Source organism: Drosophila sechellia, chromosome 2R (genome assembly GCF_004382195.2).
Source record: "Drosophila sechellia strain sech25 chromosome 2R, ASM438219v1, whole genome shotgun sequence".
Classification (NCBI taxonomy): Eukaryota; Metazoa; Arthropoda; class Insecta; order Diptera; family Drosophilidae; genus Drosophila; species Drosophila sechellia.
This window is the reverse complement of record NC_045950.1, coordinates 1,892,101-1,964,189: the sequence shown is the minus strand read 5'-3', so window position 1 is coordinate 1,964,189 and position 72,089 is coordinate 1,892,101. Positions and strand designations below refer to the sequence as shown.

The 72,089-nt window shown below is 38.9% G+C and overlaps 2 protein-coding genes and 3 long non-coding RNA genes across 9 annotated transcripts; 3 read left to right on the top strand and 2 right to left on the bottom strand.

Annotated features, from left to right (window-relative positions):
* Window positions 1–11,935: 11,935 nt before the first annotated feature.
* LOC116800669 lies at window positions 11,936–13,124 on the bottom strand. The gene is made up of 3 exons (XR_004361550.1): window positions 12,784–13,124; window positions 12,540–12,704; window positions 11,936–12,469 (listed from the first exon to the last, which is right to left on the bottom strand). It is a non-coding gene; the product is annotated as an uncharacterized LOC116800669 (long non-coding RNA).
* A 2,256-nt stretch (window positions 13,125–15,380) lies between these two features.
* On the top strand, window positions 15,381–21,296 carry LOC6619112 (troponin C, isoallergen Bla g 6.0201). Its single transcript, XM_002043316.2, has 6 exons — window positions 15,381–15,449; window positions 15,547–15,604; window positions 17,378–17,411; window positions 17,461–17,859; window positions 17,914–17,934; window positions 21,098–21,296. Exons 2-6 carry the CDS (start codon window positions 15,602–15,604, stop codon window positions 21,100–21,102), a joined length of 462 nt encoding a protein of 153 aa, XP_002043352.2. The 5' UTR covers window positions 15,381–15,449; window positions 15,547–15,601; the 3' UTR covers window positions 21,103–21,296.
* A 2,144-nt stretch (window positions 21,297–23,440) lies between these two features.
* Window positions 23,441–48,469, bottom strand: LOC116800668. Of its 2 annotated transcripts, XR_004361548.1 has the most exons (5): window positions 48,383–48,469; window positions 35,389–35,553; window positions 35,267–35,337; window positions 23,661–23,831; window positions 23,441–23,596 (listed from the first exon to the last, which is right to left on the bottom strand). It is a non-coding gene; the product is annotated as an uncharacterized LOC116800668 (long non-coding RNA). The 2 variants fall into 2 exon arrangements; XR_004361549.1 differs by lacking the exons at window positions 23,441–23,596; window positions 23,661–23,831 and adding an exon at window positions 33,952–34,062.
* Window positions 28,330–28,899, top strand: LOC116800667. The gene is made up of 2 exons (XR_004361547.1): window positions 28,330–28,610; window positions 28,668–28,899. It is a non-coding gene; the product is annotated as an uncharacterized LOC116800667 (long non-coding RNA).
* LOC6619188 (rhoGEF domain-containing protein gxcJ) lies at window positions 29,476–57,687 on the top strand. Of its 4 annotated transcripts, XM_032716900.1 has the most exons (8): window positions 29,476–31,433; window positions 32,656–32,769; window positions 37,578–37,673; window positions 38,967–39,143; window positions 39,195–39,512; window positions 39,575–39,772; window positions 47,272–47,685; window positions 57,561–57,687. In XM_032716900.1, the coding sequence occupies exons 1-8, from the start codon at window positions 29,718–29,720 to the stop codon at window positions 57,669–57,671; spliced, it is 3,144 nt and encodes a 1,047-aa protein (XP_032572791.1). In that variant the 5' UTR covers window positions 29,476–29,717; the 3' UTR covers window positions 57,672–57,687. The 4 variants fall into 4 exon arrangements, with proteins under 4 accessions (XP_032572791.1, XP_032572792.1, XP_032572793.1 ...); XM_032716901.1 differs by lacking the exon at window positions 32,656–32,769; XM_032716902.1 differs by lacking the exon at window positions 47,272–47,685.
* The last annotated feature ends 14,402 nt before the right edge of the window (window positions 57,688–72,089 follow it).

The window sequence follows — 72,089 nt, the reverse complement described above, 5'->3', positions numbered from 1 at the left end:
TGCCTGATTGACAAAGCGCAGGTTTGTTTTCAAATGTTGTCACGCCTACTCTAACGCCCACAAACCACAAAAATATTCCACGCCCACACTTTGCAAAAAGTTTTGATATTTTGTCATATTTTTTTTTAATATTTCTTTTATTATTTTTATTATTGTTTATCTTGTAGACTTCTAGCGAATTGCCAAAAAACTTTTTGACACTCCCAAAACTGTCACGTCTACACTGTTGAAAAATGTTTTTGATTTTTCTTCGTTTTATTATCGGTATACGAAAAAGACTAAGGCCACGCCCCTCCTTTCACTTACAAAATATTAGCTGATGTCCATCGATATCCCAGAAAAATTTTTAAATTTCGCGTTTGCATTTCCAATAGCTGAGTAACGGTTACCTGATAATCGGGGAACTCGATTATAGCATTCTCCCTTGTTTTAGGTCAATTCGTCATGTGGCGAAAACAGGACGCCCAAGAATTTAATAAAGAATATAAATACAGTGACGATCGCACCTTAAACATGCAAAAATGCTGATATCATGACGTAAAATTATGAATTGTAGAAAATGATCAAGTTTTTTAAATTTATTTTAAATAGTATATATATTTTGGCCAAAGTAAATTGTTTTCCTCACAATAGTTAATATCAAAATTTTACGGTATTAAATAAGTTTTAATTAAATGTGTATTACGGACTTATACTTCTAAGTTCTTCAAAGGCTTTTTAGTTATAAACAATTTGTCGCGACGTCAGGGGATCTATCTTGCTATGTAAATCTTTTAATCGACCATATAGCAGACCTCTCAAAATCACATAATGTATATAACTGAAGCGGTTCTATTTAAATTAACTTTTAATGTCGCACAGTTTCATTTAAAAGTCCACAGGTAGTACATTGGAATTGGTAATAAAAAGATGTTAGCCAATACAAACACATTCTCAGCTTCAAAAAACTAATGTTAAAACTAGACTGTTAAAATATTATAATATGCTATGCAAAGGTCAAATGAGCATACAGCCAAAAGTATATTTATACCCTTTATTCGTAGAGTTACATGGTACACTAGATTCGTTGAAAAGTATGTAACAGTAGAAGGAAGCGTTTCCAAAAATGTAAAGTAGATATATTCTTGATCAAGATCAATAGCTGAGTTGAACTGACCATGTCAGTCTGTCCATAGTTCATATGTCTCCGTCTCAGGGTAGACGCAGCGCAATTTTCTTTCCAAATGTTGCCACGCCTACTCTAAAGCCTACCAACCGCTAAAACCTGCCAGGCCTACACTTTGGAAAAATTGTTGATATTTTTTCATTTTTGTATTCGTCTTGTAAATTTCTATCGATTTGCCACGACCACACAACGGCCGCAAACCGCCCGAAACAGTCACGCCCATACTGTTGAAATTTAACAAGAGAGTTTTCGGACTATCAGATACCCGTTACTCGGCTAGTGTGAATGCGAACGCGAAATTTCATAATTTTTCTGGGATATCGATAGATATTGGGAAAAGTGTGGGCGTTCTGCAGGTGAAAAGAAGGGCGTCGCCCCAGTGTTTTCGGTATACAGGTAAAAATTGGCAACCCAATGAAGAAAAATCTAAACATTTTTCAAAAGTATGTGCGTGGCAGTTTTGGGAGGTTTTAAGGAATTAGAGTGGGCGTGTCAAAAATTTCTTTGGCAAATCGATAGAAATTTACAAGACTCATAAAATATGACAAATATATTTTTGCAAAGTGTGAGCGTGGCAATTTGGTACGGTTTGTGGGCGTTTAAGTGTGCGTGGCAACATGGGTCAACCCCATCTTGCACTGTGTCTATGTCTCTAGAATCTGAGTGCTAATCTCAATCTTCTAGCTTTTATATTATTTACCCGTTTATGAAGTCACAAAGGTTATCTGGTACAAAAATGCGTTACTCAATGAAACTTTGGGATTATATAGAAACATATAGTTTTTATGTTTGTATTTTCATTATTTCAATAATTGCATATATATCTTGCTTCACCGATTTATGGCGATGTATCAAAAGTATCAGGCATGCTCCAGTAATCGTAATATTTTTTAGATTTAGATTAGTATGATGAAGTATGTATATAAATAAGAGATAAAGTATAACAGGATTGCAAGCTGACTTCTCCAGATACAGTGTTTAAAAATCCAATTATTTATTAATTACAAAATTTTTAAAAACTTCACACCTTCAATTTATTAAAATTTTCCATGTAATTTGTGGGCCTATGTTTGCTGATTTCTTTCCTATACAATCGTTTCCTTAATATCCTCAAATAAATGTCCTGTGCAATAAAGAGATCTCGGGAACTATAAGCTTGCAAATTCAAGGAAGGCTACTTATTTACGTAACTGCTATCTGAAAGTCAAGGTACTCGACTAAAGCGATCTCTCTTTTTCTGAATATTTTCCACGTGCTATAAAATTCAACATTTTGGGTTTTCGAAATAGCTCGTTTCGTAATCTAAGTATACTCTGAACCAAGACTCTACGAAAGACCAACATATAATTATTACTATTTCTTATAAAATATATGTCTATTAAATAAATATTTCAATTTTAGATTATCTTTAGAATTTAAAAACCATTCAAGCAACTAAATAATAAACATTTTCCGACGGATCTGTCTTTATTACGCGCTCTTACATTCCGCCGTCTTCTGAATTCCCAGAATGTCCAAAATCGAAATTTGTCCGCAATCCAATCCGGGTCAAAAAAACTGTCCGATAGAAAAGAAGAAGAAAAATCGAAAACTTTTTGGTCGATATTGGATCTTTGTCTTGTAACAAGTCCCGAAAGGGTGTTTCTGTACAGAGTAACACCTCTTACTCAACCGGAAGATCCACATCATCCTACATTCGAGATGACAATCGATGACAATAGGTACCGCAATAAAAGAGAAATCATAGAAGTCAACCCAGCGAATTCATTGTTTTCGAAAGGCAAACTTTCTGAGGCTAAATAATTTTATAGCTGGCTTTAATAAGTCCGATCTTTACTCCTGCAACATAATGGAGTATGTCGTATATATTTTTTATACCGACCGATGTCAATCGGTCAATCTCTAACAAACCTCATTGGTTTGATTAAGAGTGACACAGCTAAGAAATGTAAAGTCCAGACATTAGACAACATTTTAAATTACCGGTTCTCAGTCTATCCTTTTTAAATATTTAAGTGGAAGCAGTCCTTTGTGATCCCTCTCCGAAAATAGGTAACAATTTGGATGCAAGCTATTTCAGCTATACCCAAGCTTTTTGAAAATGTTTTCACTCCTCATGTGCAGCACCTTTGTAGGTCAATTATATCACCATGTCAGCACAGGTTTATGAAACGCAGTTCAACAACCACTAACCTTTTGGAGCTAACTCGTAATACAGGGCTTAAAAAATAATCTTCAAACAGATGTCATCTACACTGACTTTAATAAAGCATTCGACTCTGTTAATCATTCTCTTCTAGTAAGGAAATTAGATTTATTAGGTTATCTGTTGAACTTCCAAATTGGATTTTAAGTTATCTGAATGGCCAGGGAGCCACCTTGGTCCGCTTCTTCTTGGCTTTTTCATTAACGACCTTCCGTTAGTAATAAAACAATTTTTGCCATTTGGACTTACAATCCAATCTAGATAGCTTTCAAATATAATGCCGTGATAATGTACTAATCTTTAATGACTCCAAGTGTAAAGTTATGACCTTTTGTGGTGTCAACCTAATACACACGACTAACACTTTAAGGGTTCGCTCTTTGGACAGAAAGAATAACACGGGTTTATGATCTTGGTGTTCTTCTGGACCGTAAACTAATATTGTCAGATCATATTTCGACTATTGTCCATAATGCCAGGGTTGTGTTTGGTTTTTTAAAAAAGTGGTCAAAGAAATCAGATTCATTGAAAACTACACACCCATAGACTTAAATCATTATAGATCTAACTATGAGTTGCATGACCCTTACAGAATGTTCTGACTATAATAGACTTTATCCTATTATCTGTAATCTTGACTCTCTGCCGCTCCTAGAGCAATATATTATAACTTTTTAAACAAATAGGTAATTTTAATAATATATATTTATTTGCTTTAAATAGAGAATATATGTATATACTTTTAGGATAAGAATGTTTCCTTCTACCAGTTACATACTCTACGAGTAACGGGTATAATTAAATCTACGGGAGTTGGGTTATTACCAAATTGTATTAAAAATCCGAAAATGTATGGAAATTGCATTCGAAAGATTACTTTCGCAAAAGCCTATGGGTTTAAGAATTTACTGAACCAGAAACAGTTTTCCCATAATTGGCTTTTAGAAAGCATAGGTTCATAAAATTTTAAGATTTGATTAAAAAGCTTTGCATCATAATCATCCAAATTTATGACCTATAATATCATGAGTTACGTTTAGATTACGAGTAACCAAAAAACTAGTGTGTCTTTTGCAACTGCTTAAGCTTACAATAAACGTTTCTTTTGTGATTACTTTCGTGCAGATTGCCTATGAAGTGACATAGAAGGAAACGCAATCATATTTTTTACCATTAATAAGTTTAATAGATAACAATATTTATTTTCCAATAAGTGCAACTTCCTGAATCCCGTCCAACGCAAAATACCTTGCTCCCTTTTGTATTAGTTTTGTAAACTTCTATCGATATGCCAAAAACGTGTTGCTACGCCCACAAACCGCACAAAACTGCCACTTTTGAAAAAATGTTTTAATATTTATCGCTTTTTGTATTCGTATTTTAAACTTATATCGATATGCCCACACTTTTGAAAAAGGTTATGATTTTATTCATATTTATATTAGTTTTGTAAATTTTTATCGATTTGGCAAAAATCTTTTTGCGACGCCCACAGACCGCCAAAAACTGGCACGCCCACACTTTTGAAAAACGTGTTGATATATTTTATATTTGTATTAGTCTTGAACATTTCTATCGATATGACAACCCACTTTTTGCCACGCCCACTCGAATGCCCACAATTTCTCAAAAACTCACTTAAAACTTTTCATTTTTTCTCATTTTAATCCCCCGTTACGCACGTGCGAACTAGAAATTTCAACATTTCTAAAAAATTTTAAAAAGTGAAAGCGTCGCAGGAATAAAAAATTTACAAGACAAAAAATACGCATTTTTTAAAAGTGAGTATGGAACTGTTTTGGACGGTTTGTGGGCGTTATAGTGGGCGAAGCAACATTTAGGAATAAACTTCGTCTATGCCTCTGGAGTCTTCATGCCTAATCTGAACTCTCTAGCTTTAATAGTTCCTGATATCAAGGCGTTCATAAGGACAGAGGGATGGACGGGCCAAATCGACTCGACTGTTGTTACACACTTTTCAACGAATCTTGTATACCCTTTTACTCAACGAGTAACTGGTATTATAACGAAAAATAGCGTACTGGTCACGAATCTGTGGTATACCAATTATGTGTATATGTACATAGTACAGACATAGCGGCTATAGCGATAATAGATATAAAAATAGGATCCGATCAAGATCGTGTAATTATACATAGTACTCATGTGTTCTTCGGCTTGATACCGTTAGTTTCCTTCTTGCCTGCTGTATTCAAACAATTTCAAGAAAGAATCTTCGTTCGGCTTGCCAAAGTGTAAGACCTTGCTTCTATCCTTGCAGTTTGTTGTTATAATTATACAAATGTGACATTGTAATACATAAATCGACGCAAAACGTCAAAATTACATTTCATCTAAATATCTGTTACCGTATCGATTGCAGTTTTTGTATAATTTCATATAATTAGATGAAATCATAATCCAAAATATGTTCCTTTTCTCGGGTTATTCGTACCAAGTGTATAAGTGGATTCAAAAGTTTATGATTCGAAAAAGTAGGACACGCTTTAGTAGGCAAATACTCATATTATTAAAGTATCACGTTAATTTTTGTATTTATTTTGTTGCACTTTAATACCCTATGCATATGCATTGCAGTGAGATAATCTTTCTGAGTAACAGAAACAACAGTAATGCTACTGCTGTGACTGTGTGTGTTCACGTCAGTATATAAAGCTATACGAAACCGTTAGCACACTTTCACCAGGGTAAACGAACTTTTAAACACACATTTTAATCAATTTTAAAATACAAATATTCCATTCTAACAGCATATCGCACTGCGCAAGGTATAAAACCTTTTGCAATTGGAAAAGAATGCGGCCCTCTTCCAAACTATCTCATTAGCACATGACACTTAGCCCGATAAACCAAAACAAGCCAACAAGCAATACGACGTTTAAATTTTCTTAAAAGCTTAAGCTCTTGCCCGACGAAGTTTCTCCGCGAGTTAACTGAAACAAACTGAACGTTGAGCTAGCTTTTTTGGCTCTGTTTAACGTCACAGAGAGAGACCGGTGTTACAGCAATATATGCATACAACGTGTTTAGGTTACGTTTCAATAAATTTAAGTTGGCGGTGCTGCATCTGCGCTTCGCAATTTGGAAACTGATCGAATTCCTTAAACTTTGTATAAGTAATTGTTATATTATAGTCTTATAATAATCACATTTTAAACCAATATGTCTACACTTGTATGCACTTCATAGCCGTTAACTGTTTTTTTTTGTTTTTTGTATCTTATCAGTAGGCATGGGCATGATAAACAAATTCAAATATAGCATTCTAAATATTTCATAAGTAAAAGTAAAATAAGCTAGCTTTGGTAAGCAGGTTAAATAATAAATAAAAAACACAAGAGACAACACAAAAGTCAAGTTCCCCGACTATCATATACCCTTTTTTCAGATAGTGTAATAATGTATTCGAAAAATAGGAGAACTCTTTACTTAACTAGTGGAATTGCGAGGGCAAATTTTTAAATCCTTTTGTAATATCTATAAAAACTGGTAAGACAATTACCATTTAAGATAATGAAACAATAAACACAACAAATTAATTATACCATATGCGCGGACTTACATAATGTGCATATACTAACTGATTAAGTGCTTTTTTATTTATTTAGTTATTTAGAAGCGATGAATCCATACAATGCAGTAATAGTAACATAACAGCGCAATTAACAGATAAATGATAAAACCAAACCTCGCACTAAGCCATTGATTAAGTGCTACAATTAACTTATGACTGCACTGAGTGCAGTCAAAATGCGAACTGCGTTTCTCTCAAGCTCTTCGATATATGAAAGTGCATCTTTTGTCCTATACATCGATTCACAGATCTTAACTTCAGCCTTAACTTCCTTCATCGCCTTAACCTTTTATACCCGTCCTTTGTAGGGTAAACTAGATTTGTTGAAAAATATGTAACAGGCAGAAGGATGCGTTTCCGACCATATAAAGTATAAATATTCTTGATCAGGATCGATAGCAGAGTCGAACTGGTCATGTCCGTCTGTGCCTCCGTATGAACGCCAAGATCTCAGGAACTATAAAAGCTAGAATGTTGTGGCAAAAACCGCACTATCCACATCCGCTAGCTGTATACAATCAATATCCCAAGCGTCGATCTCGCTCCAAAAATAATGTAAACAAAAGAACACTATAAAATAGATTTTTGTCACTAACATTAAGTCTTAAGCTGTGATCAAAACAATAAAGACGTTAAAACTATTAGTCCTATAATTTTTTTTTAAGCGTTGTCCTTAGTCATCTGACGGGCCATTAGTTCGACTCAAAAATATAACAATTGTTTTACTATATAGTCTTGATCAGGATCGATAGCCGAGTCGATCTATCCACGGCCGTCTGTCCGTATGAAGGTCGAAATTTCTGGAACTATAGAATCTAGAAGTTTGAGATTCAGCACACAGATTCTTGAGACAAAGACGCAGCGCAAGTTTGCTGACCCATGCTGCCACACCCACTCTAACGCCCACAAGCCGCAGAAAATTGCCACGCCCACACTTTTGAAAAATGTGTTGATTTTTTTTTTAGACATTTTTATTAGTCTTCTAAATTTTACCGATTTGCCAAACAACTTTTTGCCAAATTTTTGTTCTAAGATAGCGATAGATATAGATATTAAAATAATATATGGAAACTGTTTATTTGCAAAAGTGATTTCTTGAGGGACGAAGTGCGGACAAAAGCAGCGAACAATCACTGTCTTCTTATTTTTCATAGGTCGCAAGCTGTATACTGCCCATTAATCAAAAATAATATAAATTTAAAGTCTAAGAACTTTTTAAGAGAAGGGCATATTTTGTCAAATTTACAATGCATGCGTAGAAGAGAGCTGCTTGCTATATAGGCATGTCTGGAGCCAGCTCTAGATCCTGCACCAAAAAATCGTGTGCAAAAGGGGTTGGGGATTAGGTAATGCGTCCAACGACTCTTAACCAGTGGATCCACCTGTGTTGCCTTGTCGCCAGGGTGGGCAGCCCGAGTGTTTGTCCTTTTTGTTCTCCACAGCGACTTCGCCCAATGGCGGCGTTCTAACGATCACAAATGCTACCTTGTTAGACACTGAAGGCGCTGCAGATGCGTAGCGTCGACAGCTACAGGGTAGCGATAGCCCTGGGCGTAGCCTATTATATTGAGCATTATGGATAGTGTTCTGTTGTGGGTTATGATATTGGTTTGATTTCTTTTTTCTACGTTTGTAATCTGGATTCTTGTCTGTTTATATCCATGAGATTTTTTGTGTGTCGCAGAACCCTCTTTTCAAAGAGTACCAGGAAGGAACATTCAGCTTTCGAGTGCATCCTTTAAAGCTTCTTCAAAGGGATTCAATCCGGGCATGAAGTGGCCCAATAGTAATAGGCAGAATTACGAAATATTGTCGACTTCGGAAGACTGCTGCTAATTCTGAATAGCAGGATGCAGTTTTCTGAAGGTCAACGAACTGGAGGATCGGATCATCGTAATGCACAGAAGCCCAAGCTCATCAGCACCAAAACATACTTCCCTAAGCCAAGAGGTAAGATAAACTGTTCCTGTACCGAATCAAGGGGAAGCATGGACGTAAGCTCAAGGTCTATTCTACCAATGCTTGTAGATATTTGCGACTTGGGTTTAACAAATATCAGTTAGTCATGAAGTTAGTGTAATTTCTACAGATCGAAATACAGATTTCGATTAGTCATCATCCTTTTTCGTAATCAAGAAGATTTGGCTCACAATCCAAAGAAATCATATAATCATATAATGTTCTACCAGATTCCAAAATACCCTTGATAAACGTTTGACATTCGGCCCGCACCTGAAAGGTACGGCTCGGAGATTCTATCAAAGGATGCAACAACTGCGATGGGCATTCAGGTATTGCAAAATCGTGCCATGCGTGCAATTACAGACTGCCCCTACTATGTACGTGGCACTACCCTTCACCGTGATCTGAATCTTCATAAAGTGGAAGAGCAGATCTCCAGGCACACCAGCAGATAGTGATAGACTTAGACGACACCAAAGTATACTTGCTAGACGCTTACTCCCTGCTAGGCCTCTAAGGAGATTAAAAAGAAGGGATTTCGCAAAAACACGTGGGCAACCCTAAAGACCCCCTCGAAATATGAGACATAGTTGTAAGTCCTCACATGCTTAGTGCGAGGTTTGGTTTTATCATTTATCTGTTAATTACGTTGTTATGTTACTGTTACTGCATTGTATGGATTCATCGCTTCTAAATAAATAAAGAAATAAATAAATAAAAAAAACCAGATTCCAAATTCCTCTCCAGGCTTTCTATTTTCCAAATAAGTTTCATTTTGTCCGGTAGCATTAATTGTGGGTCTGGTTGTATGCCTCTTAGCTTTCTCTTAGAGGATATGGGTTGCCGTGAGGTTTTATTCTCATTCCAAAAGTGTCTTCATGCCAATAGACTCATGTAGGCGAAGGGTATAATCAATTCGGATCATTTGGGAATCCCAATTTCGATGATTTGTTGCTGTCATTTACGTGACTCGGTTTCTTCCATAGCTATGGAATAGTTATACCTATGGAATACCTATGCATAGGTCAATGGTTTGGGGACAACCGCTATAAAACCCTTAGTCAGCCTCAACACCAATAATAAACGTCCATAAGTAAAGTTTCCGGAGGAGTTCCCTCAACTACCCGAAATCACCCAAAAAAAAACACGAGATTCTTACCTCCAAAAACTCAGTAAAGTCTATAACTGATTTTTCTTGTTTCGCAGTGCTCCGTGCTCAGAAGATCGTTAGTAATGAGATAAAAAAAAAAGTCGCTGAGAAATTTCTAAAGATCACGCATTTCCCTGACATATGCGATATCAAATGCTAACTTCATGACTCCCTTAATTTTGTGAAAGGCACAAAATTAATTTTTTGATTTGTGAAAAAGGAAGATATGATGCCGCACCTTGTACAAGTGATCAAGACAAAAAATGTACACTCTGTGTTTGAGCTCTCCAGAACAGTAGGAATACATTCCAAGCCCAATGAGCTGCAAAACATGTCAACTGAAAGGCCACACATCCAATCATTGCAATAACCCCGCCTCATGCGTGTCATGTAACCTTACATCTCACCTCCCCGAGCCGTGCACTCGTACTCTTTGTGCAAATTGTTACGGCGATCATCCGGTCTCCTGTTCTTAATGCCCACAACCTTAACCAGAGGGAGCTCTTTTCAACTCCTCAACCTCTCAAGTTGCTACGGCAGCAACCCAACAAATAACAGTAAACTCAAAAAAAAAAACATGAACTGCCACAAGCTGATAGCCTCTCACGCGAGCGGTAACGTGCTCGCCGAATCGGTCGGTGTTTCTTTCGGCAATTCTACTAGCACTCCGATCAGTCAGGCAGACCAGTCGGTAACCACATCCCCATCTATCTCAAACGAGTAAATAAGCTATCACCGAATAAACTCGTGCTGTCATATCAGAAGCACAAGAATTTCTACTATCTACCCTAGCCCAACAATCTCCTTTACGACTCCAAATACGTAGTGATGTAAATCAACCGAATACTCGGATAGCTAAATGGAGGAGCTTGACTCATAGTCGGATCCTTTACCATTGATATCCCCTTGCTATTTATAAAACACATCACTTTATACTTATAATGTCCTTTAAGATTTTACAATGGAATATAAATGGTATTTTCAATAATATTAAAGATCTTACCCTTCTGATCAAAGACCACTCGCCAGATGTCAGATGTGTCTACACGAAACACACTTACCTCACAGAGTCAGGAACTTTATCTGCCCCAAGGCATACACTGGCTACTTCTACAACCTGCCTTAAAACGCGTCGTCCAAGCATGGCCCCGGTGTGCTCATAAAACGACACATCCCCATAGCCACACTATTATTAACTCGAACATTTTCTGTTCCGCCTCACAGCTTTCCTCACATCCCTTCCTTCCAAGGCTTTACTATTAGGGAAATTAATGACATTCTCAACCAGATCCGTGACCTCATTATAATGTTACGGGACTTCAACTCATGGAGCCCGATCTGGGGATCTCCCCATTCTTGTGGTAAAATCGTGAAACGCGCCATCACGGAAAGAAGCTTGGTAATAGTCAACAAATATTCAAAAATCCACACACAGTACTTTCACCCATGTCGACATCTCAATGGTATCCGCACAAATAGCTACGATAATCTTCATGGGAGTGACCACTTCCCTACATCAATGTGCCTCTCTATGGTTTTAGTCCAGATTACACTCCTCCTCTACATTACAAGACTTCTAAAGCTAACTGGGATATTTTCAAACAGGAATTAGTGATTCGTGTAGCTAACTGTAAAACGTGGTGCCTGAACCATCAAGTTGCAGCTGCCAACTGTAGCATTCCATAGACAAAACTGATCCCAAACAAAGCCAAAGTCCCCTGGTGGAACCACACCCTTCAGCAGCTTTCATTCAGACAAAACATGATCGTTGACTCCCGTCCTGATTAAATATAAACGAAAAATAAAAGATGAAAGTCACTCTTCATATACAGATACTCTACTATCAACACGATCTGCACCAAAACATACTTCTCACCCAACCTCGGGAGACGAGGATCGCGCACACCCAATGCACCCACAAACACCTGTTAGCCGAAACGACTCCAACTCCGTGCCCATTATGCAGGGAAAATCTATCCGTCGAACACATTTTGGATACTTTCTATAAACTTGAGAGCATTAAGTTCTCTCAGTTTGCTTCCCAAATCCCATCCACCCTTCTCTAAACATTCCCTGAAAAGAAAACATTAAAAATCTGTACAATTTTATAAAAAAAACTAAATTATATATTTGAGACGACATATGTAAATAAAATTTCCAGTCGAAGGCTCCAGCAACCAGTACTTGTTCTCAATATACATATATAAAGTTTGGTATATAATACTAAATTTAATTTTGATAAAATAAAAAAAAAATTTACCCATCAGTCCAAAGAATATTACGCCATTTGGAGACTGGCGATCTTATGTAGGTTTTAGCGAAGTTTAACCTTGTAGTCGTCTCCGAATTGTAACGTCACTGATTCCCAACTTCAGCTCAGACTTCATGTCCCTGGAGGATGCAAAAGGATTGACTTTGCTGTAACGAACAATGCGTCGATCCTCTATATCTTTGGTTTTACCTATGGCACAACGGTTTTCGAGCTTCCATTGATTTTTAATGGCACTGGATGCCATTTTGGCAGAACATTCAAGGATTTTTTGAATTTCTTTGTATGGTTTACCGTCCTTTCTTATCTTAAGACTGAACATTCTTTTGTCCTGGTAACAGTGCTGTCCTCTACCCACTAAAATAAATTTATTTTTATTTTGTATTTTTTTAATTATTGCCCTTTTAAATATTCGAGTTAACTTAACCAAACTCACTTTTTAGAAAATATTGATAATTTCTGGACTTTACGTTGGACAAAACCAGACACTGCTATTCTAATGAACAGCTTAAAGGTTGGGAATTGCTCAAGAATGTAAAGAAACAAAGGATAACATGAAAAAATAACGGGAATTTAAAAATCGCTCCCTAAAAGGGATATGGAAAAATAATTTTGTATTTCATAGTTTCTCTTGCACTGCTATTTCATTCTTGATCAGGATCCGTCTGTCCGTATGAACGTCGAGACCTCAGGAACTATAAAAGTTAGAAGATTGAGATTCAGCACACAGATTCTAGAGACAAGGACACAGCTTTTTTTGACCCATGCTGCCACGCACACTTAACGCCCACAAACCACAGAAAACTGCCACGCCTACTCTTTTAAAAAATGTTTTGATATTTTCACTCATTTTTATTAGTCTTGTAAATTTCTATCGATTTGCCAAAAAACTGTTTGCCACGCCAAATTATTGAAACATTGTGGGATACTTTTTCATAATTTTATTAGTCGCTTAAATTTCTATAGATTTGCTCAAAAACCGGTCACGCCCACACTTCTGAACAATTTTTAAATTTTTTTAATTTTATTCCCTAATATCCCAGAAAAATAATGATAATGAACGCGTTCGCATTCAAACTAGCCGAGTAACGGGTATCTGATAGTCGGGGAACTCGACTATAGCATTCTCTCTTGTCTTGCCTTTATTGGGTCACTTCCGGTCGTGAAAGATTTAATTTCTCTTCCATTGAAGCGATGGTGGTAACACGAGGACCGGAAAGAAGACATTAGGATCTCGAAGGCGCAGGACAAGTGGTCACTTGGTCACATAATGCGATCGGTACATCGGTATGTAATCAATAAGACCGCTGAGTTAAATCCCTCATTCTCTGCGACCCTCTCTAAAATCTTCAAAATTCTTTGACAAAATCATAAGCCGAGGTTTTATCACGATATTCAGGCAGTCCAGTTTAAATATAAGAACTGTTTGGTTAATGAGATATCTGGATACGTCAAATTAATGAGCAACTAAGCTGAGATATGCCACGAATTACAACAGCAAGAGGCTGGAATTGGAAATAGGTTTCTGATCCTGACACCGATTAGGGTGTCATTAATACAAATCAAATACAGATTATAACCGTGATTCGGTGCAATCTGGGTGTTTGATTCGTACACTCTGCTTTGTGGCTTCAGTATGACCAGGTACGTGCACTTCCACCTGTGTTGGTGGCGAGGAGATGAGCTGCGGGTGCTCAATGTTGGTTTCGGGCGTCGGTCTTGGCAAAATAGGCTAACGGCGAAGAAACAATGAAAGCTCATGCGGCGACAAAAGCCCAGATATTGCCTAGTCCTATACACTGTTTGTGGGCATTATATTATATTATATAAGGCAAAAGAAATTGAAAAGAACTCAACAATTCTTCATATGTGTGCGCCTGGCAGTTTGGGACCACAAACCGCGAAACGGTTGGGAATTTAAAATAAAATTTCACTGCTTAAAATGTAATGCTTCGTCTCTATCTGTCTGGTAATCTCGACCTTCATACGGACGGACAGACATACCCTGATTAAGAATATATACATACTTTCTTTATACGGTCGGAAACGCTTTCTTCTACGTGTTACAAACTTTTCAACGAAACTAGTACTTTCACTTTACGAGCAACGGGTACAATAAACAATGAGATCACACATTTTTGAAAGTGTGAAGGAAACATTTATTTCGTGAAGAACTTAATCTACGATAAGATCATATTATTTAACAGCTTTCAGTGAATTAATAAAATTTAAATAGCTTTTAACCCATTCTTTTACACTACGTGCTTGACGAATGTACCTACTTTTGTAAAATATATGCAATGGTGCCGTTTGAGACTCATCATCTATCGCTGTTGTGTGCGCATTTAAATTAAGGTAGACCCAAACATTTTCAATAGTGCATCTATAATTTTCCATTGGCTGCGAAGCGCTTGCAAGTAAGACAGACTCTTATTAAAGAATACAAATATATGAATTAAAGAGAACCATATTCATGTATGGTTTATGTATGCTGGTCAAAACCTAAACCCTAAAAGCTTATAAAAATACTGTGAGCAAAGGAGGAATCTTTTACCATGACTAAGTACATTAAGACGAAACAGTAACAGGAAAGGAAGGTATGTATGAAAGGAAGTATGATTCAGTAAGTATATTAATTTAGAGATATAAATATTACTGCGCAACGAGGAACGCATAAAAATATAAGTTCCGTGTAACATTTATGGTTGAACAGTCAAAGAAAAAGTTTGCTACTTCCCTTAAAGATTGAGCGTAAGTATGATAGATCATTATTTTAGGAAATATGTTGCCTTAATTGTTTATATATCAAAAATTCTTATAAATATAAAAAAATAAAGAGATAATTAATATTGGATTATTGCTTTTACAATTTAAGGAATAATAGTCTCGGCATAAAGACCACCCTTACTCTTCGATCGCTTCTTGCACTTATTTTCTTATCACCGATTAGGATGAAATTTTAGCCGTTTGTATACAGATGTAGTCGCTTACATTTTTATTGTTAGCGTTCGTTCGGAAAAGCTTTGGCATTTTCCATTGCCGATGAACTTAGCTAACATAAAAAACAAATCGAATTGTTTAAAAGCTTGGTGATAATTGAAAGTAGCGTACCCTGTTTCTTTAGCTCCTCTTCTGGGACACTTTTTAGATTATCAGAAATATCGTAAAGTAATATAGTATTTTTATATTATATTTAAAGGGCATTCTTATACGTTAGCGGTGTAAATTGACTTAACATACAACAACTCTTTAAAATGGTAAGTTACAATATTATAACTTTGGGTAAACTAAAATTTAATGGAGTTGTGAACTGCTCACTATGAATTTCGTATAAAAGATTTACTGTTGACATATAAAATAATATAAATATAAGTATTTACTTTTGGCTTGAAAAAGCACAATTTATATAAGTACAAGTCCCACACAAAATAAAGACAAAATTATTTTCAAATATTAAAGAAAAGTATTAAATTTGTTGAACATAAGCTGTCAAGGGAAAGTGTCAAGGAACTTAATAGTCATCACATCCGTTCAAAACATGAAATGTGGACGCCACTGTGCGCTGTATTTTAATAACCATCCAGTGAAGAAGATATTATTCCTCAAAATTTTTAAATTTATTATTAACATGTATTTATTGCATTGCATATGTGCGCGTTGCAGCGAGCGTAGTCTAACTTTATTATACCCGTTATTCGTAGAGTAAAGGGTATACTAGATTCGTTGAAAAGTATGTAACAGGCAGAACGGAGCATTTCCGACCACATAAAGTAGATATATTCTTGATCAGGATTAATAGCCGATATAGCTGTCATGTCCGTCTGTCCGTATGAACGTCGAGACCCCAGGAACTATAAAAGCTAAAAGGTTGATATTCAGCATACAAATTCTAGAGACAAAGACGCAGCGCAAATGTGGCCGCGCCCATGTTGTTCTAACGCCCACAAACCCCACACAAAACTGCCAACACTTTTTAAAAATGCGTTGATATTTTTCACATTTTTTTTAGTCTTTTTGCCGCGCCCACTCTAATGTTTTTAAACCGCACAAAACTGCCACGTCCACATTTTTGAAAAGTTTTTGTATATTTTTTTATAATATTATTAGTCTTGTAAATTTAATTACCTAAAAAATTTCTATCGATTTGCCAAAAAACTTTATGCCACATCCACTCTAACACTTTGAAACCATTTTTAAATTTTTTCTCATTTTATTTCCCAGAAAAATTATGAGTATCTGATATTCGGGGAACTCGACTATAGTATTCTCTCTTGTTTTTATATTTTGGTTGTGCCCGTGTCCTAAAAATTAACAGTGCCCGAGGGAATTATTCTCCGTATTTCGATCATGTGATCTTGGCAAGCATTACGAGCACTAAATTTATAGTGCATGAAAAATAATTCGTTTCTCTACCGTTCGTTAGTCGCCAATACGGACTGTAACATGCTTAGCTGTTGCTTGATCGTAAGTCGATCGCCCTGTGGTTCCCTCCTGACACATTCGGGTGCCAAATGGATGGTCGCAAACCGCGTAATTCAATGCCCTTTTAAACTTTATTGAATTTTATTAAAAATGTTTACATACCTAGAAGACACTTACTTGAATATATGTAATATCTCTGTACAATATATATTGACAGCTATTTGCTGTTTGTTGTCGTTTGAGTTGCCATGACCATGAAAATTGATAGAAATAGGCAAAACAAAACATTTTTGAAAAGTATGGGCTTTGCAGTCCTTGGCGGTTTGTGGGCCTATTTTTATTATTGACTCGTTCCGAGCTTGTGCTACAAATATTTGAATGAATCAGTTGCATACTGACCGACGGGCTACCTAGCAGAAATCCAACTTGGCTATATTGGTTAACTTGGTTAACAAAAAATACACAACGTGTATTTGTGCAATATATTTTTGGAAATACAATACACCCGTCCATCATTCGAGTATAATTATGACATTATTCTTATAGACACCAGGCTGACATATGTTCATGTTCTTAAAGATTTTATTATATATCCATACTTCTTGCAGGCTGATGGAGAATACGACAAGGAACAATTGAGAAGTAGTATCAAATTAAACTTTTATTTACTATTTAAAAAACGACGTATTAGTCCTTAGGAACGCTTTCAAGGCTTTCGACCACGACGGTGCAGGAACGATCGAACATGCTGATGTATCCAGCATTCTTGAAATTTTGGGCCAGAAATTGGAACCACCTGCGGTAAAGGCCCTTATTAAAGAGGTCGACAAAGGAGCAACTGGTAAATTGGATTTCAGCCAGTTCTGCAAGCTGGCAGCTCGTTTTATTGAAGTTGAGGAAGATGTGGGAGCTCTTCAAAATGAGTTAAAAGAGGCCTTCCGTGTATACGATAAAGAGGGGAAAGGATACCTGACAGTTGCAACACTAAGAGGCATTCTTCACGAATTGGACGATAAGATTTCTAACCAAGACTTGGATTTGATAATAGAAGAAATTGATGCGGATGGATCCGGTACGGTTGATTTTGACGGTAAGTAGTTTTATATATTTAATCAAACATTCAGTAATAACATTTTCATTGCAGAATTTATGCAAGTGATGACAGGTAACACATGAAACTCTTAAACAAATATTAGTTCTTAGTTCTATGTAAAAAAAACACATTCAAACCAAGCATTATTATTCTGACCTTCTTTACGGTTTGCCGTTTAGGGGTAAAGTGACGAAAGCACCCACCTACAAAAAATAGTCAACTTTTATGACTACAATTGATTTTCCATATAAATTATAAATTCATAATATAAAATTTCCTCAAACGGCGCCCGTTTTTCTAAAATTATTCCTGTCCACCAGGACATTTTCGATTAAACGATGTGTTATCGTATTACCGTGTAAGAATGTCCTTTTTTCTATATTAATAATTTCCCATCAGGATAACATGTAGAATGTGTTCCAAGTCTTCCGTAAGGATAGGGACTTCGGCACACTTGGTTTTTAATCGTCTAAAGTAATGACATAAGCAACATCCGTTTTGTCCGTAAAATGTTGCTTATGCCTTTAGACGATTAAAAACTAAGTGTCTCATACTTATGGAATAACTTGGAACACATTCAGATCGAATAAGAGAGAACGCCACAGTCGATTTTCTCGACTGTCAGATACCCATTACTCTGCATTTCACAATTTTTTGGCAAATCCAAAAAAATTTCACAACATTTTTGAAAAGTTTGGGCGTAGCAGATTTAATCCCGATTCTGCCACATCGCAGCCGTATAATTTTCAGACTTCGTTAGGCTTTGTTTAATTATTTTTATAATTATGTTAATTATTTTCTTTGCTATTGTGCCTTGGGATGGGGCAATCTTTATCAGATGCTTGTCCTAATTAGTTTATCCTTCCCAATAAAAATTGCAGCTAGTACGGATTCATAGGATTAGGAAAAGGATTTTCTTCCTGTGATCAATTCTGATTGCAAAACTGTCCGTGATTACTTATCTCTTCTCTTAAATTTACTAGAGTACTTCGCGGCCCAAATAAGAAGTTGGGGCAAAGACTCATCGGATATCATGGAGAGCTTATTATAAATTCCTTCCCATATGGGCATGTCCGAATGTATGTCCCTATACTTCTCCGCTTCTGTGGAGAATCCTCTGTTACTTCCATTACTTAGTCTTTTCGTAGCCTTGCGTTGATCGTCGCTTTATCGTCCCACTTTTCATACGACATGCAAGAGGCAACGATATCATTCGCTGACATGCTAAATGTTCATTGACTAATAGTTAGGCTTTTGTGTAAAACGTCTTTTCTGAGCCCTCTGCAACATCAATTTATATTGATTTCTTAAGTCCTTAGTCTCATGCAGTCATCCCCACGTTTGAACATGAGTCTGATATATGATCTAAATTGGTCTGAGGGATGCATAACAAAAACCAATGACATATTATTGGGTAATGGATGTCTGCTGAGTTGATTTATCCCTAAGAAGAAGTTAACTTACTTAGGTCCCCTGTTCAATTCAGTAGATTTTTATATATAGCATAGTAGATGACAACCCTGGAAAGTGGTACAAGTGAAGCACAACAATTGATAAACAATATGGAAATAGAAGCACTAAAGTAGGCAGTTTAAACTTTTAACAGGCGTTGGCTCACCGTACATTAAAGGAGGAGTTGAACAAAGAGCGTAAAGTGATACCTCAATGAGAAAGAATGAAAAGCAGTACGAAGTAAACGGACTTGTTGCGATCAGTATGGAGTTGGCTTCAGATTAAAGCGAAAATGTCAAGGTCCATACAACGAAGTAAAGAAACAGATGTAGAGATGGTTGGAAATGGTGAGGGTCCTTCAAAAAAATCCACCATATCTGAGCTTATGAAGAAGTTCGTGCCGAATAGCCAGTTAAATGGACCAAATGTTGAAATCAGAACCAAGCAAGAAGAGCAAGTAGGCAGACAGACTGTGGAGCTGTCGTTTATATGTAGTAACTTCAAAAGAGCACGTGTTACAATTGGAAAAGATGAATGCAATAAACGACCAGTCAGAGCCGAGATCTCAGGCGTAATCCGTTGCACGAATCCATTTTTGTAAACTCATTAAAATAAAAACCGCATAACCGTAAATTGATAAATATTTATAATATAATGAACATTAATTATAATATAACAATGTCAAAGAAGTATTTGTCACCAAACAGAGCCCGGGAAGTCACATACATTCTTGATCAGGATCACTAGCCGAGTCAATCCGGCAACTACATAGCTGGAAGGTTGAGATTAAAACGAGGAAAACTCCATCGGTCATACTTTAAAAATTTGTTTGCATTTTTTATTACTTTCTATAGATTTGCAAAGAAAGTGTCAAAATTTTTCGTTCCCACTTCCACTAAATAAGTAACGAGTATCTGATAGTCGAGTAACTCGACTAGAACGGAGATGACAAAATGATTTTTGTATACCGATAGAAATTGGTAGAAAAAACAAGATAGAATGCTATAGTCGAGTGCCTCGACTATCAGATACACATGACCCAGCTGATAAATTTCAAAAGAATTAATATGCCGCTCTTATTTTATCTGCTCGAATGAGCTACCGATTAAACTGTTGAAATCGGTACCCAGGGAACACCACGTGGAGGTGATTTACAGCAGGGTCGTTAAAACCGAAATAAATTTTTGGCACCTACGACACGATTTGAGTTTAATAACTTTGTAAAAATGAGAAAACTCCTTGTTTCCCTAGTATATATGCTAGGAAATGCCATTTCTTTAAAATCAGCATCAAGACTTACGTCGATAGACTTTTGGCCCTAGCCTGGATCTATTGTGGGTATCAGAGTAACCAAAGTGCCTTTTCCATATCGATAGAAATTTGCAAGGCAAATGATTTGATTTGGGGCGGCTTGAAGGCGTCAGAGTAAGCGTGGACAACATGTGTTTCGTATATCGATAGAAATTGGGAAGTCAAATAAAAAAACCAAAAATTTCAACACATTTTTAACAAATGTTTTGATTATACAACAAAATTTTTGGCGACTGCCCTTCTAACACCTATAAAATGACCAAAACTGTCACGACCACATATTTTTACTTTTTTATATATTATTCCCCAATTTCTACCGATATGTCAGAAAAATGATGAACATTCCTTTTCCCTTCCACTAGTTGAATAACGGGTATCTGATAGTCTGTCAACTTCACTATAGCATTCTCTCTTGTTATTTCTCATATTTCTTTTTTAATCCTTCAATTTCCTTAAAACTTTTCATTTCTAGGTTGACCCCGATTGCTCTTATTTGACATGCTGTGCAAAAGCTATGGCAACCAATGCAAAATCAAAAATTTATAAAACAATATTAGCCATTGGTACTTAGTCAAATATAATAAATAGCATCTGATTGAAATGTATTAGAATTATATTTCTCTTTTCGGATTTAAACATAAATAAATACAGCCTTTGGCATATAATTAACGCTTTGCAGAAACATAAAATTATTTATTTTGGTGATTTAATTAACAGTGGCAGTAACATTGGAAAATATGCCGAAGTGGAACTCATCGCGGGGTTATTTATGTTGAGTCTTAAATTCCTGTCCGATATTTAAAACAACTGCAATCTTACAGTGCTCATTTTATAAGATGTTAAATGTATCGGGCCAAAAGTCCGAACCAGACCATTAATGCTAGAAATATTTCAGGAGAGTTCAACTGGACGCTCTGCAAACAGCATTGGATTATATACTACTCCACCTCAAAACATATGGGGCTCACGTAGTTCTGTTCTATTTGTGTGCATTGTTTGTGCCTTTTTTGAATAATCAGAATCTATCATTATCTAGCGCGTGGATGGATATTAAGAAACAAAACAATATTCCATATTTACAATTACACATCTTTAAGCATATGGCCACACTCAGATATGAGCATTGTGGCCGTTTGGCGTGTCCAAAATGTTTCTGGCACATCGGTAGGTATTGGGAATTACCAAATCGATACACTATTAAAGAAAAGATGGACAACTACACTCCAAATCCTGATGACCCGATGTCAGAAGTGGGATCTGTGCCGCTCCCTGCGTTTTCCGAGGAGCAGTGTTGTGCAGTACTCGAAATGCAAAATCGGAATTTGGCTGAACTTGCGAAAATCATGCAAGCATCGCCGTCACGTGAGCAGCAGCATAATCATGATGAAGTAAATTAATCATGGCACTGAGCAACTGCATGGAGGGAAGCGCATCACAGTGGCTTACGCAAATTTCGGATCAAGGTATGACTTGGAAAGAGTTACCGCACTTATTTATCCAGCGTTTCGAAACCGAAAGAAGCCAGCTGCAATGTTCTTCAATTTACTCAACAGCCGCCCGACTGGCTTTATTTACCAGATGGATACCTCATACTCGAGTAAATACAGGTGAAATGAAAATTCGGTTAATTGGCCCAATTGGGGCCGTTTAAGAGTGAGAAATAGTACGAGTACAGGTGGGCGAGTTAATAAAGTGTAATATTGTTGGCCCAAGTTGTTCTCCCTTTGCTAGCCCCATGTTGCTCGTCAAAAAGAAGAACGGAAAGAACGGAACTGAGCTCGAAAACTATTTCGGATAAATACCAGTTGCCGCTTATCAGTAACAAAATAGCTAGACTTCGCGGAGCAAATTATTTGATATGTTTGTCAGCAAATTCCGATTCACTCTGAATCTGTGGAATATACTGCATATGTGACACCAGAAGGCCAATTTGAGTTTATGCTTTTTGGCCTTAAAAATGCGCCATCGGTCTTCCAGCGCGCAGTCATGAATACACTTGGTGATCCTGCCCGTTCTTTTGTAATTGTTTACAAGGACGATATAATGGTGGTGTCACCAACCTAGGAGATGGGTTTGGAAAGGCTAAAAACTGTTTTGAGTGTTCTTACGAATGTAAGAACAGAGCGGGAGAGATTCGTCCTAGTTCACGAAAGATAGCTTCGTTAATCTCCTTGCCTTCTCCTCAAACTGTTACTGGCGTTAGACATTTCATCGGCTTGACCTCCCAGAATATGAATCCTCTATATTCGCTATCATCTGGTAACGGCGTTACATGGAAGGCTGAGCTTGAAGACAGCAGTTTCAAAGTTGTCACGATTCTGTTCTGGTGATTTCCGACACTGAATATCCTATTAAATTGCACACTGATACGAGTGCATGTGGATATGGATCAATACTTTTGCACCGAGTACACAATAAGCCCCATGTGATCAAATACTTCAGTAAAACGACTACCTCTGTGGAAACCAGGTACCACTCCTATGAGATGACACAGATTGTAATTCATTAAGAACTTCACGCACAAAAATCCACTTAACCCCTAAAGTTCGTCTCTGGAGGGCCTATTTACAGTCATTTTATTTTGATGTACAATATAGAGAGGGTGAGCGTATGGCTAACGTCGACTTCTTGTCAAGAAATTCCTACAAGTTTTAATTCGTTTCAAATTACATAACATCACCCTTGGGGAATGCTCAAGCGGAACTGCAGTGTTTACAAACCAACTTTAACGTATCCGAAAAAAATACAACATTTTCCTGCCCGATCCACAAATTAGGTTTTTGTTAATATATATTTTCGAAATAAGCAGGTCATATCAGTTCCAGCGAGTTTAGGTCCTTATCCTCAACTTTGAATTTAGTCTATGGACTTTTTCAGCTCTTGTTACTCATAAAAAGATGATTTTCCTCGACCATTAAGCGAATCTTCTTTCTTACGATCTTGATTTCCATTGGCAATGAACTATGTATCCCTGTGTCCAAAGTTAAAAACAAATTAGTGTTTGTGTATTTATATATTTTAACGCGTTAGCTTACTCTGTTGCTTAATTTTTACATGTTTAGAATCAGCTTCAGAGTCTAATTAAAGAACAGCTTCCGTGCCTTTTTAAAGAATCGGATATCCAGGCACCAGGTTGCCAAAGTAAGATCGTCATATTCGGGTCGTAGGATCTGGGTAAGCCTGTCATTGCATCGTAGTTGAATTGGCTAGTACCGTGTGTAATAGAGGAAAATTAAATGCTAGACAACAATTGGTTTAGCGAAGAGTATTGAATTTACCACCGGCCAACGGTGCACACTTCAACAAAAGTTATTGGCTATTCACGACTACAAACGTCACTCTGAGGGCTCATGTCTTTGTATTAGTCATTAAACATTTAATTGTTATCAAAGAAATGCACTGTCTGGAAAAGGTTAGCACTGAAATATCTTCTATGCCTAAAACCCTTTGGTGTTTCGTTCGCGATTAAGTCGCTCATAACCATTCGCTATCATTAACATATCGCATCGTTGCAAATTCTCGTTCGCTATCGTTTTTAATTGCTAATAAAAAAGCTTATTAGCTCAAGAATGTCTTCTCTGGGCTCTTTTGACTTCTATTGATCCTGACCACGAAATGACCACCTTCCACTTTGGACCGAAATTTCAGCTCTCGAGACTGTCTTTAGGGAATGACTCCTTTGGGCTGTCGCAACCGCCGCCTACCTAGAAGGTCTCTTCTCGAGAATTCTCTGCCCCATCGGGGGTTGATGTCCTTCTCTGGTCTATTTCCATAATCGGTTCCATGGGTCAAAAGTTCCCACGTATGTGTTATATTTCACTATTTCATCTATTTTGAGTGACAATGCACTACTGATGAACTGTGCCAATTACTCAGGTAGAATTTCTATGTGAACGATGGCGGCCGCTGGACACTCATTTATGGTCGAACTGCATTTTTTGTTATTGCATTTAGTGTGGCTTAACCAAAGACACTAGAATAGCAAGATGCGTACATTGGTTTGGCACTATGCAGCCACTTTTTTGGTGACGGCCAAAATTGCTCTCTGTCCGCTCGCTTACGCCGAGAGCGTAAGAAATCTAAAAATGGAATTAGCTTGCTTGTGTGAGTAGAAACAATAGACGAGAACGTGTGTATGTGTGTGCGTACTTGTGCTAGAAGGCGATTTTCGGGCCGAAATCAATTATGGTATATCACTTACAGTTGTCTGCTATCACTATATGCGTAGAAAAGACATGTTCTCTGTAGCGCTCTCCGGTCTCTCGCTCTCGAACAAATATTCGAGAGAGCCTGGAGTCACCTCTAGAGCCACGGCGAAAAAATCGTGTGCCAAAAAATCGTATGGCGTTACGCATCTTGTTATTCTAGTGTCTTTGGATTAACGAGGTAGTTGAATTTGAAATCATGTAAGAAATTATGGTCATGAAGGTCATGAACTTATTTAAATTTTTCACATACATCCATCAAAAGTTTTTAAAATTAATAATAATTTAAAATAAAATAATTTTAAACAACAATGGATTGGTCGGTTGGCGGTGTAATTAACCTACTTAAAAAATTTTTTTTTATCATTGTCTTGTTGTCGCTGTTGTCATAACGAGTTTTTTCTTAAAATTATTAAGCAATACTTTATATTATAAAACTCCTTTAACTATATGATAAGAAAAGAGAATGCTAAAGTCGAGTTCCCCGACTATCATACACCTGTTAACCAGCTAGTGTGAATGCTAACGCGAAATTTCATCATTGTTCTGCGAAAAAATTTAAAAATTGTTGAAAAGTGTGCCTTACCACTTTGGGCGTTTTGTAGGTGAAACAGTTTTTGGTATACAGAAAAAAATTGGCAAGAAAAACAATAAAACTAACGTTTTTCAAAAGTGTGGTCGTGACAGTTTTGGGCGGCTTTAGGGACATGGCAAATCGATAAAAATTTACAAGACTAATAAAATTATGAAAAATATCCAACAATGCACAGTGGTTCCCATTGTATGAAGAAAGCGGCCAAAAATAATTCTAGTTGAGGTAGACACTTGAAACTTAGCACAAAATATTTTTATTTCTGTAGCAAAATTATATGAAAAAATCAGCCGGATCGGCCATATGAACGATCAGTTTGAATTTAAGTATTAGTATGGAAAACTTTTTTGTTTTAAATTATTTTGCAACGAAAACTTGGAATTGTACATAAGAAATTAGTATATATATCCAGGGCGAGCGAAAGTAAATTGTATGCTATATCATATAGCTGCTTTAGGAACAATTAGTCGAAAATCGTGATTTTTTTTGAAAAATCATTTTGTAGCAAACAATATTGGATGAAAATTTTTCATTCATTTAATAACAAAAACTAGAAAATAATTTTTTAGGTTATATACATTGATATACTTATATTTTAATTATTCAAAATTAAAAAAAAAATATAATACATTTATATGTGCATATGTACAAGGTGAAACAATATATAATTTAAAAAGATTGCTCAAGTAAATCAATGGCTGATTTTAAAAGCTTGGGTTTGCATGGAAGTTTTCTTTGACCAGTGATAAATGTATCAGAGCTCAATAGAAGTATGTTCAAAAAGTCCGTATTTGTCAGTACTCTTGATATTTTTCGCGTATGTCTCATTCTAAACAATTTTATGTCCTTATTTTGTGCCTCCGCAGCTTCTTCGGAAAGTTCTCCAACACTAAGCAATTTTCTTTTTTTTCTGGTGCCTATAATAAAACCTTGTTCACTGAGGGAGGAGGTAGTACCAAGGATATTTCTCAATTAGAAGTTTTGCGTTGTCTAGAGCATAGTCTCTGAATTTTGACGGATTTATGTTGTAGCCCGTGACATAGCTTGCAAAATCGATGAGCATCTTATAATCAAGTTTTTGTCAAGGCCTGTTATATTGGCAGACATGTCAGGATTGCTAAATTTCCTGGCAGTATTTCCATCATTAGACGTCCCGCTTCCGGCTGCCTTCTGTTTGTCTACGATTAAACCCATTTTTATTTTGAACTCAGCCTGAATATTTTCTTTCCGGATTAATAGGCTTTCCTTAGCTTTAGAGACAGTATTTGCCAAACATTTTCTTCCAGTCTATATTATACGTGTAAAAAATACTCAAAAAATCCTATGTACGAATGCAATGGCGACAGTCCAAATTCATACCGTTATTCATTTGCGTTGGAGTTGCTTCGCATTTATAAAATTTCGCTGATGATGTATCGCTTAAAACAATACATATTTTGCGGTCAACCATAGTGAGTTATAATTTAAATTTATGCTGAATTTAAATTTTTTGATCTCCTTGAGAAATATTGTGGGTTTAAGCTGGGCACCTGTCGGCACTTGAATTAAACGTTTTCTTAATTTTATAATGTTAATAAAACAATACACAAACATAATTATTAAGTTAAGTGGAAACGGACATTACGATAACTCCAACGAAAGATAACAAACATAAACAAAGAACATCTGCAACTATATAGTAAACAACACTAATTTACGCACAACACAGAACGTCGTACATATAATTTTTGTTTTAAAAATATACTAAATTAAATTATTTATTTATATATATTTATAAGGTTTTTTATCGACTTTACGGACAGCTTCACTTGCAAGTTGCTCCCGATTAATAACATGCTGTCTCTTTTGATGCTATTCTTGATCAAAACAAAAACATGAATAAATTTGAATAGCTAGACCAATTATGAGAAAGTAATAATACATTTAAAGTCAAAATTTGGACTTTGATTTATTTATTATTGGCCTACGGGGGGAACTACTGTGCAAAGTTTCAAAAACAGTGGCAGTGTTGGGCGAATTAAAGAATTTGTGAAAGCTCTTTTAAATAAAAAAAAATATGCAAGTCACTTTACTTATTTGTCACGTATTTTGATCATAAATGGTTACTATTCGGTAGGCACCACATTAAGAAATATAGATATAATTTCTGTTATATTTTGATTAAAATAGCAAAATAAAATGGGTGTAATTAAGGCAGTCGGGATATGAATTGAAAATAATAGAAAGGATATCACAGAATAGTTCTTTTTGACCATTATGTGGTCTTATTATAATTATAAGATTTATTACTGAAAGGTTCAGTTGAGACGGGCAGCTGTTGATTTGATTTAATGATTTAGTATATATAATGCCCCCTCGCAAAGGGGACTCTATTACGTTGCAAACTATTACGTGAAATTAATGTACCCTCTGCAAAACTGTGAAAATAAGAGAAGTACTTATATTGTTTACATTTCTTAAAACTAATTGTTTCTCACAGGAAATGTAGTCCGCATTCGTATCGTGTCGGGTCAGAAAACTTTGTAATAAGTCAAAATGCAACACCCTTTTTTATTTAAAAATACAAACTAATCGGGAAACCGACTTTTAACTGACGTCTTATTGACCACGATTCGCCCTAAAATCTTCGTTTTTGATAATTGAGATATAGGCGCTCCTCATACGGATAGGCGGGCACGGCGCCAGGTCGATTTGGTTATTGCACCGTAACAAGAATTGTTACATTTTATTGGGTCGCTTGCGCTTCATATTACCTGTTATACATATACTACTTATGGTATACATAATTTATGCAATCGGACTTAAAAAAAATAAACATTCAATAATTTGTTTAGGAAATCAACTTCCCACATGCAGTGGTGCTATTATTTTAACCGCAGCTGTACGTCTTACAACATATAGTTACTTTTTATTGATGTTCAGTTGCAATGTAACGCAGCCAAGCTGTAGTATTTCAATGTACAAAACTTTTATTCCGAAGACACATGTAATTTAAAGTTGTTTCTGTCATTAAACAGTAAAATATTACACATAAAGGCATTTGAACATCTCAAAAACCGGCAGCTTAAAGCTTACTCGATCCAAATTCATATACATATATGTATAGCATGGGACAATACTTAAAGATATTACGGCCAATTTACAGTTTAATCTTGGCCTCAAACAAAAACTTGCTAAGAAAGCCTGGAGTAAGTGAACTCTAAACAAGTTTTATCAAACTTGCAGTAACAGAAAACTCTCCACAGGTTGCTGCTCTTAACAGAGCTGTAGCGCCAAACTGGTTGCGATAAACGCACATACCCGACCCTAACACCATGATGGTACACAAAACAACATACTCAAACCAAAACCTTAAATATGTATCCCAACTGAAGGGTCATCTCCAAACCAATCATTTTGTGCATAATAAGATGTAATTTTTACCGAAGCTTATCTTGCAAATAAAACAGCGCCAAAAATCCTAATATTATCACAAAATATATCATAAATTGTTTTTAAATATAGAGTAACGGATAGAGAGAGTTTCGGTGAGAGCGGCATAAGCAACCGGCTTCGTGAAGGTTTCGGGAAATGCTAAATTGTGGAAATGCAGGGAAAAACTTATGCTTCAAGCTTAGGCTTTGAACGAAAGTAAAACCAATTAACTTTTAAGCATATCGTAAACAAAGTTTTCGAATATTGCTTACATTTACGGACAGAAACAACAAAACTAAAAGCAAATGTATCCCTAATGTTTGGAAATCATCAGTTAACTGCTTTTTTTTTCAAATAATATATATATTTTTTTATATATATATATATTAAAATAATGTTCTCAAAATTGCGAATGTTAACCTTAAAAATACACTTTTTAAAAAAGCTTTTCTGAAAATGTATACCCCACCGTATTAACATCCAATTTGGTCTTTAAAACGAACTCTCTCTTTTCAAACAATCTATCCCAATCATCAGTTTGGGGAACATACCAGACCTTAACAGTAGTTTCTAACAGCGGATGTAAAATCACTGAGAGCGCAACCTCTGTTACTTGCTTTCACAGTAACAGTGTGATTTGATCTTTTGATGTAGCAACTACATTGCGTCGCGTCGGAATGTTTTTGGACGCAAAGCCGAGTGCCTGGCTTCAACCAAATAAACCGTATTCGATTTTGTTTAAATAAATGTGCAAAAAAACCCAGCTTCTCTATGTGAAAAGAACAAAAGCACCAGCTTTTTAAAAATGTTACAAGAAAATAATTAGTAACAAGCCAGGCGCGAAACACTTTTTATTGTATCACAAACCATTTGACCAAAATATGTCTGCTCCCAAAATGCAAATGCACCCCCCCACTAAGATGGAAGAAGATTCAGATTCCCGTAATGGTGCCTATGTACCCAAAATGGAACTGCTTATGACCCATTATATACACGAAAGCAAGAACGCTATTATGTACAGGTCGAGCGAGCCACAGTTCGCTGCGCGTCGTAATAAAAAGACTCGTTTTGTAGGAAACCGCCGGCAACTAAGAAATCTTTCTCAACCCGAGAATAGCCATAAAACCAGTCGAAGTCTCTGCCCTGATACCGCTAAGAGTGAACCAAAAGTTTATTCTTTGCGATTTGTTTTGAACAAAAGTGAAGACAAGGAGTATAGGTCAATGCTCAAGGCGCAGGACGATTTCTCACAATCCTCTTGCCTTTGCCACAATCTAAGCAATGCCAACACAGAGGCTGGTGGTTATCAAAATGATGGTAGCTTAACAGGCCAGTGTGACTATTCGGATTTTCTAACTACGGCTGGCGGAATTCAATCCCGAGCAGATCGCATCGCACGCATTGAGACGTGCGGGATAAGAACTCATCTACAACCAGAGGCCCAAATTCTTAAGCCGGTAACGGAACTTAACAAAACTCGCTTCGATCAACATTCGCCAGACTGGGTATTTAAAAACTCAAGAATTGGAGACGTCAGTAACAGCAGTAAAGTAAGCGCTTATAACTCCGAGTCGCCTCCCGAAGAATATAAGGGGAGAACTCTATACCAGGCAACAAAGTTAGAATGTGCGTATAAAAAAAATCGTCGGCCGCTGATAACCACTGAGCGCAAGATGTCCACTGCAGAAGCAGAACGTCCCCAGACCAATTATACCGATATAAAGTGCGACTACAAAACTTGCTCAATTTCCCAAGGCTTACATCAGAACAAAGCAGTTCTTAATAAAGTTCCTCCTAGCAAGCAGTGCAAACCTTTCCGCAGCGTAGATTATGATTATTACGAAAATATTAAAAAACTGCATCTGAGCAAGGAATCTGAACGACAAATAAGGGACAATGGGGACCCAAACGATTTGCAGAACTTTTTGAAAAAGAATTTAATTAAGGCTACAACCAATGAATTGCTTAAAGCTGCCGCGCAAAGCACAAAGAAGTGTAACATTGACTTAGAGCGCAAATTAAATGATCTGAATATAAGAGAAGAGGATCACAATTTCAATGACAGCGGAAACTCCTACAAGAACGATCCCTATCTAGTATCTATGAGCAAAATGAATTCTTGTAAATTTATGAGATCATATAATAGAGATTGTGAAACTATTTTTCCCACTGATGACCACAGTGACCTAAATGAATTTAGAAAGTCTTTTAGGCCACAATCCGTTGATTTATCATCAAGCGCTTCTGTTTCGTTGTCTAGTTGCGATGGGTCTTGCCTAAACAACGATTCTATGTGCGGTTCAGAAGAAGATTGCTGCGAATGTAATGAATACCAATGTATCGCAAGTCCGCCAAACGACCTTTCCAAGGATTGCCTAAATGCAGTTGAAGGTGTTTTTTGTAACACGGAGTATGACGACTTTCATGAAAACATAACATCTAGCTGTTGCTGCAGCGGGTCTTTGTGTAATGATGATGATGGTGGTTCATACTTTGATGAAGGTTTAAGCGTTGACATAAAATCCGAAAACGTACAAAGCCTACATGAGAGCGGCGCAGATGAAAAACTTACACGGAAAACAATTCTTCTGGTAAAGGTTAGTATTATAGAACTGAAGAAATGATGGTGCACTTTTGTAAAATAAAGTGAGAAATTCTGTAACAACGAACCAAAACAAACAGTCTGCTTTGATAAAATTTGCAATTGTTTCACACAAGTTTTTGTTTAAAAATTTGATGGTATACATTACTTAAAAAAAAAAAGAAATTGGTGTCATAAAAGGGGAAACTTTGATTATGCTTTCTGTTGCTGTTCGTTTGCGTTTTAAGTGCAGTCTCTGAATATACAACAACAATTGTGATGTATATATATATGTATATATCGTTTGTAATAAAACTTTTGTCAGCGATGCAATTGAGAGACGAGTTCGCTAGGGCATGTGTTAGTAGTCATTAAGTATCAGTGAAATTAAAAAATGGAAGAAAGAGAGCTTTGCAAGCCTTATATATTTATATATATATTTTTATATGTGTACATATATATATATATATATATATATATATACATATATATATACACAATCTATGACCGCAAACAACGAAGCTCTAAGATTTCTTTTCCATTATAATCTAGTAATTTTTCAATTATTTCTATGGCAGATATTGTCTTATTGTCTTCCGATGCTTATCAAATTAAAACCAAAATTAAATATAATGACGAAAAAGGCTTATTTTCAAATAATGATCGATCTTTCCAATAGCAGCTATTTGACATAGACGTCAGATTTCAATAAAATTGATATCGAATTATATGTTATCAAAAACTGGAGTTGTTTTTGTTTTGTTGCTTTGGTATGTATGATAAGCTGCCATTGGAAAGTTCGCCAAAAACTTTAGTTTTGTAAATTTTTATTGATTTGCGAAAAAACATTTTTGCAACGTCCCTTTTAACGCCCACAAACCGCCCAAAACGTTTGTTTGTAAATTCTAAAAATTTATACCACGCACTCCCAGTATCTGAGTGACGGCACCGCCAAAAACACATTTTTGAAACATTTTTGGATATATTTTCATAATTTTGTTTGTCGTGTAAATTTCTAGCGATTTGCAAAAAAACTTTTTGCCACACCCACTCTAACGCCCAAAAGCCGCCAAACCGACAAACATTTTATATATCTATGGATATCCCAGAAAAAGTATAATATTTAGCTTTTGCATGCACACTTGTAACGGGTATCTGATAGTCGGGAAAATCTCTTTCTTTCGTTTTCTCTTCTTTTTTTTTTGAGTTTTAAGTTTAATTTTCAATTTATCTTGCAGACTGAGGATATAAATGATGTAACACAAGGAATCAGCGATGGCACCACTTATTTCACTGGCTCTTTAAATATAGCGCATCTTCCAAAATCCAGTGAAATATTTAAGAGTCCGCAGGTAATTAACTTTTAAGTCGGATACAATTTTAAATGGAAATAGGGTGGTTTAAATGGAAATAGGAATTAGTGGCGAAAAAATTCAAATTGAGGGAGTTAATGTTTTGGATCGTTGTGTAGGCGTCGGAAGGGCAAAGTGTTTTCGGTATATCAAAACCTTTTTTAAAAGTTTCGGGTGTTAGACTGGGCGTAGCAAAAAAATGTATTTTGAAGGCGCCAGAGTGGGCGGGGCAACATAAGTAAAGAAACTTGGGCTGCGTCTATGTCAAGTAAGCACGGTAAAATTTAACCAAACATTTAAAGTAAAAGACTGTACTAGTTTCGTTAAAAAGTTAAAAGATCTAAGGAACTTTAAAAGCTAGAATGGAAAGATTAGGCATGCAGCTTTTCCAAAGACAGAGACACAGAGCAAGTTATTGAAAAATGTTTTGATATTTGCTTGTATTTTTATTAGTCTTATAGATTTTTATCGATTTGCCAAAAAAATTTTGGCCACGCCCACTCTAACGCCCTAAACTTTTGAAATCTTTTGATATTTTTTCATTTTTTCCCCGCTTTTGATCAGCTGAAGACTCCTGGCGATCATTTGCCGGAGGCTGCGGGGCATATTGTGTTTCTGAAGGGCCAACTTGTGCTGGCAGTCCGGACATGGCTTGTCGCAGTAAGAAAAACGTAAAAGAAGCGATCGGGGTCCTGAAATATCGCTAATTAACAAAACGAACTAACGGTTGCAAACCAAAGCTATTAAAATAGACGTAGAGCTGAGTAGTGCATTGCGGCAAGGCCTGAAAGAATGTCTCCATAAAGAACACGAATCTAGCAGAGAGTAGTGTAGACAATGATGCTACGGGGCAAAAAACTTTCGGTTTCGTTCGGCACAATGATTAATTCAAAATTACCTTTTTCTCTTATTCTTAATGAACAAAAACTAATACATTTGTTAAAGCAAGAGTAGTTTATATGCTTTATTTTATATTAGTTAATAAATTTATAAAATCACTGTTTATGGGTTACACCAGAGAAATCTCCATGTAGAGTAATTACAATTGACGTTTTTTTTTCGCTTTTCTTCGATACTAACGATAGTGCAAAAACCATTTTGATTTGTTTATTTTGTTGTTAAAGTTATATTTATTCAGCATAAGGATCACTAGCCATTTCCGTTTGTCCGTCCGTATTTACGTTGAGATCTCAGAAAAGTTAGGAAAGCTGAAAAGGTTGACATATTTTTGAGACATCGACGTGCTGCGGCAATTTAGCTTCCTGATGTGGCCATTCTAATGCCCACAAATCGCTGAAAATTTATACGCACACAATTTGGATCAAATTATCTATTTTGATTATTTTATTTTATTCTTTTTTTATTTGTCAATTGTAAGAGCGGAATTTTGAACCGTGGGCTTGGAAGATTTCAGTGCTTGTGCGTGGTAAAGTAGAAACATCGACATCAACTAGATTTACTTTCAAACCTCAATTTTTGTAGCTGTAGATATAGATCTCGAGATTCCTTATGGATGGGGCATATAGATCGACTTAACTGATGATACTTGTAGTGTTGTAAAAATATATCTATTATTCCATCATTGTCTTAAGACCATTACTTTTCTTATGTAGATCAATATATCCGGCGTATCATAAAATTTTAAAGACTACTCCAAATTGCTTTCCAAGTGTGGAGCTAAAACAAACTGTTCCGAGTTTGCCCTGAGCTACTATCACTATCGTACTATCGTAGAGTGTAAAAAATTTTGACATCCAAAAAATCTTGTGTGGTGGTTTAATATTTTCATAGATCAATGCGAAAATGGAACCCGTTACTCAGCTAGTGTGATTACGAACGCGAAATTTCATAATTTGTCTGGGATATCGATAGATATTGGGAAATAAAATGAGAAAAAATTTTAAAATCTTTCCAAGGTGTTGGCGTGACCGGCTTTAAGGTGTGGAAAAAAGTAGGAAGCTGTCCTTGGAAAATAATGTTAGGATCTATAGTCCTGTCCCATTTTATGCTATCCAAGCTGCCAAAGCCCAGCTAAAAAATTAGAAATTACGAATTACGTTACGCTCGAATTAGTTACGCTGTACGAAACCCCAACGTAAGATACCCGGTGCTCCGTGTTATATAACGAATTCTGATATAGAACGTGATCTTAAGGTCACAAAAATAGGAGACAAAATCCAGGAGGTGACCAAAATAGAGACTGTATTAACACCCCAAAAGCCTAGCAAGGTAACTGGCCAACACGGCACCGCGAAATGCAGATCCCCAAACAAGAACACGAAGAAGACACCACTATCAAACTCTGTCAGACCGGGTTTTAACTTAGAATGTATGAACAAAGTTCCCATTGATGTTATTCATGCTATCTATAGCCCCAACAGAACATAAATCTATATAAAAAATTAAATAGCAGTAAATAATTGTGTAAAAACAATTTCTCATTAGATTAAGCTGCCTGGATTACGCTTTTCCTATAAATAAACTGTGTTAAACTTACCTCGATCATTGTTAATCCATCCGGATTCAATCGCGAGTCCGAAGTGTCGTCGGCATGCCGCTCAACTGCCGCTAAATAGCGAAAAGTGTTAGTCTGACAGGGGAAATACAGCACATACTCACGTTGGTTCGCAGGTCCCGTCTTATCCCTTGAAGCTCCTCAGGATTAGGTGACGCCATACGTATGTAAGTACGTCTCCTGTAGTCCAGTGCAAGCACCGCCAAGCTTCCTAAAATTGTCGCTTTAACCGTTCCCAGAAGGAGTCGACGATCAAGGCTGATCGCAGTCTGATGAAGGTATTGAGGAAAATGTAAATAAATGTTAAAATTAATTCATAATTATATTTATGTTTATTAAAACGAGAGAACGTTCCAGAACGTTTGAGTGAGTGTTCAGTGTAGATAATTTGGAGCCATCATATTCGCCTGGAACGACACCGACGTATTTATAATGGGTGATGTCCGTAAGATACTCCGGGCATCCTAGATGGGCGGGGCGCATGGTCACAACATCTGCGGCCACCGGAACTTTAAGGTTTCATCATTTATTTAAATGTATGTTTTTGTTTTCCTTAGCTAGCGGCACTGCCATAAGAAATGGAAAGCTGTTCGTAACAAAGTGTCTTAAACTACTCGATTTTGTAAAATTCTCGAAGTCTTAAAAATATGCTCCACAAGGCAGTTTTGGGCAGTTTGTGGGCTTTATCAATGTCAGCCGTCTAGCTTTTATAGTTATTGAGTTCTTGGATTACTATATATGGTTGGAAACGCTTTCTTCTACCTGTTACATATTTTTAAACGAATTTAGTATACCTTTTACTCTACGAGTAACGGGTATAATAAGAAAATTAATCTAAATACTAAATACTCTGAAAATAAAGCATTCTCTGTCGGAAGTTCGAGAACACGCGTCACGGGTCCCGAGTCGTAATGGGGGTGGAAAGAGAGAGCAGAGCAGGCCAGAGCAGGGGAATCGTTAAGGTCCGCCGCAAGCGTCTAATTCCTGCCTAATCGGTAACTCGTTAGGGTCAACCACAAGAGAAGGAGACATTACTTGGGAAACCGTCTTAAGGTCGGCCACACGGGAGAGAGAGATTACTTGAGAAACCGTCGAAGGTCAGTCCCAAGCACGAGAGAAATCCCTTAGGAAACCGTTTAAGATGCGCCACAAGCGAGAGAGATCACTTGGAAACCCGTTTAATGTCCGCCACAAGCGAGAGATGACTCAGGAGTCCGATGCGTCCGGGCTGAGTGTGCCCGTCGCCTGCGTGGCATTTCCCTGGATAACTGTGGCCAATCTGCTCGGTCCAGTGTGACCCTCGCCCTCAAATACTTAAATTTAAATTGCTTTAATGATGAAGTCATCATTCTTATTAGTAATTCATAACAACGAAAATCAAATGACGAAAACGATAGAAGCAGACAAAAAAGGAACAAGCATATTTTTTCTTGATTGCGTTTTTGTTCAGGTGCCTTTTTTTTGATTTTGAATTGTCAAAACTGCAAGATTTTTAAGATATTTTTCGTCTCGAAATTAACTGCCACTGAGCAAGCTGAGCTCAAACGACTTGTGTTTTTTCGTTCTCAATTTTTCTGGGTGTAGTAGGGCAAGTGAATGTATCAACGCATATCAACAGCAAACCTATAAGGCCACGTTTTACAGTTTTAACGATTTTATGTCACTTTAAGAAAATCCAGAAAATCAAAAAGCTAGAAAAGTAAACAAACGTCCACTCTAAGATGATTAGAAGTTTTATGCAATTCTAGAGTTCTCTATGGCAGTTATAATGTTGTAGATGTCTTAGGGAGACATCAGTGTTATATTATTGCTGTGTCCATAATGGTTAGAGTTTTGAATTCTTTTTGAAGATAACAGAACGGGCAGCAGCAGAGCGGGTGCGTTATATATTACTTATGTATATGGTTTTAGAATGTGCTAAGGAAGGCATGTTGTGTGTGCACATGCTTACGCCATTCATTTATTCATGTATGTGTCTGTTGCTGAGCACCGTAAGAATGCTGACCATTCAGAAGTCGAGGATCATTATCACTTGGATTGAAGTCCAGCGTTTATATGCCCATTGCAACAGTGTTAAAAATTTAAACTACATAAATCTTTGCTTTATTAACCCGATAACTTAATAAATATAAAAAAGAACTACCATATATTCGCTGTCTTATGATTCTTGGTGTGTGGATTCTGTACCTTGGATTAAACTCTTTCTTTTTAATTTAATGCAAAAATATTAGCAACTGTAAATTAAATTGTATTCATTACTTATCTTTAATTAATATAAAATTATACTTTTTAGGACCCAGAAATGCAACGACACAGACGTGGTCATGTTTTAAAGGAACTTTTTGAAACGGAGAAAATCTACGTTAATGAAATAGCGTCAATCTTAAAGGTAAGAAATATATTTGTTAAAAACGCATTATATGTAAACAAGAAAGAATGCTATAGTCCACTACCCGACTATCAGATACCCGTTACTTCGCTAGTGGAAATGCGAACGCGAAATTTCATAATTTTTATATATAGTTTTTAGTCAAATCGATAAAGCTTTACAATAAAAATATGAAAAAATATAAAAATATTTTTCTTTAAGACGTTTATTGAAACTAATAAAAATATGAAAAAATACAAAAAAAATTTTATAAAAAAGTAGGCGTGGTAGTTTTATATTGCATTATAACGAAATTATTGAAGATATAAGAAGATAAACCTTTTCGAAGAGGGGGTGTAAACGTTTTGCGGTTTGTGGGCAAACAACTGGACATGACGGAATTCTGAAATTCCTTGAGTGAATTTCGCTCTGGTAAATCCCTTCGCAACGAAGGTTAAGGTCCTATGAAATTATAAAGAATACTTTCTGTCTTCTGGTTCTTGCACGGTTGCTATAATTGAATGTATGTTACTTTACAAATAAAACCAAAAGTTTCAACGCGTGCCCGCAAAGTAACAATATTTTAATTGAATAATTTGATTCATATGATGCATAGCCAATAAATACAATTTAAATGCTTTACTGGGATCACTTCGGTATGTATATAATCTATGTCCATGTCACCACTATTGACCAGTCTCTGAGTGTTCTGATTGTGATTTAAAATTATAAAAACGCCTCAAGTCCAGCCTATTCTCTTGATGAGTGGGCTTAAAAATATCGCTTCCTTGGCTGCGGTAGACATGCATTATAGTGAAACGGTTCTTTATCTACCATCTTGTAGTTACCAGTTAGTCAGCTAGTGGGAGTGCGAAGTAGAAATTTTAACATTCTTTTTGGCATATCAATAGAAACTTGTAAGATAAATAATGAAATAAAAAAATAAAACAAATTTTCAAAAGAGCGTCTAGGTGTGGCCAAAAATAATTTGGCATATCGACAGAAATTGGCAAGACAAATAACAAAATGTAAAATTCCAGACCACTTATCAAAAGTGTAGGCGTAGTTTTAGACGGTTTTTGGGCGTGAGAAATAAATTATTGGCATGTCTAACCTCAACTTCCTAGTTTGATCGACTATTAATTTTGATCAAGAATATATATACTTTATATGCTCGGAAACTGGAAAACGAAAATGGAACACAATAATTCAAATTTTTGGAAGCAGGATTTTTAACTATTACAGTTCACAGTTCATATATATATATATCATCATTATATACATAAATATGTTAAAATTACTAATTATTTTTAGGGCTACTATGATCGCTTGAGATCGGATGAAAGTGCTCCTGCCAGTCTGCAAGGTAAAGCAAATGTGCTGTTCGGAAACCTTGATGAGATCTACTCATTTCATAATGATGTTTTTCTTAAGGATCTTGAAAGCTGTATATCAGTCACTGAACGCGTTGCATTATGCTTTGTTAAAAGGGTACGATTAATCAAATTATGCAAATACATTTTAAAACCATTTACTTTACAGCGTGACACATTTTACCAATTATACTCATTTTATTGTCAAAATATACAACGCTCAGAGAAATTACGTGAAACCTTAGTGGATACTCATATGTTTTTCAAAGAATGTCAAATAGGTCTTGGTCATAAGCTTCCTCTGGCTGCATATTTGCTTAAGCCAGTTCAAAGGATTACAAAATACCAACTTCTTTTAAAGGACTTGCTGCTCTTCACTGATAACGATAGCTGCATAAATGAACTTAAAAAGGCACTGGACTGTATGTTAATCGTTTTGAAGTGCGTAAACGATTCGATGCACCAGATTTCAATAACTGGGTTTTCGGTAGGTATTTATTATTCAAATAAGTAATATATCATAAATAGGATATTAATTGCGTTTTTAAGGGTGATTTAGCGCAACAGGGTGAACTTTTGATGCAAGACTCATTCCAGGTATGGATAGAGTCTAAAAAGGACATTCGTCTTCGAATGAAGCCAAAACGGCGGCATATCTTTTTATATCAAAAGTCTTTGCTGCTTTGTAAGCAAACATCAAAATCGGGATATAACAAAAGCAGCTATCAATTTAAAAGCGATGTTAAGGTGAGTCATATCATGCAAGTAAATATGTTATATTTCTATACATTTGCAGTGAAAGCAAAGCACCATATCAGTTTTATTTGCATGTCATTGGAGAGTGTATTATAATTATTATATATATTATATTATATATAATAATAATAATAATATTATTATTATTATTATTGTTATAATTATTATTATAATTATTATTATTATTATTGTTATAATTATTATTATAATTATTATTATTATTATTATATTATATTATATTATTATATAAAACGAATACCAGAGCATACGTTAGTAAATTAAATGTTTATATAATAATAATAATAATATTATTATTATTATTATTGTTATAATTATTATTATAATTATTATTATTATTATTGTTATAATTATTATTATAATTATTATTATTATTATTATATTATATTATATTATTATATAAAACGAATACCAGAGCATACGTTAGTAAATTAAATGTTTGCAAGAGGGATACCCGTTAATTAGCTAGTGGGAGGTTCATATTAATATTATTCTTTATAAGGCCTGATACAGTTTCGTCATGTGTGTCACCTACACACTGTTTAAAAATCAATTGATATTTTTACCCGTTACTCAAAGAGCAAATCGGTATACTAGATTCGTTGAAAAGTATGCAACAGGCAGAAATAAGCTCTTCCGAACATATTAAGTATATATTCTCTTGATCAGGATCAAAAGCCGAGTGGAAATGGCCATGTCCGTATGGAACTAGGAGGAACTATAAAAGCTAGAATGTTGAGATAAGCGTGCCGCTTCCAGAGACTTAAGAGCAGCGTTTCTAAATGAGTCACGCCCACCCCTGTAAATAATATTAGTCCTGTAAATTTCAATCGATTCAAAAAAAAAAAAAATTATGAAATTTCTCGTTCTCACTTCCACTAGCTGAGTAACGGCTATCTGATAACTCGAACTCGACTATAGCATTCTCCCTTGTCTTTATTTTATGGTTAGTCTTTATCTTTATGTCATTAAGCTCGTCTTTAATATTAGTCAAAATTGTTTATGACCTAATACATACTTGTAGTTCCCAGAAAAATTGTGTATTTTAGACAATCGTAAATTTGGCAAGCTGGAAGGCTAGCTTTATATGTTGCATACTTACCACATTGATTCTGGGGTCAATCTGACAACACAAGCAACAAATTAACAAACAAATTAATTAACAAATTCCGCTGGTTTTATCCAATGAGGTCTTTGGCAAAACGGCTTGTATCTTATCGGACCGGGAATCAGCTTACCTTCCAAGATTTTATACAATAATGCGACTATGAAAAGAACACGGTAGTCAAATCAACGTCGGGTTCGATGTTCAAATAGTAATGTCGAAACTAGGATGGTCGAAATATGTGTTCAACCTTCGCCGAATATCTTAAGCCTTGGCACTCCTGCGATGACAACGACGAGTATTGAGCGGACGTGCTTTTGTTTGAGCTCCGGAAAAAATATTGAAAAAAGTGGATGAACTATAGAAAACTCCATGTATGTAATGCCAGGGTGTTCCAAACAGTGCGAAAAGACGCTAATCAATCTAAAACAAAAGAAAAATATATTCTTCACTCAGAACAGTGCATATTTAATTTAAAGTAAAAGTGCCATATTAAGCTCGTAAAAAAGAGCAGCGATCAAAAGACTAAGGGTAGAAGCTACGTAAGTTAAAGAAACGATTGATACTCTACTTCTCTTCACGCGATAACAAATCAAAAAAGAGCGACCCGTCTCTACTGACCGTCGATAGCAAGAGGGCGAGTTTTGTTCACCCACTCTACCCACCCCAACCCCAACAACGACACCACCGATGGGAGACGCTCCAACAACTAGCAGTGCTAAATGCAATGGCAGAAAAAACCGCCAGCTTTGATAAGCAACGAACGATCCCGGCCATACAGACCGGAATGGATCGCTATATCCAGATTAAGCGTAAGCGTAGTCCACTAAACACGGTGGGTAAGGCAAAGATCAAAAAAAGCAACGTACATGCTAGGAGCACCAATGGCAACCGATTATGCATCTTAGCAGAGGCCGAGGGCAAGAGACCTAAAAGAAAACAAAGCCCCCACCTATTTATATTAGGGCAAAAAGCTCTAACGACACAAAATTGTTGCGCTGGTCGGGTACAAAAATTTCTAGGTTGTTCGGCTTATTAATGTTATCATCCACGAAACCAAAGTTCAAACGAAATCCGGAGAACACTTTAAAAATGTGTCCAAAAGGTATTTGGAGGTGGGAGGAAACAAATAAGAATTTCTACACCTATAAACTAAAAAACAGGAATTGACTGCGAGTTGTACTAAAAGGTCGGTTGTGATATTCAAGAAGCCCTTAAAGACAAGGGATTATGTTCCAAAAATGTAAGCATAATAATAAGCATTAATAAAACGACGCAACCACTTTTCAAGATCGAGTTCGAACCAGATAGCAAAGTCATAAAGAAAAAGGAAGTGCACCCGATCTAGAAGCTTCAGTTCTACTGCGTGGAATAACTACACAAACGCAACGGACCTGTACAATGCACTAACTGACAGGAGTGTGGTTACACCAAGACTTATTGCACACTACAAGCAGTGTGCGTAGTCTGCGAAGACTTTCACAACTCCGCAAACTGCCCCGCTAACAAAAGACAACCAAATGAAAAAATGTGGAAATTGCGGAGGAAACCATACGGCAAACTACAGAACTCATGTCATTTTTGAAAACGACTATGCAAACCCTTGTTTAGAACCAGAATATGATGATTTAGTTGCTCTTAGCACAACAGTCCAAAAAATAAGTGTATAACCTACGTATATCCATGTGGAATGCATTTCACGGCATAAACTTGAAATAACGCAATTCGTAAATGTGAAACACATCGACGTCATGCTGATGACGCACCTCACAGATTTAACGTCCACATAAGGGGTAATACTTTCTTTCGCACAGCTTACCAGCAATAAGTTGGACTATGGTTCTCCGGCTGCCCTACATATTGGCCAGCAGACCCCAAAAAGATTCCAGATCTAATTGCGGTGCCAAAAAATATCCCATGCGATCTAATTAGCGCCGATGCTCGACCGGGTCTTGATAACCCTTCCTCAAAGCCAAGAAATCACAGATCACCCCTACATACTGACGTCACATAAGAACAGCAAAATGTGCAAATAAAGAACTTTAAAACCAACCTGAAAATTGAACAAATAGTTCTGGTAAAAAAGGCGTCTGCAACGGGGGAGGCAAGCAAGCAAGCACTATGCTCAAAGCAACGCCTACCTGATGACACCCTCACACTAAACCGGGCTCTGAAACAAGATGCCGAAAATGCACAACTAAAATATATCGAAAAGCTGTCGCCAACTAGTACAAAGCATTCCTTGTTGAGGGCACTCCCAAATCTAAGCTCTCCGATTGAAACCGTCACCCCTATAAGAAAACCTTCAGGTTGCCAGGCCCGTAGTGACAAAGACAGAGCTGAAGCATTTGCCTTACATCTCAGGGATGTCTTCCAGCGAAACACAAATGCCTCAAATGTCTGCTACAAAAGTCTATGATTTTCCGCAAATCCAGTCTGATCCCAAAACTCATCAGGGAGCTAAAGCCAAAAAAGGGTCCAAGAAATTCCGAACTGTGCTATTGAGGTCATCGGCAAACTCTTTAATGGAATAGTAAGTCTCGGATACTACCCAATTAAATAGAACAAATCTATTATCATAATAATACTGAAGCCCGGGAAAGATTACACGATTCCATCATCTTACAGACCAATAAGTTTATTATCATGCCTGTCTAAATTATTCGAAAAATTCCTTCTTTCGCGCATATAACCATATATGGAAGCTCACAATTTATGGAAGCCCATTAATTTGGCTTCAGAGAAAAATATGGAACTATCGAGGCTTCAAACATAGAGAATATTGCACCACGATATTCCTCAATGTATATCAAGCATTCGACCGCTTCTGGTTCAAAGCTCTCATGCATACACTTACCTGGGTCCACTCATGAATTCCTTGAGTCGTACCTCAGAATCTTTGCAGTAAGGTGCAATTCAACGATATCCGATAGCTACACTATCAAAGCTGGAGTCCTATAATTGGCCAAACTCTTCGTCTTTTGCATAGCTAAAGCCTTTGCTTATCCGGCAACTACATCATCTTGTCGCCAGCTCTCTAAAGGAAAGGTCGATCTGTGTAACTGTAAACGGTATCAAATAATAAAAAAGGCCAATTTACGCAGGTCCCCCAAAACAACGCCCTATATTGTATTCTTTGTGCACTGCTGATATGCCAACTCCAGGATCAGTCAAAACTGTAAACACTGATGACGTGCCCTTGCAACATACGCTGATGACACTACAGTCGTAGTCAGAAACCCCTCCCTGGTCATTGCCGACGAAGACTTTCAGGAGTATGTTAGTTTCTTGGATAAATGAGCGCAGAAATGGAACATAGGCATAAACAGTAGCATGTCAGTTTTTCGACGAGGCCGGCAAGCTGCACTAATATAACTCATCTTTGGTCAGTGCTGTAGCATAAGAGTCATTATAAATATCTGCTAAAACGCACATAAACAAAATCCGTATAGCTCAGAGTAAAACACTGAGAAGAAAGTGGAACGCTCCCTGGTACATGCGTACTACTAACAAAGAAAGAGATCTGGCTATAGAGTAGGTTGGTGGCGTCATTCAAAAACTAGGCTACAAAGTGTGGTAGGATGAACACTCATAAGGCCCACTGTACCATGTAGTAGCATAGTTTTAGGTATGAAGCCCATAGTGGCAGATCATAACCCCGTTAGGAATAAGAATATTATTGTTATCTCGCTCTTACTTATAAGCTAGCATTAAGAGATAAGAATGTATACCTAGCTCACTCAAAAACGCATACACACTTCAGAGAGCATAAGAAAAGAGGAATAGGCGAGACGCGCCATTCGGTGGCGTGTGCTTAAAGAGACAAGTCGAATAAAGGCTTTGTGAAATTATTGAGTGCATATATTCCGGAGTCCATAAAAGAAATGCTGAACCAGCATCCAAATGTGCTAGCTAGAACCCTTTTATGGCAGAATGTAAGGAGAAGACTAAAAAGACTCCACCCACAGGACCTACAGCTTGTTTTCTTTTTACAACATTTAAATGTGGTTTTTTATGCGTTTTTTTTGGCAGAATTTCGAAATGATGACCTATCCTTACCAAATTTGGTTTGTGTTACTCTTTTCTTCCCCCAAGATGATTTACAAAGTTTCAAGTGATTTGGTCATATATCTGCCATATAAACGATCTGGCCGATATGCCATAAAAATATTTAGCTTACCAAAAAAAAAAAATTTTGTATCTATATTTAATTATATTATATTAGCATCATATTTAGCATCAAAAATATCTGAATTAAAATTATTCACATTCATTAAATGCGTTGACTTTGCTCCGCAAATCGGGCAACATTGGCAAGAGTTACATCCTGTTAATATGTTTAAGACTTTACCATGACCGACATATTTTACAAATATTTTAATGTTGTTTATTTTATGCAAATATATGTGCAGATTACGAATCTGGGTATCCAAGTTTTCTTTTTCTGCTAATATAAGCTCTCGAGTTTCCTTAATAAATTCAATTTTTAAAGGACGACAAAACCGTATAGATTGTGGCGATCTGTTGATCCAAATTATTTTTTTTTCATTGTCTACTAATTTTAATGGCACTAGCCTTTTCATAAACTAGTTTTGGACGACCAACTTTGTTTGCAGTTTTCCTATCAGCGATTATACTAATACTAGATGCCAGCCATTTGAAGTGTTTTTTCTTCAACCTGTTCAACGATCTATTGCAACCTGGCAAATATTTCCTTATGTAATCAAAGGACTTAACTTTTTTATTTGTCAATGAAATACAACATTCATTTAAATTATTCTGACCAATTTTTTTAAATATATGCGGTCTAACTGCATCCTCAGAGCGACTGTTGTTGCTCCAAATGTCAAGCAGCTCTGCATGCCCAAACAAGTATTCATCTACAAAAACGTAATTTTTTCAAAAAGGAACAAAAAGGTGCAAATGAAACCAGTTGTATAATATTATACACATGTAAGTTAATAACTTGCCGTTAAAATTCTTTTGAAGTGGTTTGCTATATTCCACGAAACACAGCTACATTTGTTAAGTTGACTGTAAAAAAGGTACATAAACAAAACACGATACAACTACACAAAAACATATAACATACACAAAAATTTTACTAAACTACAAATCTACATACCTGGCCTACTGTTTTCCATGACACCACCTTAAACTTTTTAATTCTCTGAGGAAATATTAACCACAAATGTTGCAAAGTGATTTGCCGCCAATTCTGTCTTACGCATGCTATCGACAATCACCTGTCTTTGAGAGGTGGACAATAAGCCATTGTTGCATAAAAAAGTAAAAATCGACTTTTTTTATCTAATTAGACTATCCTAAATATAAAGAAATTATAAATTTTTTTATTCCGTAAAAAAATTTTTTTTTACTTTCTGCCAAAAAAAACAAATAAAAAACCAATGTGCATTTGATTAATATTATTATAGGCCAAAACGCATAAGTAAATATAGTTAGTGATGTCTTACTGTCATATGCTGAATGGAATATGCCCTTAACATGGATATTCCAACAGGATAATGATCCGAAACACAGAATCAAATCGGCTAAGAATTGGTTCACCCGAAATAGAATAGGGAGCACGATCTTCCGATTTAAGCCCGATTGAAAACCTGTGGGGGGACATTAATCAATATGTGTCGAAGACCTCCCCGACGTCTAAACGTTGCCTAGTGGACGTGTAGGTGTAATGCTGTGCTGGCTAACAATGGCTATCCAACCAAGTAAATAAAACATTAATAAGAAAAACTAAGTTATTTCTAAGTCAAGTTCAATTTTATTACTAGTTTTTCATAGCACTGCACAGTGAACATCATAATTTCTGTCTATTATGTTGTTTTAATCTATATTTTGAAACTATTGAAGAAATAAAAGTGAAACTTTTGTTGAATTGTTTGAAATTAAATACCTAATGATATTATAAAAAAAAACATTAAACCATTAAAACTGTAAATCATAAGAATTTGTTATCCTAAACCCGAAGGTCCCAAGCACTGCTATTTTTATGAACACAGCTGTATTATATTATTGCCTGCAGTCGTTATTACACTATTTTTTGTTGCGTAGTTGTTGTCCCACATTTAATAAACCTATTTGGAAATGGTAAATAAAATAAATTAAGATTGTTTAAATAAATTGTTACTAAAAAACAAATTAAAAAGCGGGTTGGACAGAAAGTACACAAACAAGTACAATACTTTGGCTGGCACTGGTAAAAAGATTTCAAATAAGCACTCCAAATTGTAAATTTCTCCGGCTCTTACACACAGAGTGTAAAATTTGTTTAATATGACCAATAATAAAATAATACTTTTGTTAAATATGTATGAAGTTGATTACCAAACATTGTATTACATTGTAGATGTCTCAAATTGGCTTAACTGAGTCCGTGAGCGGCGATGCAAAACGATTTGAAGTATGGCTCAAAGGGCGCCAGGAAGTTTATACGTTGCAAGCATCGACAATCGGTGTAAAAGAGATGTGGGTTGCCGAGATTAAAAGGGTGCTATTTAACCAACTCGAAAAGCTCAAAGGCGATCAAATAGCGAGGTACAACATACGAAATCAAAGTCTATGGCAAAAAAGTTCTTGCGAAGCTTCCAACATTACCCATTGTTCATTAGGGCGCAAGAAATGCTGTGAATTGCCTCCTAATGATTCCAAACGGAACACGAATATCAGAAGCGTGAAAACGTGCTTATCAGATCAAAATATTGTAAATTGTAATTGGAGCTCTGATTGTTCCGACATTGATGAAGATAAAACAATTAACCCGGTAAGTAATGCAATTAAACTCCAAACAAATACATTCTTTTTAGTTAACATGGTGAGACTAATTAGGAGGAATGTAATTGTTTAATCGGTTGTACGATCCAAATCGTAAATATCACTTCTTTCTACTTCTAACTATGTATACAAAATGCAGCGGTAACATTAGTTATAGCCGTAACATTAGTAACATTAGTTACATTAATGCCATAGCCGATCTATTTACCCAGTTTTTCCAAAAAACATATTCTTTGTTACCTCATTCTGAATAGCTAGACATCTTTTATTCATTATCACAGAAAGGTAACAAATTGGATGCAAGCAATTATTTAAACTTCTGTAAGATGACGGTTATACTTAATATTTTTGAAGACCTACAGCACCTTTGTTTCTCAATTATAACAAAAGGTTAGTACGGTCTTATAAAATGGAGATCAACATCAAATAAACTTTTAGAGTTTACAGACCTACTTCGCAGGTGTCATCTACACTAACTTTAGTACTGCACACACCTTCGTTTTATATACCCGTTGAAAAGTATGTAAAAGGCAGAAGGAATCGTTACGGACCATATAAAGTCTATATATATTCTTGATCAGGATCAATAGTCAAGTCGATCGTGCCATGTCCGTCTCTCCGTCACTTCGATTTTCGACACGATTTAAGGAGGGAATACTTCTTAAATTTTATAATAAACGTCATACTTTAGAAAATGTTTAGATATTTCTTTCATTGACCCGCATGAACTAAGAAACTAATCGGTGGTTTAGTTCTCCGGGGAAATAATGTTCGTATATTCGCGAGTAAAAATCGTGTGGCTTGTGAGTTATTTGCAATTAATTATTGAAAATTTTCCATTGTGGACATCACGATTTGCCAGGTGAGCTCTTGGGTCAGCTGTCGGACAGTTGGGTCTCCGGTTCGTGACTGCGCTACCAGCAATAAGCTGATTGTTGGTTGTCACTGGTACGGTCTGTGTCTTTGTACGATTCGGCGTTGCCAGACCGGTGTATTAGTTGCTCTCTACCAATAGGTGGAGTTCGAGCACTACAGAAACTATCTCGTGAAAGTGAGCACATGGATGCTGGAGTCGACGGAAGGAGCCACTATCGGGATAAGTCCCATGGAAAGCGACAGCAGCGCGAGTGCCATGAGCGCCATCAGTGCCTCGAAGACGTCCTGTCGAGGCAGGCGTAGAAGCCATCAGTCTTCCAAGCGAAACTGTCCTGGCATCGAACGGAGTACCCGAACACTGGAATAGGCGTTTACGTCGCTGAAGGACCCAGTCGCCGCTCCCGCTGCCACTATCTGCCACTACTATCGCTGCTACCACCGCCACAGCTGACACCGTTACCACCCTTACTGGGGAGGCAGCCATGATGGCAGCTCCTACGCCGGCGCCGCGGAAGCCAAGTGAGACTTGGTCGGCTGGAAAAGAATTGGCAGGTAAAGTCAGCAAAGAGAAACAGAAAGTTTGGACAGATGCCTAAGATCTTCAGCATCGTTGATACAGCCACGACGCCGGAAGACTTCATGAGTGACTTGTTCAGGAACAATTTTGCACACAGGACATGGCAGCATTCACGAAGGCAGAACGTCTGGAAGAACAATAGTCGCATGCTGATGGGGAAACTGTCAATGTGACGGTTGATGTCAACTCCGAGACTTTAGATGTTTTGGATGGAGGCAAGGATGCCACAGGTGCGTCTGATTTGACCACCAGGTAAAGAACTGCCGGTTCGCCGAAAATGTGGCCGACAGTGCGGACAGACAGGCCGTAGTGAACGAAGCCGGTGGATTGTCGGAACAGCCGTTTCAAGGGGTATGCCTCGATACACCATATACTGTCACCTGACTGCTCACTGTATGCGGCAGTGGTCGAAGGGAAGCGACCACGAGTGACTTGGTAGCGCGAATACTGGAGTCGGGTAAAGATAAAGAAATAAAAAGCTAAAATTTTCATAATTATGATGCTACAATGGAAATGTAGAAATCCGCAAATCCGCAAATTATATTAATACTTCCTAAATTTCGGTCGTTATTAAAAACAAAGATTATGTAGCAAATAAATTTTATAAGCAAAACTTGTAATTAAATACATCATTAACTACAGAATGCCAAAAAGCATTTTATGTACATATATGGATGACTTAGTATTAATAGGATGTTCGGCAGAGCATATGCTTAAGAATTTGACCGACGTTAAATAAATTTAAAACTACATCCATAAAAAAGTACTTTCTTTATAAAAGAAGTTACAAATTTGGGTCACAAGTGAAAGGTAGATAGAGGTATTCCTCCAGATGATTCTATGTAATCAAAAACTACTCCAACCAGCAAATGCAGGCGAAGCTAGATGATTCGCATTTTGCAACTTACAGAAGATTCATTCAACGTTTTTCAGAAAAATCACTTCTCTTAACGTGGCTTTGCAAGAAGAACGTACCATTTGAATTTGACAACTGAGTGCCACGAGGCATGCGAATAGTTTAAAAAGGAATTAATGAAACCAACACATTACATATCCAGATTTCAGGAAAGCAAGCATGTGGAGCGAAACTATCTCAAGACCATAACGATCCACAGAGATTCAGAGATTTCTTTGTAATTGCTTGCATCCAGTTTGCTACCTTTTTTGTGAAGAGGAATCACAAAGGACTCCTTCCATATATGAGGGAATTGTGAATATTCCAAAGATAAGGTAAACAGTTTCAGTAGAGGCTTGCACAAGGCTTCCGCACAGAATCTGAGCACACAGCCTGGGATTCCATCGGGACCTGGCGAATAGACCTGTTTAACACGCTGAAGATCGTTAAGCAGTGAGCTTTCGTTTATAGTGGGGCAAAATATTAGATTCGACTTAGATTCCGCATAAGAGTATGGCTGTTCGGAATGAGGTAAAGTTGAATATGTTGTTTGAAAAAACTTGGCGAATAGATCGGCTATTGCCTGATCCGATGTAACCTTAGTGTTTTCAAAAAATAGCGAGGAAGGGTAAGAACTTGTTTTTCGCTTAGTGCTAACGAAATTACAAAACTGTTTCGGATCCTGTGCAAACTGGAACTTACAACTGTTTAAATAATTTTTGTAGCAATGAGCATTAAGCACGGTAAAGTTTAACCGAGCGCTTAAATATTTACAAAGGATGGACTGAGAACCGGTATTTTTAAATTTCATATAGAGTCTGGACTTTACATTTGTGTGTGTCAACTCTTTATTAAACCAAGGACGTTTAGAGATTGACGGATAGTACATCGGAACACAAGAGTCAAAAAATATTAATCGCATCCGCCATTATGTTGCAGGAGTAAAGATCGGACCAATTAAAGCCAGCTATAAAGTTGTTTAGCCTCCGAAAATTTGCCTTGCGAAAACAGGGAATTCGCTTTGTTGACTTCTCTGAATTTACTTTTAATACCGTACCTATGTCGATTGCCACCTCGAAAGTAGGATGATATAGATGTAGAATGATATCTACAATCCGATATAGACAGCTTTCAAATATGGTGCCGTGATAACATATTAAACTTAATTTTGTCGTGTCAACCCAATACGCACGACTTACACTCTAATTGGGTGCCCTTTGGTTGATGATCTTGGTGTTCTTCTGGACGCAAAACTAAAATTTTCTGACCATCTTTCGACTATTGTCAATAAGGCCAGGGGTGTCCTTGGTTTTCTAAAAAGGTGGTTTAAGGAATTTGATGATCCTTACATGAATAAATCCTTATTTATTTCGTTAGTCCGTCCGATTCTTGAGTATGGAACACCTGTTTGCAGTCCACAATACGTAGTCCACTCGGACCGCATTGTATCGGTCCAAAAAAACATTTCATTTTTTTCCTTGCGGCGCCAAAACCGTATTAATTTTTGTAGCAATGAGCATTAAGCACGGTAAAGTTTAACCGAGCGCTTAAATATTTACAAAGGATGGACTGAGAACCGGTATTTTTAAATTTCATATAGAGTCTGGACTTTACATTTGTGTGTGTCAACTCTTTATTAAACCAAGGACGTTTAGAGATTGACGGATAGTACATCGGAACACAAGAGTCAAAAAATATTAATCGCATCCGCCATTATGTTGCAGGAGTAAAGATCGGACCAATTAAAGCCAGCTATAAAGTTGTTTAGCCTCCGAAAATTTGCCTTGCGAAAACAGGGAATTCGCTTTGTTGACTTCTCTGAATTTACTTTTAATACCGTACCTATGTCGATTGCCACCTCGAAAGTAGGATGATATGGATGTAGAATGATATCTACAATCCGATATAGACAGCTTTCAAATATGGTGCCGTGATAACATATTAAACTTAATTTTGTCGTGTCAACCCAATACGCACGACTTACACTCTAATTGGGTGCCCTTTGGTTGATGATCTTGGTGTTCTTCTGGACGCAAAACTAAAATTTTCTGACCATCTTTCGACTATTGTCAATAAGGCCAGGGGTGTCCTTGGTTTTCTAAAAAGGTGGTTTAAGGAATTTGTTGATCCTTACATGAATAAATCCTTATTTATTTCGTTAGTCCGTCCGATTCTTGAGTATGGAACACCTGTTTGCAGTCCACAATACGTAGTCCACTCGGACCGCATTGTATCGGTCCAAAAAAACATTTCATTTTTTTCCTTGCGGCGCCAAAACCGTATATTACCTCATTATTCCAGTAGACTACTTTTAATTAATTTACCTTCTCTTGCTAACCGTAGAACTATGCTTGGAACAGTCTTTATTTGTAAGCTTATTTGTGGGGATGTTGAGAGTCCCGACTTGATTAGTCGGCTTATCTTCTCGGTTCCTAGTAGATTCACTAGAAACTATATATATATATATATATATATATATATATATACCCCTTATCTTAAATCATTGTAGATCTAACTATGAGTTGCATAACCCTTATAGAGTATTATGTTCTGACTATAATAGACTTTATCCTATTATCTGTAATCTTGACACTCTGCCGCTCTTAAAGCAATCAATTTTAACATTTTTAATACATAATTAGATCCAACTAAGACAAATATTTATTCGAGTTATTTTACAATATATTTATTTCCTCGTTTCTGTTCTCTTCTCTATATCACGTCTATCATCTCGCGAATCGAGCCGGATGATATACGGCAGCACCCCTCGGTCGTTTGGGCGGGAGGTGTGGCTATGGGCCCCGTGCGAAACAAAAAAAAAAATAATAATAATTAAAGTCACTACCAGATATTAAAGTAAGACCTGTGCAGAAAAAGATAATAGCAAAAAAATGAAAATGAGAAAAAATGATTAAAATTTTAAAAAATTATGAAAAGTGTGGTTGTAAGCGTTTCCAGCTTTTTGAACATGAAAGATAGGCGTGGGTTTTTGGTATACCGATAAAAATTGTCAAGACAAACAATAAGAAACATACAAACCAAAATACAAACCATACTGTGGGCGTAACAGTTTTGGGCGGATTTACGGCGTTAGAGTGGGTGCGGCAAAAAGATTTTTTAAAAATCGATAGAAATTTACAAGACTAATATAATAATTGAAAAATAACCAAGATTATTTCAAAAATGTTGTCGTGTCAGTTTTTGGCCAGTCGATATAAACTTACAAGACAAAATAAAATTACGGAAAAATATCAACACATTTTTTAAAAGTGTGGGCGTGGCATTTCTGCGGTTTGCGTTTATATCTGTAGAACCTCTTTTTTTTTTTTTTATTTATTAAGGCATACGGGGAAGTCTTGGAGCCCCTTTTTGTCCTTCTTATCTATTAATTCAGCCCATTTGGGCTCGCCGGCTTACCATAGTTCGCTTTTTCAAATTTACAGTAATTTTAGTACAATTACATAACAATCACATATAACAAATAGGATTTAAGATAAGCGCCAGATTCTGTTGACCCTTGTCAAAGAAGATCGGGTAATGAGATCCCTCGGTTGCCTTCTATTGAGCCTCCTTGGTGGGCGAGATTTGTTTAGAGCGCTGGCCAGCCGATTTCTGTGGCGCTCCAGCCTGTCATGGTATCTGCTCGAGTGCTGGTTTATTTCGTCAAATACCGTTGAGTTTCAGGTTTCTGTGCAGGGTGGTGTTTCGAACAAACCACTCGCAGCCGGTGATAAGTCTTGCTACCTTATTTTGAATAGCCTGGATCCTTTTGATTTGGCTGTCGCATGCCAAGCCCCAGATTTGGCACCCATACTTCCAGTTTGGTCTAAGATCTGTTTGTAAATTGACAGCTTGTTGGATAGCGACAATTTACTGCGCGAACAAAGTAGCCAGTAGTGCTTCGCCACCTTAGCACGTAGGCGCGTTCTGATGTCGGTCACATGCTTGGAAAATGTGAGTCTGCGATCCAGAAGCACTCCAAGGTACTTTGCTGCGTTCCGTTGTGGTACGGGGGCTTCCTCGATGCAGACGGGCGGTGGATCAGACGTTGTTGGATTTACTGCTATTGATGCCAATGTTTCAACGTCTTGCCCATTCCGAGAACCGGTATGCAAAGTCCTGGATACCATCGGCTGCGTCGTGCTCGCATCGGGACCTGTAGGTGACGCACACGTCATCGGCAAATGTGGCCAACATAGATTTCCCGTAAAGGCTTACATCCGGCTGCGGCATGTCGTGGCTATACAGGCAGTAGAGCAGGGGGCCGAGGACACTACCTTGTGGAACACCAGCTGCCACGTTGTGCTCGGTGGAAATTGCTGAATGAAAGCGCACAGCAAACCTCCTTCCTTCCAGGTACGATTTAAGCAACCCAAAATATGGAGCAGGCAGCGTCTGCTTGATTCTTTAGAACCTGTATGCTGAATCTCAACCTAGCTTTTATAGTTCCTGGAAGCGAAACAGCGAAAACAGCTAATAAAAAGCTTATTAGCACAACAGGGAGGTAAACAAGAAAATAAGAAAGTCGGGATTGGGATCAGTACCCTGCGGAAGAGGTACGGGCCCTGACGCATGCACTGAGTTCGACCTAAGGGAGTATTCGGTTTTGCCGGATTGTGAGAAGGCCTTCTAACTTTCGAGGGGATTCTTAAAAATAGGTCCTAAAAATAGGTCGATCCACGTTCAGATCCGGTAAAAAGTTATAGGGCGTGCTGATATGGCGATGAACGATATGTAGGCACCATCGAGTATGAACTCACACGAATGAATCAGGAAAATCAACCACTTGAGGACTTCTACTTAAAAATTAACACCAGTGTTTCTCTTATCATTAATCGTATGAGAAGCATGAATGTCTCCGCGAAAGTGGAAACGCTTTTCATGGACACAGGGAAAAGGCATTAAATACATTTATGAGAGGCTTAGAGGCGATGTCTCTTGACTGCTGTTGTTTTGTAATATCCCCAATATAGTGCTCCTGATCACCGTAGAATTAAGGCCGAACCTAATTGCGGGGGGTTTACGACTATCATTCCGAAAAAGGCAACGGAACCGAAACTTTCAGAAAACGATCAAAATACCCTTGTCAAAAAGGTGGAGTGCATTAATAGCGGGGTTGAAAATTTTATGGTCAAATATGGACCAAGTTACAATTCCTAATAGACACCGGTGCTAACAGAAATGTTATAAGCCCCAGAAACAACACCCTTAACCTTTTCTGTCCAGTCTGCGGGCGATACCAAAATCACGCATCGCCTCACCGAGCAATTTTTCAAAGCAATTGTTAATAACACGGTTGTTAACCTTCTTCCCAGACTTAACTCCATTAAACGCCGTGATCGACGGAAAAAATAATACTCTGAACGTGCACCCAATACTGTATGCGATGCGCTCTAAGTGAGCAAGAGACACTAACCGCTTTTATCGCCGAGTATTCAGAAGTTTTGAGCCACTTCCACCCGGAGGTGCCGTGAAAACGTGTGTTAGGGCTAAGATTCGAACCAGCACATTAGACCCGGTGTACACCAACAGTTATCCCTAATCTGACCTGTCATCAGGAATTCAGCAGATCTTCATGCCAGCAGTGTTTCAAAGAATAATCGACTATGTTCATTGGCAAATATGCTATACGACATAATCGTGATTATGAAAATCACTAGAAAAACCTACGGGCTGTCTTCGACAACCTAACAAAAACGAAACTCCAAGCCAACCTCGAAAAGGTTGACGTCATGGAAATTAATCTTCTACCAACGTAAAGAAACTGAAGAGTTTCCAGATCATAAAGTCCTATTATAGGAAGTTTATCAAAGTTTACTGACGCGCAGTTCTCTCATAAGCAGTTCTCTCATAAGTGGAAGTATGGACCGTCCGTATCAGGGATAGGCCAATTTTAGACAACAAACCATAAAAAGGTATCCGAGGTCTTATCGAACACAAACAAAACATCACTGATGACAACACGAACAAAAATAGGAGCAATTCTATATCATATGAAAAAACTGATACCGTATATGTCGCCAATAAACAGATAAAAACAAAAGAAAAACACAGGTTTGATGCCGAAGAGGTTCAAAAGGACTGCAGAGTTACAGTTAGCACAAGATCGGTGAACATTTTTTAAAAGTCCCATCTAAAGCCTAGTGCTGTTTGTTAAAAAAATACATTCATAGAGAACAGTACTTGTAGTTCTCGCCTTGCAAAACCACTTAAGTCAACCACTTTGTACTCGTGTAAAAAATAAAAAGAGAAAATGCTATAATCGACTTCGCCGACTATCTTTTGGGCAGATTGTGGGCGTGGCAAAAAGCTTTTCTGCAAGTCGTTAGAAATTTACAAGACTAATAAAAATATGAAAAAAATACGAACACATATTTCAAAAGTATGGGCGTGGCAATTCTGTGCAACTTGTAGGCGTAAGAATGGGCGGGGCAAAAAGTTTTTTGACAGATCGATAAAAATTTACAAGACTAGTAAAAGTGTGAAAAACTTATCAACACGTTTTTCAAAAGTGTGGGCGTGGCAGCAGACCTCTACGTTCGTACGGACCGGGAGACGGACAGGGCCAGATCTACTCGGCTATTGAACTAGGCTACCCAAACCTGTTACATATGTTGTAACGAATTTAATAAAGTGCGCAGCTCCTGGGATAAAGGTTTCCTCTAAGATTACAATTTGTTTAAGGCATTGTCGTCGAGATGAATTGAACTCTTTCTTGATTATGAATTTGTTCATAAAATTTTATAAAAATTCCCTCCTTAAGTCGTGGTGACGAATGCGACGAGGGAACCTATTTTTGGCGATATTTGCTTTAAGGGATACATTCTACTGATTCAGCTATCTTCATCTGTGAGGTCTGGACATACACATCAATTGATCAGTTCCGTATGCCATAATGACAGAATAATATTCTAGTGACGCATAATTTGGTGCCGTACCTACTTAAAGTAAGTTAGAAAGGCGAGTCAAAGTCCGAGTATACAAAAACGATCAACAACATATCACATATGTTCAGCTTAATATTTATGGAACAGATTTTTTAAAAGTATGTAACATGTGGAAGAAAACAATCATAACCCTATAATATATATATATTCTTGATTAGGATAACCTAGCCCATGCAGCCAGGGCCGTTTGTCCATCTGCCTGTCTGTATGAATGCCGACATTTCGGAAAACTAAATAGTTAGCTTTAAGCCATACTTACGTCGAAATTAATGGGGATAACGTTTTGAGATGCAGCCAAAAGTTTTTAAGTTTGAAGCATGAATTAATTTCGGTATACTTTTTATTTTTGAGAGGAAAGTAAAGTTAAATGGTGCAAATCGCTATATACCACCATTTCCTTTGTTTAATAAATTTAATCATATGATATTTCGACATGTTTTAATCTGCATTTGTACATTATCTTTGGTTTTCCCATGACCCACTTTCCTTGATTTAAGTGTATTTTATTTTATAACCAACGTTATTTTTTATTTAAAAATTAATATTTTTAATTTGGATGATGCTTACAGATACTAATGCAGAAGACTGGACAACAGAAACTTTTATGGAACCGATCAAGTAGTCATCAAGTCTTCATTAAAAGCAAATACATCTTAAGTAGAAAGACTGTAAACAATTAAAACTTTAAAGTATCAACATGTGTTTGCATTTGAAGCGTGTCAATATAAGCGCCCATCCACAATTAATAGTTGTAGTGTAGTTGATCCGCTTAAACTTGACAATTTAATAATTTTATTGCATTCCTACTGAGTATATTTATATATTATTATACAGTCTACTCATCTTACACTTCTACTAAATAATATTTAACTGTGTAGTTGAGAAAAAAATTAGCATACATAACTACACAAATAAAAACTATACAAATCTGCACAAACAATGTTAACAATGAATCGCAATCGAACATATACATAACCAATCTGCAGGAATATCCACATATGAACACTCTTCCGAGATAGAGCCCGATGCACTGACGCACAATATTACTCTTTAGCTAAGTGCTCTTTCTGGTCACTAGGGGCCAAGGCGCTAGACTCAGAAGTTCTTTCCAACCGGGCGGACCTAATAGTCAAACTGGGTACGCAGGGAGTCGGATGACCTCAATGCCTGATCACGTAGCTGGAGCCCCTTGAATAAAAAAATGCATAATCGTGATGCTAATAGTGTGGATTCGTCTACCGGCGTGAACAAGAATTAAATCAGTCAAGACACGTCGAATAAAAAAAACAATTCGGAATTTACTTATTCCGAGAAGACTTAGTTTACCGACAACGAAAAATAAAATAGCAACGCAATGGCTTGAAATTCGGACGACGTTGGGGCCCACATTCATAAGCAGCAGCTAAAAGCCTTGTGAACGAAAGCTTCACAAGCCCATCCGCAGCAACTGTGAGCGTGTCTCGGTAAAGTTTCCAAATTTCGCACGTAATAATCCTCAGCTGTGGCATGGCACATGTTGAACGCCCGATAAGATAAGTTCGATTTGATAACCGTCAACTTGAAGGAAGATATAATTTTATATGTACAGGACCTAGTAACACGACCTCCGTTGGTTAACAAATATATTGCTTTCAAATTTCGGCTGCTGTAAGAATTTTATAAGACATCACAGTCAAAACTCTATCGCCTTTTGCGTCGAGGCGAGACGACTGGCCTTAAGTCATGCAAGATTTTAACATACATGCGTCGCCTTGAGTTGGAAAGGGAGCCCCAGTCGCCAACAATCGCCCGCGTCCGGAGGTCTCCGTCGCATCCCGGTTGTGCTGGACTCGGGCTCGAGAACCTGCTGGTAAGCAGCATTAATCGGTCGTTGGCGTCTGTGTTCCAGCTGCACACCACCCGGCTGTGAGATGACCAGGTTTGCTTGGAGACTATCCGGTCCCGAACAAACCGCTTTTAACTTAAGGTCGCCAAATTTGACGATTTTCGTGTCGCGGACGCTAGCATCTTGGGCCCAACAACAAAGTTGACGAAGCCCAAAATCGACTCGTCGGCTACACCTATTTCCGCTGCGGCATCGAAATTTGCTGGCATAGCGGGTATGGCGGAACCAAAAACATTAGAGCTAGCTTCAGGTTCTCTCGAATTTTTGTTCAAGAGGCAGAGAGCGGAATGAAGTTCGCTCACCCGACCACCTGTAGCTGATTAAACCCGTTATTCGTAGAGTAAAAAGGTAGACTTGTATCGTAGTATGTACCAGGTAGAAGGAAGCGTTTCCTACCAAACAAAGTATATATATATTTGTTTGGGACAAGACAGCCTGTTTTCCACTTTTCATTTACCATTGGAGCATTCGTTAAATTTTAGAGTTCTTATCGCATTTATTCGTACAAATGTATCGGTTCACTTGTAGACTCAGAGTTTTCCTTGTGCTTTTCCATGACAAGTAACCGGCAACTTTCAACTTTCTTATGATCATTTCACCACGTCAGTCAAATTTTTGTTCTCTAAAGTCCAACTGTGGTAAGTTCCAACCAATAAAGATTATAAAAATGAATGCAATAAGAGCGTTTTATTTATAAACATAAACTTTTTGGTCCTTCGATCCGGATCACCAGCATGGCGTTTTATTTTCGACAGTTGAATATTATGGCGGTTTTGTAGACGGTGATGTATAGATTCCTATATCGTATAGAATTTTCCCCTATTTTCAGTCGCTATGTGGAAAGTGATTCAACAGCGTGGCTTCGCAAAAGCCAAATTACTCGCATAATAATGCCATCAAGTTTGTGGAGGACTTCTTGAATATAGAGGAGGACTCGGGAAGAACAGAAAATAACTACCTTGAACGAACAAACGCAGCATATATCAACTGGCATTAAAACGATGATGATCTCACTCCAGCAAACCCTAAAAGAGCTTATGACATTCATGCAAACCACAATGCAAGAGCTTATGCAAAACCAAAATACGCTGATACAGCTTCTTATGTCATCCATATCAATATAATGTCTCCACTTCAAATATCTATGTGGAACGCGAATGGCGTTTCACGGCATAAAAACGAACTTGCCCAGTTCTTATTCGAAAAAATATTGACGTCATGCTCCTCTCCGAGACACATTTAACAGACAAGCACAACTTCCATATCCCAGGATACTTATTCTACGCCACAAACCATCCGGACGGCAAAGCCCATGGGGGCACTGGTATACTTATCAGAAGTCGCATCAAACACCACCTTTATAACAGAACTGAAATGGACTACCTGCAATCCACTTCCATAAGCATGCAATCCAGCAGCGGCCCCGTCACTCTGGCCGCAGTCTACTGCCCACCTCGTTTTGTAGTTTCTGAGGACCAATTCTCGGAATTTTTCAACTCACTAGGTGAGCGATTCATAGCGGCCGGTGACTACAATGCCAAGCATACGCTCTGGGGATCACGTCTTCTGACCCCAAAGGGCAAACAACTTTACAACGCGCTCATTAAGCCGCGAAACAAGCTCGATCATGTGACTCCGGGTAGGCCTACATACTGGCCAGCAGATCCAAATAAGCTACCGGATCTCATTGACTTCGCAATAACAAGAAAGATTCCAAGAAATAATATTACGGCCGAGTCACTTGCAGAACTATCATCTGATCACTCTCCAGTTCTACTTACTCTCTGGCAGCGACCACATATAACTGAGCGGCCCTACAGGCTGACAGGCAACAGGACCAACTGGGCAAGGTACGCGAAATATGTTTGTACTCACATGGAACCAACTCATACAGTATTCACCGACGAGGATGTTGATCGCCTGGTCAAATCGATAGAGGAAACACTTGTTGCTGCAGCCAAGGCCTCTACACCTCCAGACACACACAAAATGACAAATCATAGCAAGACAAATCGTGAAATCGAACAGCTAGTACTTGAAAAACGAAGACTAAGAAGAGAATGGCAGAATCATAGATCCCCAACGGCTAAATAACATCTAAAAATAGCAACACGTAAACTAACCAGGGCACTTAAGCTTGAGGAAGCCAACGCCCAGCATCTATATATCAAACAACTATCGCCCACCAGCAAAAGGAACCCTTTGTGGAAAGCACACAAAGGCATACAGCCACCGGCAGAAACAGTCGTTCCACTGCGAGGTCCCTCTGGAAGCTGGATACGCAGCGACGAAGATAGAGCTAATGCGTTCGCCGATCACCTTCAGAAAGTATTCCAACCAAATCCTGCTAGCAACTCATTTGTCCTCCCTGTAGTAACTAAAAGCTTGCCCCCTATAAATCCAGTAACATTCAGCCAAAGTGAGATAGCATCTATCATAAAAGATCTTAATCCCAAAAAATCACCTGGACATGACTTGGTGGCACCAAAAATGATCATGACCTTATGCCATCTCTTCAACGCTATTACGAAACTTGGATACTATCCCCAAAGGTGGAAAAAGGCGGTTATAGTAATGATTCCCAAGCCAGGCAAAGACAAAACGCAACCCTCATGCTACAGACCAATCAGTCTCCTAACGTGTCTCTCGAAACTGTTTGAAAAGGCACTTTTAAAACAACTAACTCCCTACTTAAGAAGGCGAAATACAATACCACCGCATCAGTTTGGCTTTCGCAAAAATCACGGAACGATCGAACAGGTCAATCGCATCACAAACGAAATTCGTACCGCTTTTGAGCACCGGGAATACTGTTCAGCTATATTCTTAGATGTTGCACAAGCATTTGACCGAGTCTGGCTGGAAGGACTAATGTACAAGATAACAAAACTGCTTCCCCAGAACACGCACAAAGTGTTCGAATCTTATCTCTTCAAAAGAGTGTTCTCAACCAGGTGTAACAGTTCGACTTCCCACGACCGCGTTATCAATGCTGGAGTCCCCCAAGGTAGTGTACTGGGCCCCGTTCTTTTCACCCTATTTACAGCAGACATGCCTACTATCAGCTCACAACCTCTACGTTTGCTGACGATACCGCAATACTTAGCCGATCTAGATGCCCAGCAAAGGCAACAGAGCAACTTGCCTGCCATCTTAAAATAGTGGAAAGATGGTTTGCGGACTGGCGCATTAAGATAAACGAGACCAAAAGCAGACATGTAACCTTCACACTGAACAGACAAACCTGCCCACCCTGTACCCTGAACAATACATTTATCCCACAAGCAGACGTTGTAACATATCTCGGCGTTCACCTAGACAGACGCCTCACCTGGCGGCGACATATAGAATCTAAGAGGACCCATATGAAGCTTAAAGCAGCCAATCTTCACTGGCTTATTAATTACAACTTTCCCCTTAGTCTGGAATACAAAATACTCCTCTACAATACCGTGCTGAAACCCATCTGGACATACGGCTGTGAACTATGGGGAAACGCTTCAAAAACCAACATTGAAATCATACAGCGAGCTCAGTCCACGATTCTGCGAACTATCACTGGGGCACCATGGTACCTACGCAGCGAAAGCATCCATAGGGACCTCCACATAAACCTTGTCAATGAGGAAATTCAGATGAAAAAAAGTAAACATCAAGCAAAGCTCGCCGCACACGAAAATACTCTCGCGAAGTCGCCTACGCGAGTCTACAGTCAGAGCCGACTGAAGCGCAAAGATTCTCCAGCCCAGCAAAGAAATCCTAGGGCCGTTGTAATTGTAATTAATATAAGTTATATAATAAGATTTGAATAATTATTGTTAGTCTCACAAAAAGAGAAGATCCAATAAATAACGCAATAAGTTTAAACAAAAAAAAAAAAAAGTTTGTGGAGGACATTCAATCTCTCAAGGCAATAGGAGTTCGTTTGGCGCAACTACAAGACATTAGATTCGGATTGTGCGGTTCTCGTTAGAGCAGTATGCCTTCCAGGAGGAATTATATTAGGAAAACACTGACGACAACTTTGATGCGTGTGAGGAGAAGCATTACTCTACCTACGCCATTCTTAGCAATATCCTCGAAGAATTACAGGCTATGACCAATAGTTCCCCGACTCCAAATACCAAATTCAAACTCCAAATACCATGCAGAGCAGCCAGGTGGACTTTCAGTTTGAGCGAATTAAAATCCTATTTGTCAGAAACGCTCACATTAGTTGAACATATTGCAGTCACCAATGAAAACTATTGTTAAGTTTGGGAGCGGCTTCAGCAATGATATGACAAATCCTCTCTAATAATCCGATCGTTTTGAAACAGCTATATTGCGCTGCCTGCTGCTACAAACCCTAACACATCCAAGGTGGATGACGCGCTCATGAAGTTATTCGTGGGTTACAAGACTGTGAGGAACGAAGTCCCGAGTTAATTTTCATATTGTTAGCAAAATTGTATTCTAATATTCGCGAAGCCTGGGATCAGTGTCCCGACTTCGAGAAAAAGGGTGTGACCATCGATCAATTTTTAAAAGTTCTTACATCTCGTTGCGAACTTTTGAGGCTTTCCAACTCGTACGCACAACCCAAGCTCGAAGATCATCTGTCAGCTGAAATGTCCATGGTGCATACAGAATCATCCACTGCTTAGGTGCCAACCATTCATCGGACTGGATCGTGCATAGAGGCGGGAATTTCTGAAATTAAAGAAGCTCTGTTTCAATGGTCTCAGTCCAGTATGGTCCAATGGTCTCAGTAATTGTACATTAAAACACACGTCGAATCTGTCGACACAAGCATCACACGCTGGTTTATGGCTCAAGGCAGGCATATATTACAGCACCCAGCGACGACTGCCTTTCGACTTCAGGAGTTGGTTCCTTAAATACACACAGCCCGCCTCTACAACAACAAAATTACCATATTAGAAACGTATAGGCTGCTGACAATAATTATACTCATCACACCATAGAAGCTTGTACGGTCGGAGGGTTGCAGATACTTTTTCCAACCATTATTGACAACCATTTTTCGCGACGCCTGGGGAAATATTAGGACGTGCAGGACACTGGATCTGCAATAACACTGGCATCAGAACCATTTTTCCAGAGGATAGGCGTGCGTCGAGTGCACGCACGCATTTCCGTTCTTGGTCTGGCAGCCAACAGGGCTAGTGTCATCCGAGGACGCGCAAACTTTAAGCTGAACTCTCGCAATGCGGATCAATCCCTTGAATTAGATTCTTTTATTTTAACATCGCTGACGTCATCACTTCCACCCCAATCGATTGATACGTCTTCTTCTACGTGGAATCAGATCCCTTGGCAGATCAAACATTTTGGGACCCATACACGCGCATAGAGCAGGGTGTCTACATTGTCAAGTAGTCGACTCCATGTGAACGCAAAATCTCTGTTTCAGCAGTTTTCTGGACCTGTCTACAATCAACTACAATGTCAAACACCCGATTTTGATCCTAATAGATTCACCCATTGCTAACTTACTAGTTAGACATCTTCATGCAACATTTACGCATCTTCGTCAACAGTACTGGATTTTGGGTGCTCGTCAGAAAGATTGCATTTCAATGCAAATTCTACTGCCTCCAACGCAAGTACACCAGTCCTCAAATTCTGGGTCCGCTCCCCATTCCTCGAGTTCAAGTCAGTCGTTGTTTCCAACATACCGGTTTGGATTACGATTGTTAGTTAGCGACCTAGCTACCAAAGCCTTAATCGCAGCTTTTCAACGATTTATTGCTTGTCTATCGAAACATGAGAAGGATGGTCATTAATCAGACCAAGGACTAGGAATCAGCTCAATAAGACTGCACTTGCGATCTATAAGTAAGGATAAGATAAGGATTTTTCCATTGTATTGAGGCAAATCTTCAAAAACCGACCGCTTTGTGCGGATAGAGATAATACTTTGCACCCGCTTTCACCTTTCCATTTCTTTACTGGAGCTACTGCTACCCTAACCAAGCCGCCTGGAGATACCGATAAACCGAATGCACTGTTGGAATCAGCTGAAAGACATCGTCCAAAGTTTTTGGAAACGTTGGCATATGGAGTATTTGAGGTACCAGAGGCATTGAGAAACTGACAACTTATAGGTCAATAAGCTGGTAGTGCCAAAACGGCACGAATGTTCATACAGGTCAAGACGACAAGGTCCGGGTCGTTACTGTGAAGACTGCCCCAATTACTAAAGTGGCTGTACTGCCCCTATGCTCAACGTCCGTTCAGGGGGTCCGGTACGTTTGATCACAAGACACCCTGTTTTTCACTCTTAATTTACTTTTGAAGCATTCGTTAAATTCTATCAGTTCTTATCCCACTATATCCGCTCATTGTCACAATGTAGACTCATCAATTCACTTGTAGACTCAGAGTCTTCCTTGTGCTTCTCCATGACCAGTAACCGGCAACTTGTTTACATCATTAGCATAAGCATCTTATGATCATTTCACCGCTTCGGTAAAATTTTTGTTCTCCGAAGTCCAACTGTGGTAAGTTCCAACCAATAAAGATTATAAAAACAGATGTACTAAAGACGGAGAGACCGTGAACTAACGGTACCGCGCTGGACCTTGGACTCGATCGTGCCAAGGGCACAGGGGTCGAACGGTAACGGTACGGACGTCGGACATGCACAAAGAAGACGCACCGTGAATTAACGGTACCGCGCTGGACCTTGGACTCAAGTGGAAGCGTCAGGCTGCAAGAGACCCGCAAGACACGGAAGGACGAGCAGTGCAAGAGGAGAGTGATCCTTGGAATGCAGGAGAAAGGACCTGGTGTGGTTGAAAGGTCAGTGGCGTCAGTGGTCGGCAATCGTGGTCCCAGGCCGAGCATAGCCTTTACCCGCGGACGATACAACCTTTCCTATAACATCTTAATCTTATTCTAGCCAGGACATGGTCCGGTGTCAAGGACACACAGGACTAAGAAGGCAAGGCGTCGCAGTAGCAACGCCGCGCAGTAAACGGCGATCACCGGAGGAGTCAGCTGTAAAATACTACAATAACGCAACCTTATTATAAAACTCTGCCTTCTCATTGATCGGACAATCACACAAATCACAAATTCTATTGTCAAGAAGATCTTCTCCTGGAATATAATTGTATTGTAGAGGGCGGAAATGTTTGTTGGTAGGCTGCTGCGGCTGCTTCCTTCAGAAATTAAAACGCCCGGGGTCGACTTCAACCTTTCGCACTTTATTCACGCACTTGTAAATTAAGACTACCTTAACACTAACAGTGGAAATACCGCGGGACCGCGGAGTGGTGAATACCTTGCGGGAAGGGCGGAGAGCGAGAGGAGAGAAGGAGAGCGCGAGCAGCGGTGCTTGCGAGCCGTGGAGGAGCTTCGAGTACAAGCATTGGCCGCTTACACTGCCGCTCAACTGTTTGCGCCCTTCTGGCGTGAACATTCTCCCCCCCCCCCCCTTGCGTAGGCAAAGGTATCCCTGGACGGCTAGACAGCAGTATCGGCCTCTTCATTCCGTGCACGCTTCAGAAACGGTCCATCCGAACACCGTAGGAACCCCGGTTGGATCAAGTTGGCATATACATCTGATCCCAACACGAGGGAGATGGAGGCCGGCCGGTGGAAGCGCTCGTCCGCGAGACGAACACCGTCAAACTTGGCCCTGGCGGCGTCGCTCAGAGCTCGGATGGGTGTCCGGATCCTTAGGCTGGGTTCGACCTTCAGGACGACGTTGAGTCGGAAGGTGCTTGTTCGGGACCGGAGTGTCACCGAGCAGACCTCGTCGCCTCCCAGCCGGGCGATGGGCAGCCGGAACGCAGCCGCCAACGACCGGTCGATGCTGCTCACCGGCATGCATGGGTCGATCATGGCCCCGGTCTCGAAGGTCTTCGAGCCCGTGTCCAGCACGACGATGGCTGTAGGCAGAATGGGGACAGCCTTCTGCTGCCCCGTTGCCACCGCCGGAGACGCGACGGAGACCTTCGGACGCGGACGATTATTGGCGACTGGGGCTGGTGGCAGAGTACGGGAAATCCGGACCGGACGAGGTGCAGCGGGATGGCGCTCTCTGCGCGTCGGAGCTGGTAGCGCTGCCGGGGACAGAGCGGGAAGGACCTGGTGCATGTGGAGTAGAGTGTGGTGGTCTCCTCCACACTTCTTGCATCCCTCTTGGCTTCGGCAGTCTCCTCCTGAGTGCTGATGGGCGAGGCAGTTCGAGCAGTACTTATTAATAATCTGGATGGATTCCAGAGCAGACTCGGCAGCGGTAGGATTTAATACCTCGAGTACGTCTGCTCTCCAACGACTGGGTGGCACGAGGACGAGGAGCCATTATTGGAGGAAGTGAGTAAGTCTGCCAATAAAAGAAATGAAGAAGCTTAGTATGAGCCGACTACTATTTGGGCCCCGGAATGGGGGAAGTGCCCTAATCCCTAGGAACGGAGGACTCTTTGTCCTCCATCGGTAGCAGAATAACTTTGTGGACAGGGCGTTTTATGGTGCCGCGAGACGTACGGATCTCAACGACTCGAATGCGGTGGTCGGCTTCTGGAAAGGCAGAAACGATTCTGCCGAGCCGCCATTCGTTCGGTGGTAGATTGTCCTCCTTGACAACTACCATATCGTCGGCTTGGAGGTTCCTGGTCGGAAATTGCCATTTGCTTCGTTTATGGAGTTCTTTAAGATACTCCTCTTTCCACCGTGCACTAAACTGCTGATGTTGTGCCTTGAGGTGTTGCCATCGATTTATTATCGACTTGGCTTCGCCCTTTATCTCGGGTTCCGCCGTGGAGAGCAACGGCCCTCCAATAAGGAAATGGCCTGGTGTGAGGGCCAGCAAATCTGAGGGATCTTCGGACATAGGGGAGAGGGGTCTAGAGTTGAGGCAAGCCTCAATCTTAGCGAGTAGCGTAGCCAGCTCCTCAAATGTATATTTGCGGACTGACGTCGATTTAAGGAACAGGGTTTTGAAGCTTTTAACCCCTGCTTCCGACAAACCCCCCATATGTGGAGCCCCTGGTGGGATGAAACGCCATACGAGTCCCTGATGGCTATATGCATCAGTCACGGACTCTTTGATAGCTTAGACTCCCTGGAAATCAAAGTTGCCGCCCCCACAAAGGTCTTACCATTATCCGAATGGACCCGCTGAGGGCAACCGCGCCTCGCTACGAAACGAGCAAAGGCCGCTAGAAATTTCTCGATTGTTAGATCGGAAGTGGGTTCCAAATGGATAGCCTTCGTGGAAAAGCACACAAACACACAAACATATCCCTTCGTTATGAGACACGCTCTCCCTGTATAATTTTTTATTTCGAAAGGGCCGGCATAGTTGATACCCGTGTAGGTGAACGCCCTCGAGAAGGAGACTCTATCTGTCGGGAAATCGCCCATCAGCTGTGTTTGGAGTCTCTTCTTGTAAATCGTGCAAATCTTACACGGATTGACCACAGCCTTCACCAGATTCTTGATTTTAGGAATCCAATACTTCGATCGGATCAGGCGTACGATCAATTGACTACCGCCATGAAGAGTAATCTGGTGTAATTGTAAATTGGACGATGAGGCGCGACAGTCTACAGTCATAGGGGAGAATAATCGGATGACGTTCATCATATTGCAGGGTTTTGGAGGCAGTGAGACGGCCGCACGCCATTAAAAGGCCGTGTTGGTCAATGAACGGGAACAAATTCACCAAAGGACTTGACACTGGAAGAGGCCTTTTCTCGGTCAGATGCTGAAGCTCTTGGCCATATGCTCTGCTCTGCGCAATGGAGGTCAGAGTTCGTTCTGCCCCTCGGATCTCTTCACTTGTAGGGCGTGAATTGGGCAAGAACGAACCTTTGCGGCAGCGTTTAAGGAAGCGTTGAACATAGACCAGAACTCGCAGGGCCTTGTCCAATTTGGAGAAACGTTCGAGAAAGTCGATGGACGGGGCCTTGACAAAATGCACTTTGACCGCGCGCTGCTCTAGCTCTGTCACTGGAAGAGTGTCGCTTTGTGCTGGCCACAGCTCTCGTGGCCCTTGCAGCCACTCTGGTCCGTGCCACCAGAGATGGTTTTCTGCCAATTCATGTAGGGATACGCCTCGACTGGCTAGATCGGCGGAGTTTTGTTCTGAGCGAACGTGTGCCCAACAGTCGACTGGCGTCGCCTGCGTGATCTTGGCAACTCTGTTGGCCACAAATGTGGTCCAGTTGCACGCAGGCTTTCGTAGCCAGGCTAAGACGATTGTGGAATCTATCCAGCAGCGGATATCTGAACTGGCGGAGGGCATGTGCGGAAGGATTGCTGTCACCATTTCGGTTAACAGCACGGCACCACAGAGCTCTAGCCGAGGAAGGGAGACGGTTTTTACCGGGGCCACTCGTGTTTTGGCTGTAAGCAGGCGAGTCAGGATCTTTTGCCCCATCTCGACGCGGATGTATATAGCCGCCCCATAGGCTCTCTGAGACGCGTCACAGAAACCGTGGTGCTCTATGATTACCTCAGGCTGGTACCAGATCCATCTCGGAACGCGGATCTGGTTGAGGTCGGAATACTCGTCTAAAAACGATTGCCACCGCTGACACATTTCAGTGGGAAGCTTATCGTCCCAGCCTAAGTTTTGCAACCAAATCTCCTGCATGAACATTTTTGAACGGATTATGAACGGCGCGAGCCACCCGGCAGGATCGAACAACCTAGCGATTTGGAACAAAACTTCTCGCTTTGTATAGGAGGGTTCCACAACTATGTCTGGGGGAACGAAATAGAATTCGTCGGACTTTGCCCTCCACCGAATACCGAGCGTCTTGGCCGTGCTTTCGGCATCGATGTCGAGGAACTCGCTATGAAGGAGGTGTTCGGCCGGGACGTCTTTAAGGACGCTTTTGTTGTTCGAGGTCCACTTTCTTAGCGGAAACCCGGAGGCACTTAGGGCTGCTTGCAACTATCGAATTGAACTTTGGGCTTCGTTTACGGAATTCGCCCCTGCCAGAACGTCGTCGACGTACATGTGCTGCTGGATGATGCGGCTGGCATTTGGAAATGGCACTTGGATATCCTCTGCCAGCTGTTGCAAGACTCGAATGGCGAGGAAGGGGGCGCAGTTGACCCCGAAGGTAACTGTTTTTAGCTCAAAGTCTCGGATATCTCCTTCCTTGTTTCGGAACAGAATTCTTTGAAACGGGGTATGTTTTGGATCGACCCAGATCTGACGATACATTTTCGTAATGTCTGCACTGAAGACGTATTGAAAATAACGCCATTTCAGGACCTGGATCGTTAGATCGGATTGTAGGACTGGACCAGCATGAAGGATATCATTTAAGCTGGTCCCATTTGCCGACGGACTTGAAGCGTTGAATACAACGCGAAGCTTTGTAGTGGTGCTTTCGGGCTTAACTACCGCGTGATGAGGAAGATGATACGAGGGAGAATTGTGAGTCGGCGGAACTTCTTTCATATGACCCAGATCCAGGTACTCCTGGATCACGCTGTCATATTGCTCTTTTAAGGGAAAGTCTCTTTTTAAACGATTTTCGTTTCTAAGAAACTGAGCTAGCGCAATGGACCTTGAATATCCTAAATCGGATCCGGTATTCTCGGGATCCCGGAACGGGAGCGTCACCACGTACCTCCCGCTTGTGTCTTTTGTTGTTGTTTGGAGGAAGTTCCTTTCACAATAGGAGTCCGACCCAGAACTTGCTGAGAACTTGCAATTTGAGAGCTCTCAAAAAAGGTAGGATCTGCCCAGCGGAGTGCGGGCATGTCCTTCAAAGAATTCCGAGGGATCGGATAGGAGGGCAGTTTGCCTGAGAGCTCCGGAAGGACGTACGCTTCAGTGTCTAACTGTAGACCTGGCTTAGTAGGAGAGCGAATCCCGAAGTGACACAGTTTCGAGGATTTCGCGGAGACCGAATGATTTAACCCGGAGACTTGGGTCTGGGTGTTGCGGAATGGCAACTTGATGAGGTTGAACAGGCGTTCTGAAATGAACGTCGCCTCGGATCCCGAGTCGATTAAGGCTCGGGCTCGGTAGTTCGTCCCCAAATGGCACACGTCAATCATCGCTGTGCTCAGTAGGACGGCTGAAAAGCCGGACGTGAAAAAAGTTTGCACCGCTGAGGTGCTTGCCGATGCATTTCTGCTAGAGGGTCTCGGAAGTTGCTGTGTAGGGGGCGAGGTTGAGGAACTCGCATTTTCGGAATTTGGGGGGCTGCGATGCAGCAGCGTATGGTGCCTGCCCTTACATGTAAAGCAGCTGTGTGTGCTTGTGCAGTCACGTAGCTGGTGACCTCTGGCAAAACAATTCAGACATAGCTGCTTCTTTTTTATATACCCGGAGCGCGAGTCAACAGACATTTGAAGAAAACGCGGGCACAATCTTACCGGATGGTTCTCCTTATAACATAAGTCACACCCTTTCTGTTTGGTGCTGACCTTTGTCTCGAAGGATTGAAGCCTTTTTGGAACTGCCTGAGTCGGTTTCATATCTTCGATGGCTTCCAATGTCCGATACCTTTCGCTCAGGAAGGCATTCATTTCTTCCCAAGCTGGGATCTCGGATTTAGCAGTTAGCGACTGTTCCCATAAGGACAGGGTCTGCTTGGGCAGTTTGCTCGCGCAAAGGAAAACCAAGATACAATCCCAGTTTTCTGTGGATACCTGGGAATGCGCTAGTGCTGTTAAACACCCCTGAATCGTGGATTGTAGCTCTTTTAGAGCATGACCATATTCTTGCAAAATTGAGCTCAAGTTAAAAAGAAGCTTGAGCTGGCTGTTGACTAAAAGTCGCTTATTTTGGAACCGATCTCGCAGCGCCTCCCACGCCGAAGCAAAACCATCATTCGTGAGAGGAGATTTCGCCACGATGGCTTTTGCTTCGCCACTTGTTTTCGTAAGGAGATGGAATAGCTTCTCGACCGGAGTCAACCTGGGGTTGTTTACGTAAATTGCCGTGAATAGGTCCCGGAAAGTGGGCCATCGAAGGTAGTCGCCATCGAAGACTTCCGTGTCGCATGGAGGTAAGCGGCAGCCGGACGAAATTAGCGGCTGAGAGGCGTTGCTCTGTCGATTGTTTCGCCAATTTGTGCTGCACATGACTCGTATACTGAGTAGCAGTAGTCATATTTGGCCTGGAGAATAGGCACTGTGTCGAGGGATCCTTCTTGGGCCATTAGGTCAGAGCATGTTTCGTACTCTCTTTCCACTTTGTCCCATAAGGCTCGCACCTGTTGCAGACGGA

Bases quoted from the DNA above. Each gene is read 5' to 3' on its own strand.
- LOC6619112 (XM_002043316.2), top strand. The intron at 17,412-17,460 runs GTAGTATCAAAT...ACGACGTATTAG, and splicing joins CGACAAGGAACAATTGAGAA to TCCTTAGGAACGCTTTCAAG. The intron at 17,860-17,913 runs GTAAGTAGTTTT...TTTTCATTGCAG, and splicing joins CGGTACGGTTGATTTTGACG to AATTTATGCAAGTGATGACA.
- LOC6619188 (XM_032716900.1), top strand. From the start codon at position 29,718: ATGTCTGCTCCCAAAATGCAAATGCACCCCCCCACTAAGATGGAAGAA. The intron at 31,434-32,655 runs GTTAGTATTATA...TTTATCTTGCAG, and splicing joins AAACAATTCTTCTGGTAAAG to ACTGAGGATATAAATGATGT. The intron at 37,674-38,966 runs GTAAGAAATATA...AATTATTTTTAG, and splicing joins AAATAGCGTCAATCTTAAAG to GGCTACTATGATCGCTTGAG.